This window comes from Rhamphochromis longiceps, linkage group LG1 (genome assembly GCF_057381845.1).
Source record: "Rhamphochromis longiceps isolate RC_006_pf linkage group LG1, R_longiceps_female_GT1.1, whole genome shotgun sequence".
NCBI lineage: Eukaryota > Metazoa > Chordata > Actinopteri > Cichliformes > Cichlidae > Rhamphochromis > Rhamphochromis longiceps.
In genome coordinates this window covers 29,095,586-29,167,674 of record NC_140557.1, presented here as the reverse complement: position 1 = coordinate 29,167,674, position 72,089 = coordinate 29,095,586, and the positions used below count along the sequence as shown (strand labels likewise).

At 39.5% G+C, this 72,089-nt stretch overlaps 1 protein-coding gene across 1 annotated transcript; it reads right to left on the bottom strand.

The window, feature by feature from the left end:
• Positions 1–31,112: 31,112 nt before the first annotated feature.
• LOC146678930 (uncharacterized) lies at positions 31,113–34,834 on the bottom strand. The gene is made up of 4 exons (XM_085411712.1): positions 33,521–34,834; positions 33,265–33,422; positions 32,761–32,851; positions 31,113–32,548 (listed from the first exon to the last, which is right to left on the bottom strand). The coding sequence occupies exons 1-4, from the start codon at positions 33,620–33,622 to the stop codon at positions 32,204–32,206; spliced, it is 696 nt and encodes a 231-aa protein (XP_085267838.1). The 5' UTR covers positions 33,623–34,834; the 3' UTR covers positions 31,113–32,203.
• Positions 34,835–72,089: the final 37,255 nt, after the last annotated feature.

Genomic DNA, 72,089 nt, shown 5'->3' with positions numbered 1-72,089 from the left:
TGCACTGCAGATGCAGAAGTGCATTCTTTGTAATTGCTAGAAGGATGAACTCCTGCAACAAGATGGGACTTCTAAAACTGATTGGGGGCACTATGGTGGTAGATATATGCAGACATGCACTGACTCGGCAAAGTTTCTGCCTTATACCTTGAGAATCGATGTTTATAAATGGACAACCAGAGATTTCCTCAGAGCCAGAGGTTGAAGCCCTAGCACCCTCTATTGAATAGCTGACCATTCCTTCCCCACACTGTGAAAAATGTATGTAAAAAATTACAGTAAATAAATCTGAAATGGCAATGGCAAATGACTATTAAATCAAAAAGAGTAAATGATTGTAATATGTATGTTAAATTACTGTAAACAGACAAATAAATTATTTTTTTACAGTGTTAATATGTTGAAAACACATTAATTTACAGTAATAAAGCACATTGTCTTTCAAAACAGCCTGTTTCAGTTTAAGTGTTGTTTTCAATACATTGCATGCTTAAAAAATGTTTTGTCTCACTCACATTTCTTCTTGTTACATGTTGAAGCTCTGCTTGAAACCTTGCAAAATAGGCTTTTTTGGCCATTTTTCAAGTGGTCTTAAACTTTTGATTGGGACTGCATTTAGTTTCTTCTGAATAAATTAAGAATCCTTTGTCCTTTATCATTTTATATGTGAGATGGTATATTTGCTTGATCAAATGTATACATATCTATTTGTTTTTGAAATGGCCAGTTTGCTTTATTGTGCTTTGTATTTGCTTTCAGGCTAATAGAAAAGAATGCTAATCTGCACCGAGCGTGTGAAGAACAACATGCAAGTCCTCAAACACACTGGACCCAAAACCTGTTCCAGTTCCTCCAACACCATCAGAGACTGTTTCCCATGTTTAAAGCCCAATCAAGTCTGGTTAAAAAGAAACTTTGTCAACCACTGCAAGTATCAAGTGTTTTAAATTTTATTTGACTGTTTATTATGTACTTGTTTTTGGTTTTATTAAGTTTAATATTAATTATGTTAGTGCCTTTAGTCATTAATTGTATTATTTAATATTAACTGTTTAATTTAATCATTGTTTCTATTGGATTTTATTCGTGTTTCTAGCAAATTATAACAAAAAGTAAACGAATGTAAATTTTTATGCCAATCAGCTGTATTATCTTCATTACCTCATTTGTTTGACTTTAATTTTTTCGGGGACATTCTGGCTACAACAGCTGCCAGTAATTGAATGTAAATATGAACTTTTAAAATAAAAAAAATAAAAAACATATATTGCATTATTCAGCTCTTCTTTGCTTTTTCAATGGGAGACAGTAATCAAGCTTATTAAAAAATTTATTTTGACAACAGGTTTACATTATATTACTTTTTTATTTTAGTGTAATTATTGTGCAAAAACAACAGTTGAACACTGTGAATTTTGCATTCATCAACAAAGTATACCGTTATGTATTCTGCATTATCACTATATTTTCCACAGTGAAATTCTGGCAACCACAGCTGCCAGCAATTTACCGTAATATTGAACTTTTTTATATTTGTTTTATACAGTTTCACTGTATTTAACAATGCAAGACTGTAATCGGGTTAACGGAATGTCTGTTGTTTTTAGATGAATTACTTTGAACAGGTTTATGGTTCTTTATTGTGAATTTTACATTAAGCAGGAAAGTATACCGTTATGTATTCTGCATTATCACTATATCTTTTACTTTTTTTTTTTTTTACAGTGGATTAAGCTCTTCTCTCCTCTTCTCTTCTCTCCTCTCCTCTCCTCTTCTCTCTTTTCCTCTCCTCTCCTCTCCTCTCCTCTCCTCTCCTCTCCTCTCCTCTCCTCTCCTCTTCTCGAGGCAGATTGCCCTTCAGTCGAGGTAATGAAGCCACTCTATCAAACACCTGTACCTCCTCCAGTTTGCCGCCCACCTCTCATTTCTTCCCTAAAAGGACAATAGGACGCGGCACTGGTTGAGCTACACTGCACAGCTTAAGGACGACATTCGATCTTACTGTATCTTGTGGCTTAAGCTTGTTTACACAATGGCTCATGGTAGCTCATAACTAGCGCTGTGAAAAAATACCCGTCACATGTCACCATACAGTGATGCTAATATTCTGTTGTCTTCCATCATGTTGCACTGTTCTCCACCAAATGACCTTGAGATTCCTCGGTTGGAACGAGAGGTACTCTGGGGAGCCTCCTTTCCTCTCTCTGCATTACTACACTGAACACATTGGCCATATGGGTATGGCTCTGTAGACCAGTGCTCCAACACTGAGGAGCTTTATATGCATAAACAACAGCAAGACAGATTCCTTGTTGGGGGCTGATAAAATCCGTCCTTTTTCTTATGTGGCCAAAGCTGCTTCTTCCAACTGTCTCTGTGTTGCTCCAATTTTTTTTTCTTTCTGTCTCTGCAGAAGTGTGCTGAGTGGGGTCGTGGCATTGGCAGTGGCAACATCTGCCAGTGAGGACAGGGGCCAAGGAGAGTGAGTGCCTCCTGTTTGTCTCCATCGTCTCCAAACCCCTAACCATATTCTTCCTGCTAATTAACCTACTGATGCCTCCTTACTGTGTACATTTTGAAGTGGGGAGGGTGGGGTAGAGTGGGGGTGGAGGGGAGTGGAATAAGTGTGTGCAGCAGGTGTGGAAGCAGAAATAGCTTAAAAGTGTTAACTGACTCTGTTTGTTTGAACTCTGTTTGTATGCAGAGCAACATCAAGAGTTTACAGATGTCATTTTTTAAAAACATTTTTCTGTTTTTTTTTTCTTTTCGTTTCCAGTCCATGAAACGTAATCTGAGAGCAAAACCTAGCGATGAAGGGATCTGCCAATCCCTTACGTAAGCTCATGCATACAGGCCACAAAGCAAAAAGGACGTAACATGGCGATGATGGAAAACCAAGGGAAGGAGGTGCAAACCTGCCTGCTGACACACACCGTGAGGTCAGAGATGCAGATGGCAGAACTGGCCACGACTCCCCCCCCCGGCTTCAGGTTGCCAGGATTATTACCGGAAAGTAGAAAATCCTCTTTAGCACAGAAGTTCAATTTCCTGTCATTTTTGCCAGGGGCCCATTATCTTCCCATTCTGACTTTTTCCACTTTGTGGTGAGAGCAAGCACTTTTGTTTATCCTTATGAAAATGAGTTCCTGAAGGTAATTGCATCCGTGTTGCATTCAGCATGTTGTTCATTAGGAGAAGGAGTTATAAATGGGAGCTCTCAAAGCGTATGTTCACGTCAGGCTCTGCTGCTCCCTCTGCCACCACGGACGACACACGCATCACTCACTCCCTCGCAGGAACAGACAAATATATGGCTGCACCCTGCCAGCAGGAACAAAAATGGTAAGAGGTGGGGGGGGGGGATGGGGATGGAAGAATGAGGAAATATCAGTGGCAGAGGCCATCGAGAGAAACTGCCAAACAGACTGGAGGAATAACGCCGCGATCAGAAATTTTCCTTTGGAGATGAAACAAAGCAAAGGAGTATATTTGTACTGGACATAGGGGAAAACTGAAGAGGTTGAATAAGGAGAGGAGTAAAGCACGGCTTATCAGGCAGACTGGCAGGAGAAGTTTCCAGCCCTCCACCCATCAGAGATCTCGGCTGTTCAGATGTTTGGTTGGCGTTAAAGGCAGACAGACAGATTGCAGCCAATGATATGTGTTGGGATTCATCACAGAGATGGGCTAATGACAGGAGGGGAGAAGCCGGCAGATGGCTCCCGTCAGGGAAATGCGCTTGCAGCACTGTCCCAGTGGTCTTCACTGAGACTGCATGAACGTTTGGGATTGAAGGGAATAAGTAATGGTTAGTAAAAAGGAAGAAACTTTTCAGACGAGGTGGAGAGAGACTGTCCTCTGCTCGACCTCCTGTTTTAGAGAAGGAAAAGATGCTGGGAATTAATGACGCTCTTCTTGTTTGTATTGGAACATATTAGCGAATAACAAAGAGAACCTCTCCTGGGTCTCTGCACGGAGAAGTTGAATGCCTCTGAAGTTAATGATATTACCTGATATTGGAAGCTAAAAAATGACCCAATATCTTTAATTTCACCATAGAGCATAGTCTCCTCTTTTGGCAGAGGGCAGGGATTATACTTGAAACAAACTAGTTCACAGTTGTTGAATATGTTCGACTGCAGATCTATTTACAGCTGTTTCAAACTGCCACACGCAGCTGGTGATAAATATTGTTGAAACAGGTATAACAGCCTGCAGTGCTTCATTACCAGTATCTTAAGGGTGTTTGGTCACACCTGGCCACATTTAAAAAAGCAAAATAATTACAAGTCAGTAAATTAATAAATGGCTAATTTAAAAGAAAGTTTTACACTCCCTAGACACTTTATTAGGTACACCTTGCTTGTTCTGGGTTGGACCCCTCGTTTGTCTTCAAGACACCTTTAATTCTTTGTGGCACAGATTAGGTGAGGTGCTGGATCTCACAGTTGCTGCAGATTTGTCGGCTGAACATCCATGATGCGAATCTCCCATTTCACCACAACCCAAAGGTGCTCTATTGGTTGAGAGGCCGTTTGAATACAATAAACTCATTGTCATAGAAATGAGTTTGAAATGATACGCACTTTGTGACATGGCAGATTATCCTGCTGGAAACAGTCATAATAGAATAAGATATGCATGTTTGAAACAAGTGGTTTTTTGAGTCAGTTTGCCTTCCTATCAGTTCGAATCAGTCTGCCCTTTCTCCTCTGACCTCTAACATGAATAAGGCATTTTCACACAGAGGAACTGCTGCTCACTGGGTATTTTTTTCTCTGTAAACTCTAGATCAGAAATTTCTGAAACATTTGTTTCGGGCGTACCTAACAAAGTGGCCATTGAGTGTATATGTGTAATGTGTTGAATGATTCTTTGACCTCTATCCAGCTTAGAATTAACTCTCTGAAGTGGGCGTGTCTTTCTGAGTATGACTTTTTGGAAGTTACAAAAGCTTCCCCTCCACTGTTCCGAAAATGTGGAAGAGTTTTGGGTGAGCTTGGCTGATTGTAAACTGATTTCTCCACTGAATCCACAAAGATAAAGTTATTTGTTTCCTCCGCTCAACTCCCAGTGAGACATATTATCACTCTACAGACCTATACATAAAATGGTACTTGCTACTCTGGAACAAACTGATCAGCAATGAATCATTCCTGAGTAACTCAGGTCCAGTGACTAAATAATAGATAGCCATGAAACAGAGAACAGACTGGGAGCTGCTATTAATGAACTAATAACTTTTTATTATTATTAATTTGATTTTATTAATTAGATCATAGACATCAGCCCTGTGTCAGGCTGTCCAAGATGTACCCCTGCCTCTCGCCCTATGACTGCTGAGTTTTCTGTGCCTCTCTGTCACTCCCTGCCCTTCTCTCCCCAGTCTCTGACTGCCACGGTATAAAGGGTTGCAAGTGGCAGCTTTTGTCAACAATTCCTTAGTATTCGAGTATGTGTCATCTTCTCATGTGGGCCCACAGTCCCCTGAGTAGAGGCTAAACAGATCAAAACGGACTAATCTGGTTGCGGTTCCGCTTGTTCTGACAATCTGGGATGCTTCAGTTCAACGTGTTGTCTGACTGTCCACGTCTGTGATGTTCAGCTCTGTTGAAGAGTTCTGGATGAGTTGGTTTCAGATCAGCTGTCAATATGGCAAGTGAGCTGAAATTCCAGCAACAGATTGACAGTGACAGTGCTTCTCCTGGGCAGATCAGATGCACGAATCACAAACAGACTGAAACTGAATCTTTTGTTTATTTATGGAGCAAATGTGATATTATGTTTTACAAAGGACACGCCACCATGTCTGTCTTCTTCAGTTTGCCAGAGTAATATGAAGAGTGATATCTTCTTCCTCTATTTACATTTCTTTTCTTTGCTCTGCATCAGATCATACAGCATCGTTCACGCAAAACAAGAGGTCTGCAGAGCAGGATATTCGGTAAGATGCGAGAATGGCTAATGTTCGCTACATTTCAATTATCCTGAGTGAGTCATTGTGAGTGGCCCTCTACTACATCCTGCTAGTCTGTGTGGGTGAATATATCTGAGTGTGTCAGACTCAGCTGATGCTGGCTTATGAATTTAGCTAACGCCATTGCACCACAATGAGGGGAAGCACTTTTTAATGCAGTCGGGAAATGGTCTTTAGTTTGGCAGCTTCATCATCATTAGGAGTCTTAAATAGGTCAGCCGCTGACTTCAGGAGGGTGAACATGCTCTCGTTCACAAGAGAAAAAGGGAGACTTGGTCTGTGTATTCAGTAAACCCTGCGGTCTATGAATATTCATATGCATTAAAGTGAAACTGAATTTGTTAATTAAACTTGTGTTAGCAGTTTAATACGTAGACATGCAGCACTTTTTATTTTCAACGTCATTCAAAACAAAGTTGCCAACAATGTATAACAGCTTGTGCCCAGACATTTGTAACCTGCAGCTTGTTCCTTCATGACAAAGTAGCATCAGGCAGCTACAGTGTAAAACTTATACCCCTCAGGAATATACTATGCTGTGCTCCCAGAGTGAGCAAACATGCATTCACACACACCAGCCACAGCTTTAATTCACTCCACCTGTTTGATAATGCTCACACAGTGGCTCATATTGTGATTTTTTTTTTCAGGCCTGAATTGGACTATTTATGGCCTGAACAATAATGGAGACAAAATATGGATTACATAGAAATTCATCATACACTGCAAAAGAGCGTGCAGCAATGTGCATATAAATATGTATTTTCCTCAGCCATAGGGATAAACAGGGCTGTATATTTAGAAAAATATGCTTATTATTATTCAGGCATGAGATTCATCTCAGGGTGCTTCACCCAGATGAAAGCAGTGTTCTTTGATGTTCAGAGTTAAGCTAAGAGTCATTGTTTTATGTTTTTGCCCATGAATATCTGTAATTCACAGTATGCCAATTGTGCATTTAGCTTTATATTTATATATAAAGGTTGATGTTTCGAGCTTTTCCAGTATACGGAAGAACAATAAGGAGAGCAGAAGAGAGAAAAAGCATCCAGTTAAATCTTTGTTTTATTTTGGTGAATGTTAGAATATTAAGTGAGCGCTAAGAAAGTCTCATATTAAATCACTACTTTTTAAGTTAAGCAGTAAAATAATAGTTTGCAACCTTTTCCAGCATGCCTTCCAGAGACGGAATATTTTTCCAACTATGTATTAATAGTCCTCTTCACCTTCTGATGGTAAATTAATTCCACTTACTCAGTGCTGTTGTTTTCTATGCTCTTTTCAATCTTTTAGGATTCACCATTTTCTTCCTAAAAAAACTAAACTAAAAAAAAGTTTGGACATTTCTAACCAACTTGAAAGTCAATATTTGGTATGACCACCTTTATCCTTGAACACAGCCTGAACCCTTGTAGGGAAGCTTTCTTGTCATTTATTGAAGAAGTCTTAAAGAAAAGTTCTCCAGGCTTCTTGAAGCTTTCACAGCTCTTCTTTGGATGTTGGCTTTCTGTTCCGTTCTCTGTCAAGATGACCTGTCACCACTCCATAAGACCTGTTGTCACTGATTTTCAATCCAGTTCTTGTCTAATTTGGCATGTTTCAGACTTCTCCCTATTTCCTTTCCCTAACAATGGCTTCTTGACAGCCACCCTTCCACTGCGACCATTTCTGATGAGGCTTCAGTGAACACTAGATGCATCAGCTGAAGGGTAACGTGTGTCTCTCAGGTCCTCTGGCAGGTCTTTGCTGGATTTATTTCTTAAAGACTTTAAGATACTGCTCATCAGCTGTAGACACTTTTTGTAGGCCTACCCCTTCTTTTGTCCTTGTGTCCTTCTGTGAGAGGCTGTTTGCAAGAAAGTGCCTAAAGATACAATTTAAAATTGTTCTATGTTGTCTGTTGTATGCAGACACAACACCTATTCATCCCCGGATTGAGGTCCCTTTTTATGCTTTAATGATTTATAACTCAGCATTAAATGGCTTAAAAAGAGGTGGCTCAAGTGTGTGTGTGTGTGTGTGTGTGTGTGTGTGTGTGTGTGTGTGTGTGTGTGTGTGTGTGTGTGTGTGTGTGTGTGTGTGTGTGTGTGTGTGTATTTGACAGAAGAGGCAGCATATATTGTATGGATGTACACATGCAGAGACAGGAAAAGCTGACCTTGTGGTTTTAGTTTCAAGGACACTGCCATCGATCTTCTGGTGAAGGGGGGTCACTCTGCAGGTGTTTACTGGATTAGTCTGAGAGGGCTGGGAAGGGAAAAAATACAGCTTTAGCATTTGTGTGTGTGTGTGCGTGTATGGTGTGGCTACATATATATATGTACAGTACAGCCTCTTTGTTCCATCAAAAGTCTTTGTCTTCGTTACAGAAGAGAATTTGAGACCTTATTACACGAGAGTGCACACTTGGGACACACACAGACCTACTTCAGCACAAATTACCTAATGAACATAAATATGCAGAAGTCTTGTGCTGCAGTGTCTGCTTTTTGATATTAGTGTTGCCTTCGGGGGCAAAGAGAATCTCCTTTTGTTTGAGCAATAGGACATTTCCTCATGTAAAATGCAGCAGAGTAGAATATTGAGCGGTAGCATTTCTTCTGCCACAGAACGAACAGTAAGTCAGCGAGCATTGATTACATATCACTTCATCAAAGTGTTTATGATAGAAAACAGTTGCAGTGCAGGGTGTGGCATCACACTTCAATTTGCCATCTAAAAGAATACAGTGTGGTAAGCGAATGTCACTTTGCCCCGCTGGCTGCGGAGCTGGCAAGTAGTGGCTCGGGGCAAACTCTTTGAAATATCTCTCTGTGACAGTGCAAACCTTCACCTCAGCTCAGATCTGCCTAAATGATTTTAGCTGCAGGTGAGAAATCCCAGCTTTTGATTTAGCAAGGGAGCATGCAAGTAAAGATTTCCCAGTGGAGGGCAAGTTCACAGATATATATCCAGAGAGGTAAATGTCTAGCTCATTTCCAATTATGGTTTAACGAGACGGATTGAGGTCAGAGCCAGAGAGCACGGCCACGGGAACCAGCCATGAGATATACTTGTGGGAATGCCATGGGGGAAAAGGGGGCACAAGGGGTGGTGAGAAAAATTGGAAGTCCTAGCACGCCACCCTGAGTGAGAGGAATGATTTTTCTCTCTTTTGCCCTCCTTTTCTTTCATATACGCACTCAAGGAGCAGTCGGAGGCAGGGGCCTGAGATGGTGCCAGCCGCCCATAAAGGCTCCAGTGATTCTGTGTGGAGAATTAACCTAGCAACCAAAGAGAGAAAGTGAAGCAGCCGGCTCCTTTCTCTGAGGTCCACTTTAAGACTGTGTTTCAGGAGAATATTGTCCTCTATGATAACTCCTCCAGCACAATGCATTATTTCAAAGGGGCTTGGCAGAAACTGCTCTCAAGTCAGTCGAAAGTCAATGATATGGAGAGGAGGGAGGTGACAGCGTAGTTCAGACTGACAGCTCAGTGACTAACTGAGAGAGGTGTCACTGCCACTCTTTTCGAAAGGCTGACTGTTGTCTTAGCTTGTTTGTTCGCTCGCTCTTTTCACCGTGGCTTCCTGCAGACAAGGCAAGAGAAAGCCTCAGTCCTGCTACAAATCCCTGTTTAAACATCTTGTAATAGTTTGGGATTCTACCTCGAAACAAACATGCATCTTTGTTTCTCAGCAGATGTAATCCCTGCGGTGGGGTTCTAATTGAGAAATGCATAAAAGATTAAACACCTACAAGTTTAAAGGATTTACAAGCCATACAAGTAAGTACCATTAACACATACGAGGAGAGCTGCGGTCACACGCTTTCTTTGAACAGATGCTTATGAAAGCATCAGTAGTAGCAGCTGTAAAAGCAAACTTTTTTTCATCATGATTTGAAATCTGTCACCTAACGCACACAACAGCTGGGTTTATGGCGTGATATTGCACAGCACGTCGCCTCTTTATTAAAAAAAAACTTTTACAAAGTAAATATATTGTTCAGTTTGCAAGCTGCACTTGCAGCAGGTGTTTAGCTGGTAATCTCATTGTCAATATAGTAACTCCTTGATTTGATCTGCCAGTCATATGCAAAGCAGGGCCTGTATTTGGGCTTCAGATTTCCCCTACTGTATTTTTTCTTCGTCTTGCCAAATGGAATGGAAAATGGAGAAGATACAAAAGTGCTTCGAGGACAAAAGATATATCTTTGCAAAGGTCAGGGTGTTTGTTCCTCCAAGATATTGCTCATGATTTTGCATACGGTCGTCTGGGACAGAGTCATGTGTATGTGTGAGCAATTGTGCATGTGTGTGCCTGTAGGTGAGGGAATATATGTGTGCACATAAAGCATGACCGTCTTCAAGAGAGTGTTTCTTCAAGGCCTGCTGCTTGTATCAGTTTACGACAGCCCCGGAGCTAATGCGATTCAGAGCAGAGAATAAGGCTGTGCATTTTAACAGCTTGGCCAGTGGCGCACAGCGGCCAGCAAAGCGCGAAGGAGCAACAGTAGCCGAGCTATATGTTTGTGCCAGATAGTCTACCAGGGCTGCTTAGTAAGGAGCTGCAGTTCCAGCCTGTCTCTCCAAGGGACCAGGCCAGGCTGAGAGATGAGATGAGGAAACAATCTGAGAGGGAACAGAAAACCATTCACCTGTTTATATCTAGTAGCTCACAGGTTGCTTTCTGCTCCAATCTCCTTTGCTTTTCGTCCTTCTCCCAATTCCATACTTCCTTGCAAGCTCACCCATCACTCCAGCTGTCAGTGTGTGTGTGTGTGTGTGTGTGCGTGCGAGTGTGTGTCCATGCATGTATGCTCGTAAATCACCAGGAAAGCTACTATCTTGAGTAAAACCATTTTATCCATCAGGGAGTAGAGACAATTCTGCATGATCTACATGTGTGCAACCTTCGACACGCACATACACATACATGCAAAAAGGACACTGCATGACAGACACCTCACACAGCACAAAGTAACATGATAGACAGTCGGGGTAATTAATGTAGACAAAAGGACAGATATTTTCAGTCGGGACAAACCATGTGAGAGCAGGGGAATGGGAAGTCGTACATCATGTCTGAACAGTATCTGTCAGTCTAAACCTGTATGTTGGACACTAAATACAAACCTGCTCAGGGCTTACATTTTCCCATCATACGGCCAGAATTGGATGGACTAATCGTGATACTGTGATGTATTAACACAATGAAATTGCTTATATTGTCCTTACAGTAGTAGTTGAAGACGTACTCAGATTACCTTTTACTTGTACTAGAGATATAAGTGCTGTTCAGTCTCCCCCAGCTGGTCATGGCAGACGGCTGCCCCTACCTGAACTTTGTTTTGCCGAACTTTCTTTCTTTCAAAAGGGAGTTTTTCCTTCCCACTGTCCCCAGGTGCCTGCTCACAGAGGGTCGCCTGATTGTTGGGGTTTCTCTCTATTATTGCAGGGTCTTCATATTACAATATTACTGTATGTGCCTCAAGGTGACTGTTGTGATTTAGCACAATATATGTGAATAAGCTGGAACAACACAAGCAGGTTGTGCATTTAAAACAAATTCTGAACACATTTTAATGACCACTAAATGATTTTTACTTTCCACAATAATTAGTTAACACAACAAAACTCAGCTTTCAATGTGACATACAGTAGTGAATTTCCCCCCAAAAAATTCAGTGGGCTACATAACTCAGGTAGAGGATAGAAATAAACGATCAGTCCTTTTGTACAAATATTGATCCATTATCAAAACCAGCATTTAGATCAGGACATCCACATTTATTACTCACAAGGGGTCATCACAGAATGTAGCTCCACATGTTGGATCTGGCAGATTTTTAACCCACCTGTCCTTTTCTGATGCAGCCCCAGAAGGATTTGTGTTGCTTCTTAGGATTGAACCAGGGATCCTGGTACAGTACAGACCCATTTGACTATGTTTGGATATTTGGATAATGTTTACTGGAAAAATATTTCTAGGTGTGTCTGTGACATATTCAACCACTTTGTCTATCCAAATAAATGTAGTCCATTATCAGAAGAAACTCACTTATTTATTATTTATTTGGTTCTCACAATAATAAACCTTATTCGTGTATTTTTTCATGGAATAAATCAGCTGAAACAGACTACCTCACATTGCAAAATCATTACCTTATTGGCCTCATAAACTGCACTGACAGTAAAAATTGTACAGGTCTAGCTTAAATGTTTAAACATCATTACAACACAACTGAAAGTTGTCATATTTGCTACTAGAAATACATAAGTTTTCTCAAATTTAAATACTAAAGCAAACTTGAATATAAGTAAAATGGACCTGCACTTGATTGCCACTCTACTTTCAAATCTGCACCAATGGTACTGCCCGAATAAAAAGAATGATACTTTATATATTATTTTAATGTTGCACAGTGAAACAAACTTAATTTTTTTTTAAACGCTGCAGTGAAAAAGGAAGCACATAATAAGAGAAGGGATAGAGAAGAGGACGGGAAAGTGTGTAGGAGAAGATTGCACAATAAAAGAACGATTAGGCACAGCAGATCAGAAAAAAGGGTTGAGAGTACATTGCAGCAGGGAGATGAAAAATAGAGAGGGAGAGCCGGGAGAACAGCGAGAGGAAATAGCTGAGAATCAGGGATGGAGAAGGTTGTATTAGCAAGCTCAAAATAATGCAACAGCAAAGGGGATTGTCGAGAGAGCCTTTCATCATAGGAGGCGGCGATGGCAGCGTGACCGCTCGCTCCTTCTCAGATCCTGACCCCGTGTTATTACAGAGCAGCTCTCACCAGATCGCAGGCTAAATGAAGCTATTGTGCTCACTGTGACTGGCTTGATGTTGTTCTAATGAAGACAGAGACACATGTCATATGCCAACCTGCAATGTTACATGTCAGCATGTCATAAACACCAAATTTACAATGTTTCCAGACAGATGCAAGACCAGTTGCTGTGCATTTATTTAACCTGCAGCTGATGTAGCCTGACATCAGATTTTGAAACTAGAAACAGAAAACGTGAGCAGAGACTGAAGTTACACTACATTAATATCACAAATTAAGGACATGTGGTCTGTAATATAATGTGTGGTTGTTCTGCCAGTTGCAATCATCAACAATAAGAAATTTATATTATATTTAGTTTATAGTTTGACTCTTCCGCTCTTTAAATTATTTCCGCCTTCCTCTGAATTGCCCAACTCCTCTGTTCCCCTCTGTTATTTTTTTCAAACTGATGCTTAAGTAGCAGAGTAGGTTCTTACAGCAACTTTACTCTGTAAATTAGAAACTGCATTTTAAAGGGTTAATGAATACACATCCTTCATACTGATACAGATCCTCCACACCCTATTTTCCCCAACAGCACCCACAGAGGCCAGAAATGTTTGAAAAAGGTCCAGTGGGTTCCTCTGGTTATGTTGACTCATCCATGTGTGAAGAGGAGACCAAATATTTGCTCTGCGTGGCTTCAGCTTCTCAGCACACCTGCTGCATCTGAACCCCACGGCCATCAGCACCACAATAACAGACATATTCATTAGATTTTTGCTCATCATGCCGAGCATCTGGACTGTGAGGGAAAAAAAAGAAAACTGAGCCAGGTAGGCACAAAACAGGCTGGCAAGTAAAACTACATGTAGACCTTGGAATGACAACAGAACTAATGAAGTGTTCCAGCTTTTTAAAGCTGATATAGTTCTGTCTTTTGATCAATGTGAAAAAGAAAATTTCGATAACCTCGTTTTTCTTTTCTTTTTTAGGATATTTTTTAAATCCATTAGAAACCAGCCAAGACAGAAGGTTTATTATAAATCAGAAAAATTATAAACTAATTTTATAATGTTATTGAACTGCATCTCTTAATTATAAAATATATAAATGGTTGTCAGAGGTTTTGCATAACTAATACCAAACATCTATCAATCCATTTTCTTAAGAGCTTGTCCAGTTCATGGTCATGGAGAGTTTGGCATGGATCCCAGATATCACAGGGTGGGGGAGATGACTGTAGCTCCTGGACATGATTCCAGTCCACAGCACGACTTATAGTAAACAACAGTGGTAAAATAAATCCAAGTCAAATGGCTTTCTTTAGCAAAAATACATTGATATGTACTGGGCTAATGAACTGTGCCAATGAGGAAGTGCTTAATTACTCACTGGAGAAAGTACAAATGTACGAAGTTCATTACACTACTTGTTACTTTGTTTTGCGTTAATCTATAATAAGACCTGGAATGCGCTGTCGCATTATCAGCTATCAATATAAACACGAGGCTACAGTCCCGCACACCAACACAAATCCCTATCCTAATGAAGACGTACTTAGGATCGTGAACACAAAGCCGACAACCCGAAGCTAATCTGAAAAACAGCCCTGTCTGAAAAAGTTGCTGAAACATAGCTGAAGCTGTGTTTGCAGTATAACACAGTTGTTTCTGCCTAAGACACAGTTTGCACTTTACCATTGGACTCTTATTCTTTTATGCAATAAAAATAAAAGTAAGGTCCATACCTCCACTCCTCAAAAGTTGTCGACCATGCCACCATTTTTCTCTTTTCTCCATTAAACCTTACATCAGCTGATTGCAGCACAAGTGCAAGCACACGTCTGATGATTATTTTTCATTCTATCCAATCATCATGCAGTAAACTGAAGAACTTTTGTAAAGCAAGTGACAATAGTTGTAGCTAAAATTGCAAAGTATTGAATTTTGTAAGGATATTACAGTATGTGTGTTACATTACCGCCTTTTTGAGAAATGTAGTATAATTACAGTATGTATGTATATATACTTTAACCTAATTCCTTAAATTTAAACAAGCTTGAAGTGTACTTATGGTTTAGTGCCTTAAAACATGGTGAAAATCATGAATATTACCTGCTAAACATGAGCATGACAGAATTGTCATTGCCTAGCTCAGTCTCTGTTTTGTCTATTTACTGCCTCACAGAGCTGCGGGTGTGGCTGTAGCCTTGCTTGTGTGAGTAGTGACAACACCTACATGTGCCCTGAGCTCGAAGTTGGATGTGTGTCGCTAAGTGATCCAGCCGTGATACAAGGGGGCTCAGTGAAGCTGTCAGACACACTTTGCGTGGCAGCATGGCTCCCAGGTCAAACACAGGGCATCTGTGCCTGTCACTTCTCCACACCGTGTGTGTGTTTTTGTGTGTATGCATGTCAGAAGTGCTAAACCCAAGGTAGCTTCATCCATGAACCAGCGTGACAAACCTTTGGGAAAAAGTATGGGCTGAACTGGTCCTCTTTCAAAACCCACAGAGCAGCCATGAAGACAGATGCAGTCAAGAGAGGTGACCTCAGCCAACCTTCTATCAGACAAAAGGAGAAAAGGGATAAGCACCAACTCAAAAATCTGCTTTTCTTTCATCTGCCAACACTGTCTTCACTTTCAACACTTTCCTTTGGTCTGTGAGAATACTGCAGTGTAAACAGCTGTGTTAACCATTCCACTATGATTAAACTGGATTACAGTAGCAAGCAAACGCAACACGATGTAGTGTTAGAGCCGAAAGGGTTTAACATGCAGCGTTAACGACAACATTATTTTTTCACTGGTTAGATATAAATGTTTAATCACCCTGTGGTGAGATTTTTTTAAATAATAAATTGGGACTTTTTCAATCATAAAATGCAAGATGCTTAATTTAAAAGGGTGTTGTTCCAATTGTAATTATTTATGAGAAAGTAAAAGCTTACTCTGAGGAAAAATGAGTAACCGATTATATGCACACGCTATTTGCTTTGGGCCAAAAATAAGCATGGGAGGCCATAAAATGAAATTAGTCCCATCATACACATTGCAGCAGAGAGTGAGAGTGCTTCATAGTCGACTCTGTGGGACATAGAATGAGAGGGTACTGGTCAAACAGACACAGACACACATATTTGTGCTGTATTCACTTCAGAAGGTCTTTCCTTAAGAACTGTGAATGGTAAATGGACTGATTCTTATATAGTGCTTATCTACTCTCCTGGAGCACTCAAAGCACTTCATGCAAGCAAGTACTTTCCTCAAAATGAAAAGATTTGTCACTTTTTATCCAAAAATGGAAGCAGAGTCAAGCACACACAGACTAATATCCTCAAAACACGAGTAATGGATGTGCACAGACACGCACACCCAGGCCCATCAGCTGCAGTGTTATTCTTTAATGCCCTCTTTCTCTTTTCATCTCGGCTATGTAAGAACTTTGAATCAGAGATTTCCTGGACAATAAAGTTTTCCCAGATTCCACAGACTGTAAAAAAAACAAAACAAAACAAAACTTCAAGATTCTTGTTGATCTCGCATTATTTTATTGAGTCAGTGTGCTTCATGAAGCTGTAGCAACTTGTGATATATATAAGTTTTGGTTTTCATTGTTTGAAAATGGATTCCACCGTGTGTTTTGTCTTGAAATAAACTGCATACATTATAAGAATGCAAATATTTTATGGGTGATGTCACCATCTTCATTAGGGAATAAGCATAGCATTTAATGATTCATGATGGGATGTTATATTATGCTATTTTTTTCCAAAATTAAAATGACTACTTTTTGCCTAAAAGTGTGTAAATAATTAATTTAGCCATTTAGCTCCATTAATTAATTTTCACTGGGGAATATCTTGTGACCTCCAGTTAAACTGTAGCCAGTTTCAGTACTATGACATTCACAGGAAATGCTCAAAGCCTCCTTACACAGGCTTTGGCAAGACTGTTGTTTGTTTTTTAGGGCACAGATTGAAAGTTAATATTTGGTATGACCACCTTTACTCTCCTACATGTAGGCAGCTTTCTCGCCACCTCTTTGCGTAGTTTTCAAGAATATTTCTCCAGGCTTCTTAAAAGGACATTAAAAGCTCTTCTTTGTATGTTGGCTGCCTTTTGTTTTGTTCTCTGTCAAGATGATCCCACAGTGCTTCAATAATGGTGAAGTCCGGGCTCTGGGGAGGCCAACCTGTGACTGATAGTGTTAATGATTGTGTGTTTTTCTATCCAGTATGCTTTTACTGCACTGACAGTGTGTTTGGGATCATTGTCATGCTGAAAAAAAATTCCAGATGGTATTGGATCTGGAAATATTGCATCCAAAACTGGCAGCACGTTTCTGCCTTCATGATTCCATGAATTTCCACAAGATCTCCAACACCACTGGCTAAAATGTAGATCCAAACCATGACAGAGCCTCCACCGTTTTTTACAGATGGCTGTAAACACTCTAAACACTGTTGTACATCTTTCCTGACCTCCTCCATATATGCTAATAATAGCTAGCATGTATGCAGGGAGACACCTTTGTCTCCCTGGAGTTTCCCTTCCTTAAGAACGCATTCTTGACAGCCACCCTTCTTCTGAGACCATTTCTGATGAGGCTTCAGTGATCACTAAAAGGATCAACTGAAGGGTAACATGCATCTCAGATACTGTTATTCTGCTGAAGATAGATTTTTAGGCGCATTTCTCCTTCTTTTATCCCCCACTTGTTCCACTTCTTTAATTTCTTTAAGGACACACTGCACCCCATACTGAGATATGCAAGGTTTTTGGCAAATAACACTTTGGGAATCACCTTGTTTTTGCAAAACTCTGTTATTGTTGATATTTTTTGTAGATTGAAAGAAATGGGAACAAAGTTAATTAGACTGAAAATAAGTGAAATAGTACCAATAATGAGAGATTAACTGTGAAAGACCTTCAGTTACTACGGCTCAACATCACTTTAAAAAGTTAAAGTGAAGTTGGAAGTGAAATATAAAGACATTGGGGTGGCTCAAAACTGTTTACAAAGTTACAACTTTGAGAGTAATGAACATTGCTCTTGCTTCTACAATGTGCTATGTGTTCTGTTTCCCCTATAGGATGCATTTCACATCACTTCCTTAGAGACATCATTGCTGTAATACATCTTTTTTTTTTATCAGCTATGGAGCGCCTCGCCTCCCCTTTGCTGACTCAAAAACTTCTTTCTGCTGACTTTGTCTCCTTCTTCTCATTTGCTTAAAATGGAAGTAGCAATGCATATGTTGTAGCTGCCAAGCACCCAGCTAGGTGACATTCGATGGAGTTTTATGTACCCGAGGCCGAAGTTGTGCTCTCATCATCTGCTCATCAGCATGTTTACCCTGAGTGAACAATGTGCCTCCCAGCTTTTTATATTCAGACTGTCACTCTTCCGGTATACGCACTCAGGTCCAGGAGCAGAGGCTTTAACCCTCCTGCCATCCTTTAAAAAACTCACACCCATCACCCTAGGGACCATTCTCAGCCACGCCATAAAAAGACCATATATCCATATTTTATTCCACTTTAAATTAGCCAACCTTGTAAAACTACTTCTCCCTGAAATATTCATGTAAAGTTTTAATTATATTTTCGTTGTTTTAACCCTTCAAATCCCAGTGTTATTACATGAGCGCCCTGTGTTATAAGCCCCAAAAACCAAAAAACGAAACTAAATATTTCCACAAAAAACCAGTTGAAGTAATATGTGATTGTCATTATAAGTAGGCCTTTAGATGGACCAAAGATTGGCACCAACATACATTTTGACCTGCCATTATTTTTTTTGCATTTTTTTTGCAATTTAAAAATTAAAACTTCAAGGCCCTGAGTCTTCATTGACATCCAAGAAAAGAAGAAAAAATAAAATCATATGATGATAATTTGGGGTTGAAAAATAGCGTTTATAATGGAAGTCAATGGGCAGAAAATGGTCCCCAGGGTGATGGGTGTGGGGATTTCTGCTGCTCAGCCATTTTAGGCTGATTTAAGGAATTCACACTGGAATATTAACATTGACAGGTAAAAACTATCCTGTGGCAAGTTTGGTTATATTCCACTGAACACAGTGGAAATGGCAGCCATTTAACACATAGCAGTGGCACAAAAAGGTCCCAAGAAGGCAGGAGGGTTAAAAGTTTGTAGGATTGGCTGGGTTTCATACTTTTTGGCAACTTGCTGTCACTCTTGAGAAAACAATAAAGTCTTTGCAGACCACAAATTCCACTTTTTTTTTGAGATACAGAAGAACGGATGGATGAATGGATAGATGTGTAGATGGGGGGGGGGGGGGGGGGGGGGGGGTAAACAGGAGAAGCAGGAGGCTGTTTGGCTGAAGCAGATGGAGGAGCAGCAGGTGTTGGAGCGGGGAGGGACTAAGGTTCCCATCGTCAGCGTTCCACCATGATGCTCCTTGACAGGATGGGGAATGGATGTGTGGGAGCATATACTCTCTCCCCATTAGCACAACTTCAACTCAAACCCGTTTCTACTCCCGTCTCCACTCACTCTTCTGCTTCCAACAAGTAGGAACAGGTGGAGGAGGTGGTGGTGATGGATGAGTGGTAAGGCTAGCGATGTGTCACAGGGGTCACCGGCTATGCCAGCGATTGTCTCAATTATCATCGGATCACCCAGGGGTACATTACGTGACAGGTGTGAAAATGAAATTGCGTGCACACTTTCCAAGGTTTCTCAAGGTCAAGTAGTTCGTCTGGATCTTTTCTTTAATTTTGTCACCATGTCAAAGTAAAAACCAGATATCCCAGGTGAAACCAAAAATAATAAAGCTGTCATTACCTGCTGGCATCGTTTATGCGAGCAGACTAACTGGTCTGCGAGTCTCTTTCAGGAAATTGCCCACTGGGGTAAGCACACAGAGCACTGTGATGGGAACCTTTGCTTAGGGACCAATAAACAGTGGTGCCTGAGCAGGACACATGTAAGCACGCCGCATCTAAATTCACACAAACCTGCTAACCACAGGGAAAATAAGAGCTGATGAATAGTGCGCTGTGGAGCATATTATCAGAGACAAACAAATAAGCACAATGTGTCATCACTGCTAACAATCATCCCTTAGTGTGGCGTGATTGCGTCTGTTCATATCTCCTGTGTGTGAAAAGGTAAGGGTCTTTCATCAATAAACTAAACTCTTTTTCAGCTTGTTCACCAGCAGCATAATTCATGCCTCAGAGGTGACATATTCTGTTTGAGTAGTTTTCAGTATTTTTCACTATGATGTCGTACTCTTTACTGACTTGCTGCCACAAAAACACAAGAAATGACAGCATCGTCTTTTAAACAGTGTTGTTTTGATGCTCCTATGACTGTACCCTTTGCTTTTTGAATCATATAGTCAATAAAAACAAACGGAAAGAAAGCCATATATGGCATTTCCAGAGGCAAGCCTGCAGTGTTCCTTATTTCCTTATTGAAACTAAACGAGACCTGTTTCTGCTTTACAATAAGTATATTTAAACTAAAATGTGAAAAAAGCATGTTTGTGTGTTTAATGTATCTCTTCTAGTATTTCTCAGAATGATTTTCACCTAAAAATTTGTCCCTGAACAGTGAAACATCTGGGTCAGCAGAATGTGATTAAGCAATATTTAATTCAGAGTCAGCACTAAGGAAACACAGTTGAGTTACAGCTGTTCTCATAATCAGGGTGAGTAAATGAGAAGAAATATATGAGTGGTGTGAGTTCATTTATGCAATCATTTCAGGAAGGGTTTTAAAAGGAAAGCCATTAAGGCCAAAATGCATGCATGGAAACACTGAGCATACTGAGAGTGACTGATTAGTGACATTTCCATAAACAACATGGCATGGCAATCACTGTACTGATATACAGAATTAACCTCAATAAGAAAAAATCTGTACACCGCTTTAACTCTCGTCTCTGTTTCTTTCTCTGTGTCTTTCTTACTCCCGCTCTCTTGCTGTATTTTTCACTCAAATATTCCTGTGTTTGTATTCATATCTCATCCTATATTCATGAGATATTACTGAACCAAAGCATGAGATCCAAATGAATGGACAATTTATTCAATATTCGGTGAGACCAGGCGTCATTAATGAAAATTACCATTCTAACTGATGAATGACTATCTTCCTCTAATGAAATTATGGGGTGAAAGCTAAAGAGTTATTTTAGGAGAGGAGGATAAGGTGCTTTTGTGGTAATACCCTTTTTTTTTTATCATGAAAGATAATGGGCAAGCTCTAATTGGAGTGTTGACGAGGACACTACAATAGGTCTTCCCTTGAGGAGGGATTTCTGGGGGTCTATCGTTTAAAGATAGGCCCACCAGTTTGCATAGCTTTTAATTGAAATCCTGCAAAAAAAAAACGAAAGAAAAACTTAATAGCTTTTGCCTCAGCACTCAACCAATCAGAGAGATAGTGGCACCCATTGACTTGGGTAATTATTTCGCAGTTTAACTCTTGTGTGCAGTGAGCGATTGTACTCGTTCTTTACTAAGGAGCTATCACTAAATAGTAACTATACTTAATACCAAATAATATGTCATGTTTGGAAGCTTCAAGCAGGGGGGCTGTGCCAGATGGAATTGTTTTTAATGGACGCTAAGTTGCTAATTTGCATTGATATTTCAGACGATTTGATTGGAGATTTTCCACCAAGCTGAGACCAGAGAATACGATAAGCTGCACAGCGATGCTAGCGCTCCACTGACAGGGTTTGTTTAAGATGGATGGCAGTGATATATGTCTGGATGTGTAATTTAATCAGAGGTCTTCTCTGGCGCTGGGTGTATAGTGTAACCAATATGGTGATATTAATGTATGCCGATTATTGGCCAGATGTCAGCAGCTGGTTGCTTTGACAAAAGCCACCAGGATATTTAGCCAACTGTAATCTATGAGCTCTGAGGGACTGTGCCACTCACAGAAAGGTGATGTGCAGTGAAAAGGACATTTTATGTTACTGTAAGAGAGATATAAAAGCTCATGGACCAGTTCTAGGCTTACAGGAGCGGTGGAGCAAAGCACAGTGAAGAGACCAGAACCAGAAAAACCTTTAAATGACAATTCACCATCTTTAATAAAACAAAAACATATGAACAAAACAAAAATAAGTGACAGTTAAATAGGTCACACTTAACTTTTCACAGTTCAAGATCATTTTAGTTAACCCAACCTTTTTCCAAATTACACACTTAGGTTATTCTTTAAGCTTTAGTTCTTGATTCCAGACTTTATATAAAACCTTTAGTTTCAGAATCTACTATTTAAAAGAATCTTAGAATTTACGGATTTAAGACCAGTCCGATCTGTGCATGGCTAATAAAGCCAACTTAGTTGTATGAGCTCATTTAACTTATGCCCATTACTAATCACTCTGAGTAGTTTCAGTCTTTCATTTTATGAGCAATAAATTGTTATCAAAACCCAATTTTGGTGCATTGACCCTTTAAAACATAGTTCCTTTATAGAAATCCAGTTTGGTTCAAAACAAGAAAATAACAGCAGCATATAACATCGCTCAACAGTCCAAATAATCACACTTTCAGTTCAGTTCTGTGTCAATCTGATGAGCTCAAATCCAGGATCCTGCTGCGATAAAGCAGTATAACAGTAGAACTCCAAATTGTTTCTTTCTGCAGTGTCTTTAAGTTCAAATCTCATGGGTGTGTGAGTGTGTGCCTCACCACACATGCAGAGGGGGAGAGAGGGAAGTTCAGTCTGAGGGCTGGAAAGCTCTTCTGCGGGAAAAAAACAAAAACTGGCCTGCTCAACAGGCCATACAGAAAACGTCCTTTATATTTGTAACAAACTTCATTTCCAACACAAAAATCACAATAAAGAAACAAAATTAATGGTTTCTGCCTCTGGGTGAAAAAAAGAAAATTGTTGCAGTTTTATGCATTTTTTAAATAAAGCCATTTTAATCAATGTGACCATTAAATATATATTTCAGTTCTGTATGTGCTTTACTTTGCCTCACGTGGTTTCTGTCATGTAATACTTCAAACAGGTACACTATGCTCCTTACTCTTGGATCTACAATATCATGCTAACATGGTCCTAGTTTATATATCTTTTGATCTATTTCTTTTTCTTGAACTGTAAAATGTCTTCAAGGGGTGGCACAGGTGGCTACTTGGACTGTTGCTTAACGGCAAGAAGGTCCGGAGTTTTGAGCCAGGCTGGAGCCTTTCTGTGTGGCGTTGGCATGTTCTTCCTTTGTCTGTGTGGATTCTCTCCAGGTAATTTGACTTAATCCCACAGTCTAAAAATATGAAACTGCAACAGGCTCCAGCACCCCCAGGTTCAACACTGACTTCTGCTTTATTAATCTGAGACAGCTAAGGGAGAGCACTGAGCACACATGATTTGAAGTATGGCACCTACTATCATGCTATTATGTGACGGTACACCATCAAAGAATAACTAATGTGGATGCAGGCTTTTAGTCTGGTTTCTAATCATATTTGAACATGCACTCTTGTACTTAATTCTGATCCATTCCCAGCTAAAATGCATCTAGAAAAGGAATTTGAGTTCCATCACGACACCTGAAAACAACAACTGTCACATGTGCTCTATATAATGAGCTCCCCAACAACAGGGGACCTTTAAAGCAATATAATAAAAAAAGAAATAACTTCTTTTGCTATTAAGCTTTATTTTCCTCCGAAACACTCCCCACACCCCATCTCCATCCCTCACCCTGCTCCGGCTTACTTTCTCATTACTTACTAGAAGATAAATCATAGTTATATTTAGCCTGCTGCTGAGAATATCACAGAATGTCATTCTCAAGTGAATTTGATGAGAACCTTAATATAGGATAGTAGGTGAATGCCGTTCATTTCTCGCTCAGCTGAATACTTATAGCCTCTGAAGGCTAACAGGCTGTATAATACAAGTCTGGTATAACAGGAACAAGTCGAGGCTGACAGAATGCATTCTTAGTCAGCCAACTCCCTGCAGTGAGAAGGTCTAAAATACAACACATCAAACAGAAGAAAAAGCAAAATAGTTTCTTTTTTTTTGTCTCAAGAGGCAACCAACAACATTAAAACTACTTCAGCATGAAAAAAGCTATGTTCTTTCTGGCTAATTTAAATGTAAAAGTATTATGGAATATTTTTAAGTAGCAGTGTAATGCTGTTCCCCTCGGCAGGTGTTCAATAAAAGACGGGGACGCGTATACATCAAATTCTTATTATAATCTTCAGTCCATTATCACACACTTGGGAAAACGATACCGGTGCATCTCTTCGTTATCTCCTCTCAACCTGCTCTCGTTCCCGCTGCCAACAGCTTCAACAGATCTTCCTTTTCACTTCTTCTCCAACCGTGAGATCAGTTTGTGTCTCACTGACTGACAAACACAACTCCCGGTTTTTACAGAGAAGATTATTTTTCCGGGTGGCCCTCCCAACAGTGGGGTTAGAGCACAGCTACACACACACACACACACATACACACACAGATAAAAAGGAATCTACCTCACAGATAGACACACAGCACATTGACTGCATTCATAATTAGAAGTATTGATGTCCCAATTAATCTGGATAACCTTATCGTTAATACAGCTAATTGCATCTACTTTTGATAGATGGGTGACTCCTGCATTAAAAATAACACGTTTCATTTGTGAATGAGAATTTTATGTTGTTGTTGTTGTTGTTATTTTTTGTGAACAGATGCTTTATTCATTCCTTTTCTACAGATTACCCCCAACATAATAGTAATGCCCAGCAGGACACGGTGGTCTTTCGGGTTCCTTCTTGGTGGTTGGCTAAGTAGCTGTGCATTTACTCATACAGTCTGCCCACTGTACACATAATGATTGTGTATTTCTTTCAGAAAGGGCCAATTAAGCCTTCATGTGTCTCTGCTCTGTTAGCTTCTCTCCATGCAGTTTATATTTGGTGCTTATTGTTCCATTCTCCTCTCTTCTGCTCTCTTCAGGGCTTTTTGCATGCAGTTTTTCAAGGCAGCATCCAGTTATTTATCTGCTTTTGTCTAGGGGTAGGAGTTTGTCTTTTTCTGTCACCTCTTCCTGTCGAGGGGGTTGGGGGGGACTTGTCTCAATTGGGCTGCTCGCCTGAGACTGAAAAAACACAATAATTCTCTCAGAGGAAGCGCTCTCGCAGCCAAGACTGCCTAGTTGTCCAGTTTATCTTCCTGTCAGACAGAGAAAGACTTAAAAATTGACATTTTGTCACTTGGGAATCATCATCACAGAAGCATCGCGCAATTTTAAGTAGTGATAATTTGTCACTTTTCTTTACCCTTGTGAACTCTTTCACCACACACTTTGACTTTACACTTTGAGTCATCCTTTGATGCAAAGAGCCATTATGCACCTGTATTGATCATGCTAATGAAGCAAAAGAGCAAATTAAGTATGCAGATGTGTAGGTCAAGCAATTACACGATTGGCAGATATGTGACAAGGACAGGAGACACTATGTGTGTGTGTGTGTGTGTGTGTGTGTGTGTGTGTGTGTGTGTGTGTGTGTGTGTGTTACCATATTACATTGCATACATTAAGGATGGTACACAGCAAATCCAGCATGTCCAAATTAACACTGTCGGATTTGATTTCAACACTGTTAAAGTGTCTATATGGGTCCACACCAGAGAGTGTTAATTTAACTCTTTTTGGAGAGTTGGTACGTTAACTCTGATTTTGTGTTAAACACCAAATCTGTCTGGAGTTGATAATTTAACACTTGGTGTTAAGAGTTTATATATTAACTCTCAAAGAGTATTTTAGTTTAACTACGTAAGAGTTATCTTCTAATTCATTCTAAAAAGCGGGAATTTTACTGTTCTGAACTTCTAGAAATTTCTTTTGGAAATAAACATTTACTAAAAAGATGCAATGGTTTTTGAAAAACATTTATTCTGAACTGTGCAGCACAATTTCAAAACATTTTCTGAAAGATGTAACAGTATACATGTTCTCACTTTCATTAGAATTTTGTTTATCAAAAGGTCTGACATGGTAAATTTGACAAAAAGTTTGACTGAAAATTCACATGCAAGCTTTTTCCAAGGCTGTGGTATTTGCCCGCAAACAATACCTTTCAGCTAGCTAAAACAGAATATTATGCTATCAGCGAGCAACACGGCTAATGCCTTTCACACAGCTTTGTCTCAACTCCAAAGAGCCACAGAAGTAAAAGCTAATAACAATTGAAACAATCTTTGAAAAAATGACTTACCAAGCATGGCAAACAACTCAAATATGTAGAGCAAAATGTTCTGAAACGGCTTCACTTCAGCTTCGATTGGAGCCGTGCTGGGGGCGGAGTCTGTGAATTTACTCTATTGGTGTGATAGCCCCTCTAGGAGTTCAGAGTTAAGAGGTCAAGAGTTAATGTTTCCATTTTAACACCTCCAGATTTGACAGAGAAACACTCATTTTTAACACTCGATTTTAACTACTATCATTTTACACCTCAGAGTTACATTAAAAGAATGTGACTCTGCTTAGAGTAAAATTAACTCTACTTTTGCAAGGAGACTATTAACACCAAAAAATTTAACACTTTTGAATTTGCTGTGTATATAGTACATGAAGCACACGCTGATTGGTAACAAAGACGTATGCTTTGCCCAATACTTTGCAAATATTCCCACAGACATACACACACGCTTATAGGGACACTTCTTGGAAATTAGTAGACCTTTTTTTTTTTAACATTGTTTGTTTTGAGACAGTCGGCAGATGAGATGAGGTGGTTGATGGGTGACGGATGCTGTCACCTTGTGGTGTCCCCACTGGGATGGAGGGAAACAGAACAAGAATTATCTCCAGAAAATGTAAAACAGCAGAAACAAAATGTCAGAGCTGGGAATTGTGAGCAGGCGGCAGAGTGCTCAGGCATTGTTGTGCACGTTATGTGCAAGTGTGGTGGCTGTGAATGTCAGAGGGAAAAAGTGTTGTTTCCCCCATGCTACAAATAAATCACATCCATCAGGCAGATTGTCTTATAAGACATGAGGTATGACGGAGAAACACCACACATCTGCTGTTGCTTCCCTGCGCTAGGGAACATTACCCTCCTAGAGCTACAAGACTGTAATTAGGATCATAAAACTTACTCCAAGTCCGTTAGCATGACCCCCTTGGTGATATATATCTGTAATTAGCATTTATATGTCTGACTTTATATGCCTGCTTGTATTACTGCTGGCAAATAATGAAGTGTTAGTTTGTTCTAGATATTGTTCAACTTCAGAGCAAGGATAAAACTAGTTATAAAACAAGCACTGAATTACCAGAAGAGACTCACTTTGATACCAACAAGCCGCTACACAGGTTTCCAGTGCAATACAGGCGACACACAATGACGCTTTTACTAGATATTTATTTGTATATTATTTATTTATGTTTTGCAGGGCTTATGGGAAAGGCTGTTTATGGTTCAATCTGTAATAATTACCTTGCATATATTGCTGTATATTGTACACATTCTCTCTACAATACCTCCTGAATCCTAAATCAACATGTTACGGCTAATTTCTCACACTGTACAGGACGCACTGTAAGGCAACAAAGTATTACCTTACAGTGTGTGCTTAAAAATCCATTACAAATCTCAGTGGATTGTCATGTCACAGCTACTATCCGGTACATTTACTGTGGAGTTTTAAAAGTAAAAGGAAAGAGCCTATATAGGGGCAATGCATCAATAAATACACACCCATTCCACGACATCAAAACCAATGATTTTGATCATTAAACTCCACAGATTTTAATCCAATCAAGCATACTGGAACAGGCCTGATTGGTTGCGCACATCTAATGTCCTTACACTAGTCCATACACCGATCAGACAAAACTGTTTATCATGTTTATTACAATATTAGGCAGGTTGGTTTTAATGATGTAGCTGACTGGCATATATCTGCTTTATATGACTAAAAGCAGAGCAAGAGTCAAGGTTGCTATTGGCAAGTTGTAGCTTCTAGTGATACAACAATTTTTATAATATAAACAATAAGGGACTGATAACACACTGAGCACTGTGGTGTCGCTTTGCTTGATGGTTCACCTCTTGATTTTTGCTACCTGGCACATTGCACTGTTGCCGCAGGGCAGCTGGCTTAAAGACACGAGTATGCGATCGCGTTGATTTCTATCACCAAGTGCTGATGTGGTGGTATTGTCTGAGTGGGGACACCTATCATTTAGGAGAATACTGCAGCAGTTACCTGCACTTTCTGGCATAAATAGAAGTGACTGTGTGACAAAGCAACCAATGCAGAGGCTTTACTGGCTCCTCAATCAGACCCATAGAATAGAATCTTTTCGAACCTTATTTTATACTTCACTCTTTACAATACTTACAAAAAATGAACCAGTTTCTGTAAGTATGAAGTCACTATTGCATTTACATTTCACAGCTGCAGATAGCTTATCGGTATGTAGAAGAAAAAGTAATCACTGGGACACAGGAAATACAACATCCTCTGCCCTTTTTTTCTGTGAACATGACTGGCATCGGTGAGGCCTGCTCAGTATTAAAGCGAAGATGGGAGGCTCGGGAGACTTGATGAGATGCACTGAATGAAAAAGCCCACTTGACATTTAAAACCCTCACTAATTTAACACAATCTTAAAAACCTAACTGGAACTTCTTTTTTTTTTTAAGACATAACATTTTAAAAAAATCATTAATGTCCTGGAATGGATATTTAAAGGATTTAATGGTCAGTGGATTAACTTTGTAGCTCAGTCATATTATGCTGTCAATAGCAACAGTTAATACTCCCAAAGATAAAATGCCGTAAATACACAGTGACTTATCTGAGTAAGTAATTACACCTGTGTTACTATGAAAACCTTCATAGACTGTTTTGGCATTTCAGTAGTGCTGCTTTAGGAATTGAGGGAGTCGTCTGTCTAATTGCAATGACTGCAAACTCTACTCCACGTAGTCTGTTGTGATGTCACATCCAAAGATTAGTTTCATGGTAAAGCAACTAATGCAGCTTTCGACCAAAGACGTTGGTGCGAAAAGAAAGGAGGAAAGATTGGCATCAGAGGGAAGAGCTCAACAGAACATTTAGTTTTAATTGTTTAAGAAAAGACTTTCTCTGTAAGCTCATATGATTATGTGATTAAAGTCAAACCACTTTAAATTGTTAATCTAGCAGTCGGTTCATTTAAAAGCTGAAGGCATTCAAATAATTTACTTTACAATTTAGTTTTACCCACCGACTAAAAGGAGCTATCACATTAAGTTTCAGTTAGATCCACTGTGCTGATTTTGCCTTGGCAATAATAATTATGGTTAGTCAGTCAAAACTGAATTAGAATTGAGAGAAAGCTGGAGAGTGGTGGGAAGGCGGGGGGTACACAGTCTCAAGGAAAGCCTGACAGTGTGGGGTACCCTGAGGGCCTCGAACCTATCCTTTCTTCATATTAATTACTTTGTAACTACATTAACTTCCTCCCCCATAATTTGCAGAAAAGAATTTTTATGTGCACTTTCATGTGTGTCCTGGTTGTATATATGCATGGACAGACTCACGCACATACACACTCACATATGTATAATGCTGTTCATATCAAGAACACTGATTATGTCCAACAGGACTTCATTACTGATTTGTTGTTCCCAGCTGGCACTGATTTTACACATGCAATCTTTTTCAGTGGATGAGCAATGCTTATATGCACCAGTATCTAAAAGTAATACTCGCGCTTCACTTTGTTAAGTTTCTGCCCCACTGTGAGACGAAATGATGACTGCTTTCTTCTGAAATAATTACGGACCAAGGTTAGCGGAGCTTTTGTGTTTTCCTTTGAAAACAGCCGCTGTGTCGTTCCACGTATGGCTAAGTAATCATCACCTTATCTCTGTTCTGTCTATATAAAAGATTTAAAACAAGATATTAAAAATCAACAACATTAAAAGTACCTCTCAGAAGTTAAATAAACTTGAAATTATCTTTTCATCACAACCAATCTTTTACCGATGTCAGCCTTTAATTTTGAATCTGGCTCTGGAAAACAGAGTGATGATTTCCTGTTTAGTAAAAATAATAATAATAATGATAATAAAAATACATTGAGATTTGATGAAATTCTAGATCTTACTGAGCAAAATGATAAACAACAGGACACTAAAAAAAGATGTCCAATTGAAGCATTTCTTTTTAAAAACAGGAACAAAATCAGAGGCATTAAAAGGAAAACTCTTTTTCGAGAGAAGCTTTCTAGGTAGAAGACAATGTTCGGGTCGCACCTGTCTGAAGAACAAACGTTAGTTCCACATGGCCTTAGAGCATGATGTAAAAGGTCAGCACACTGATATAGATATCGAGTATTGTGGAAATGCTGTTTCGTAAAAGGACAATGTGATTACTAAAACCTGGCAAAGCCTAAAAAGAATAAAATACTGAGCAATTTTTCAGTCAATGGCAGACTGAAATGCACAAACAAGGGCGTGAGTGGCCATGGCAATACCATGCTCTAGATGAGTGCTCAGAGCAGAGAATATGAGGACAAATTAAAAAAAAATAACAATAAAAATGTTGAATGAATTAAGAAGCAGAGCAGTGCTGATCCAAACCATCCAGTGTCACACGTTGCTTTAGTGCTCAGTGGTAATTAAAACTGATCCTGGCCTCCCACCCCCACCAGCTGCATGAAATTTAAATCTTCTTCCAGAGTTCCCAGTGGGGTTCTTTTGGCCACCCAGTGACATGCACGTCAAATGAGCTGAAAACACTTCACTTTTCATGTTCACTTTCTTTCCCACTGAACTGCATCCTTTACCAGGCATTGCTGTCATAAATTAATAATGAAGTTTTTGTCTTGCTGGTATAAACAGACCAATTATACACTGTAAGAAGTCATCTATAGAATCTACCCAATAAATCTGAGGTAACAATTTGCATTGACTTTTTTGGGGTAGATTTAGTTCAATATATTGTGTATAAAATAACTTCAATAAAAAGCTATGAAATACTTAATTAAATTGGGTAAAATTTACCCCATATTTATGTATACATTCAACAACTACTTACTCATTGAAATTAGGTAAAATTATCTCTTGTTTGCTAGTTGGTAATACCTGATAATTAGTAATAAAATTTAATTATTATCAGTTGATAAACATTACCTATTCATATAAGGTAAAATGTACCCCCCAAAAAAGATATTCAAATGGTTCATCATCTCAATGTTTTTATTCCATAAAAATACAGAATAAAGTGCAACACAACGGCTAATGCAGACAACACTTTCAAAGGCCACTCAGTCCATTTTAAAAGCCAAAAGCACATACAGAAACTCTACAAGGTTGTTTCTGTGCATGTACGTTATCAAACATATGGAGGCAAGGCAAGGCAAGGCAAGTTTATTTGTATAGCACAATTCAACAACAAGGTGATTCAAAGTGCTTTACAGAGACATTAGAAACAAGAACAAATAAAAAGCATGATTTAAAATTGATTAAAACAAGCAAATAAACTAACTAACTAATTAACAAACAAACAAACAAACAAACAAAACAGTATATAAAATCAAAACAGATAAAATCAGAACAGTAGATAAAATCAGTAGTTAAATGTAAGTTTTGAAATTTAAGCTTAAAGTGTGGATTTGGTGCTTTATTCAAATGCAGCTGAGAACAGGTGAGTCTTCAACCTGGATTTAAATAAACTGAGTGTTTCAGCTGATCTGAGGCTTTCTGGGAGTTTGTTCCAGATATAAGGAGCATAAAAGCTGAATGCAGCTTCTCCGTGTCTGGTTCTGACTCTGGGAACTGATAAAAGACCGGATCCAGATGACCTGAGGGATCTGGAAGGTTCATACTGGGTCAGGAGGTCATTGATGTATTTTGGTCCTAAACCATTCAGAGCTTTATAGGCCAGCATCAGAACTTTAAAGTCTATCCTCTGACGGACAGGCAGCCAGTGTAAGGACCTCAGAGCTGGACTGATGTGGTCCACTTTTTTGGTCTTAGTGAGGACTCGAGCAGCAGAGTTCTGAATGAGCTGTAGTTGTCTGACTGATTTTTTAGGTAGACCTGTAAAGATGCTGTTACAGTAATCAAGCCTACTAAAGATGAATGCATGGACTAGTTTTTCCAGGTCCTGTTGAGACATCAGATCTTTTATCCTTGATATATTCTTGAGGTGATAGTAAGCTGACTTTGTTATTGTCTTAATGTGTTTTTCTAAGTTTAGGTCTGCATCCATCACTACACCCAAATTTCTCGCCTGGTTTGTGGTTTTTAGATGTATAGATTGAAGTTCTCTGGTGACCTGTAATCGTTTTTCTTTGGCGCCAAAGACTATTACCTCAGTTTTGTTTTTGTTTAGCTGGAGAAAATTGTGGCACAACCAGTCATTGATTTCCTCAATGCATTTACCAAGAGCCTGTACAGAGAACACTAACACCAACATTCAATAGTTTCTGTGCTTGCTGTCAGAAGAAAAATTACAGCTCCATCAAGCTATGTCCTCTGGGAACAAGAGGGGGAAAGTGTGTGCATTGCATAAGCTTATTTTTGAGGCCGTGGACCTTTTTCAGTAGTTTGGCCCCGTCAAGTTCCAAAAACAGTTTTTGAAAAGTGTCAAATGTGTTCTTCAGCTCCTTCGGATATTCGAGGTTGAGGGCATATATCAGTCCCATCAGCAGTACACATGCCTTTGTTCGGCTTCCACATCCATCCATCACTTGGTTTCCCTCAATCACAATGGACACATCTGATGGATCCACCTCAGCCATGATGTTGTGGATCACTATCACCTTCATCATATTGTCTGTGTAATCCTCACATTCCTACGTGTTAAAAAAAAGAAAAAAAAAAAGAGCATGCACACATTTTATTTTATTTTATTTAAGATGCTTTTTCAATATATTTCAGTTGATCTAAAGAGGGGAGTGGACAGAAGATGAATGGAGAAGGGGAGAACAGGGGATAGGAGAGGACAGGAGAGAAGAACATTAAGATCCCTTGAGTTAATAAGTAAACTGTTATCAATATGACAAACCTGGCAGTCATGAAAAAGATCTTCTTGTCTTTCCCTGAGGTAGCTAATGAGGCAGCAGATAAGGAGATCCCTTTTCTTCTCAATGCTCTGTGTCTGTAGGGAGATACAATTTAGTGAAAAGACTAAGTCGAGTGATTTACTTACATTAAGACTGAATTACTTAAAAACAAAAACATGGCTGATGCCTCTCTCCAGCTTTCAACAGGTGAGAGGCTGGGTACACCCTGGACAGTCAATCACAAGGAAACAGAGACAGACAGGATAAACAACCATGCACGCACACACTCAAGCCTAAGGACAATTTAGAGAGACCAATTAACCTAACAGTCATGCTTTCTGACTGTGGGAGGAAGCCGGAGTACCCGGGGGGAACCCACACATGCACAGGGAGAACATGCAAACTCCATGCATAAAGACCCTGGGCCGGGATTTGAACCCAGGACCTTCTTGCTACCCACTGCAGCCCTCCATAATTACGTATTTGTGAAAAAAGTCAAATAACATAGGTCATTCAAAGTGTTCAGCAGAGGTCTCATCTTGGAACCAGCAGCTCCTCCTTTGGCAGGCATAAGCTGCAAAAGACCTGGTGTGTACTCATCAAGTTTCAGCATGAATGTCTCCACCAAAGAAACTGTGGTGATGCGTCTGAACTCTTTGATGAGCTAAGAAGTAAGGGGACAAAAACATAACATTTCAATTTGTTGACATTTGTTTGACTTTTGTTTTTTGGTGGATAGGAATAGTTATCACACATACTTACCTGAGCCTCAGTGAATAATGCTGGCCACCTTTCTTTTAACTCACCCACAGAGGGGCAGAGGCTGACCACTCCAAGTCTTCGGCTAGAGAACGTTTTATTCATTTTATCTGCAATTATATTTGCATTGTTTTTCTTTGTTATTTCATAAATTAATTCAAGCCTCTCTTTCTCCAGTGTCTCTTGGGTTTCTCCAGTAGGATGCAGAGGGAGATAATTAACCTCTGCTTTTTTTTTGTGGCTTTTTTACATTCTTTGATGGCACTACATCAGCTGGATGCTTCCTTTTTAAGGCATTAATTTCAATTTCTGGGTAAGAAAATTTTCGAGATCTTAGCTTGGCACGGTAATTGTGCATCATGTTTTTTTATGCGCTGCTGCCAGCCATATAAGACGGCAAATGATCTTGGCTCCTTAAGACACGGAAACTTTGAAACCAAGGCTTCAGCCACTGAGAGGATCTGCTGATTGGTTGGGTAAGCAGTGTACGAAAAAATTACTTTTGCAAGGTCTTGCATTGTTGCTGATTTAAAACTGGCATCCATGAAAGGTCTTCCAGTGTTGCGATATGAGTTGTTTGCCTCAGCGAGGATTAGTTGTATGTCTCGGGAAAACTCCGGTACTTGAAATGGCACTGGCCACGTAGCAGGGCGACATGAATCAGGGAGAATGATGGTGTCACTGGAACTTGACGATGCGCAGTCGGACACCTGTGAGGGTGCATCATGATTGGCAGGGCAGATGTCCGTTTCAGTAGTACCTGCAGGATGAGTGCTCACTGAAGTCGAAGAGTTCAATGCAGACGATGATCCTGATTCACATACTGGTTGTAATTCAAGGGTGATTACTGGCTCTTTAAGGATCACTTTAACAGTGGCCTTGTCATACAAGTCAGCAGTTGAGATGACACTGAAAAACTGATTGTCAAAGTCTTTGTCTTGGAATAGCAGTCTAAATTCCCCATGCAACTGGAAAGTTTCAGTAATTATGGAAACAAGATCTTCCACTGTATTAGGAATTCCTGTTGGAAGTGTCAACTTATGAATGCTGTGTTCTTCTAAAATGACTCTTAACTGGACTGCCATTGTTGTTTGGTTTGTGTTTCCTCAGCTGTAGAGACAGAGAAAGAAAAGAAATTGAGACAGGTTCTTAATAGTTGATAAGCTTACATGCATATATTTTCTTCATTATCTTCTGCCAGAGAAATAAAAGCAGAGATTTAGTTCAGTAGAATTTTGAATAAATAATTTTTGATTGTCATTTTAAGAAGAGGGAGATAAGGGCAATAGAATAGGAGGGTTAAGTATGCATCACATGTTTCCATTTTCTTTTTCAATGTTGTATGTATTGTTCCTGTTAAATAAACATTACAATAAACAAATAAGACAGGACGCCTGCCCATATAGTTGTTGGTAAAATAATATATTTTTTCAATAATTTCAATAAGTGCACAAACATTTGATAGAACAGAAATAATCAACCCATTACACTTACTCTGATGTGCAGATGAAGTGTTTAAGGGACACCATACAGCCATCTGCTGTATTGTATGCAGCCATGTTTCTTTCAATTCAGAATGTTTAAGGATTTCTGTCTCTCCTGTGGGCTCTACTTTGAAACTCCTCAGGTGTTCACAGTACCAGCCTCTAAGCAACTTCAGAACAAACACAGGAGTTCTGTGCACAATCACTATTTGATGGATTTCTGCAAAGTCAAGTAGGCCTCCTGTTGAGCCAAACGGCAGCATCATGCCAATATTATAGTCTGTGCCTAAAATGGTTGCTTTATTTGTCATGTTCACAAAGTCTTCTTGGGGAACTTCCTTGCAAGGGACTCCTTAATGCTGTCTTTTAGAACATCGACTGCCACTTGAGCCTTCTGGGACACTGACAGTGCTGGCCTTTGGTGGTTGTAATCGTGGGTATGATACGCAATCATCGATTGGTGTTTTCTTGCCATTATCATGAGGATGTTTCTACACCCAGTCTGCCTCACAATCCTTTTAAAGAATCGATGTTTGGCTTCAAATCGCATAGTCCAGAAATGTACAAGTGGCCCATAAACAGTTGTAAGCAAAGGATAGTGCTCGAGAAAGTGATGTTTTGGTCTCAGTTTCTCCTCTGGGAACACTTCTAAATATCTGTAACGGTGTTCTGAGATCTTACTTTGCATGTATCCTATTGTGTGATCTGTGTGGAGAGGAGCCATGACAAGCTCAACAACATCTTTCAGGGTCATTAAAACCTCCCAAGCAGGCTCATCTTCTGGTACTTTGTCACCAATCACGAGTGGTATCATTCTCAACAAACACCAGTTTTCGTGTGCATTACCTCCTACACTTTTTCGCGCTGTGAAATTTGGGGCAATGGGTTGTGGACAGTTTGTTTTGTCACTCCATTTGTAAGGAAAGCAACGGATGGAACGGTTGAGCTGCTCAAGAGATATGCATTTCTTCCTGATTAACACGTCAAGACAGAGTGAAATTTCAACAGGTACAATCCCTTCAAGCAAATCATGCAAAGCATCTGGGGGATAACCTGATGTAGCATGAAAGTGACTGAGTCTGTCTGAGATTGGACACTGTCTTTTAACTCCACAGTGGTGAGCTTCTGCAGGATCAGACAGTGCTGCTTTGACATGGATGGCATAGTTGGACTTAGTCCGTAGAGGAAACAGTCCTTCTCCTACTTCATGCTCCTGGATCTGTGACCTTTCGCCAATGCAAAAGCGACAGAAATGTGAAGCTGAAAAGCTTTCAACAAACCCGCCTATTGAGTGAGTGCCAAGATTGTCAGCGACTACAGCAAGTACAGTGCCCTTGACCACTTTGCCCAGACTTGAAACAAAAATACCATTATCTTCAAAGGACTTCAAATCTTTGAGCAGTGGGTCCAAAACTTTTGCATAGCCAAACTGGTTGACATCATTTGCCTTGCATAAAATGGTTAAGTAAATGGAAGTCAGTGTAGAGCTCAATGTGGCAGGTATGTCTGCAAACACCCAAGACACAGCTGTGACTTTATGCTTCTTGCAGGATGTTCCCAGAGGGTTGCATATCTCAAAGTCATCTATATAAAGGATGAGTGAGAGTTTAAGTTCGTCTTCACATAAAAAGCCGTTTTCTCTTAGTAAAGATCCATCATTAAATGATTTGTATTCCGAAGAGACATCAGATGGCCTTTTGTTTTGTAATATTGTGTTTTGAATGTCTCTGTTGTCCACAAGTTGAGATAATAATGGGAGGATTGGTATATACTGAAATGTTTTATTATCTGTACTATCAAGTATGTACTTAACAGGTTCAGTCAATGAGAGATGCTCCTTTCTAAATTGCTCTCTCCTGAACTGACTGCTTAAAGGCCCTTGCACTCTTAAAGCAGCACAGACGGGGCTTAGCCGGCAAAGGTCTTTGACCAGTTCTGAAATCACTGAGTCTTCCAATGTACAGCCATGTTTTCTCAAAGTGCTCAGAATTATTTCTTTACTGACGGGACCAGATGCAGATGCTGTAAAGAAATGAAGTTCCTCTACTAGTTCGTCAATGCATGAATTGGAGACATTGAAAATGCTCTCGATTTTCAGGAGGAGTAGCCCCACTTTATTAGTAATAATTTTGTTTAAGTCCTCATCCTCCTCAAGGACTGAGCCACATTCATTGTCATCATCAACAATGTCACATTCTTCATCCGGGTTCTTTTGGTATTGATGAAGAACATTAGTCTTGAAATCTTCCAAGGAATGTGGGTTGTGTTTTCTACTCTTGTGGCTGTGGAATGTTGTGTATTTGTTAACCTTATAATCATAATCCTCAAAAACACATGGCACAGTTTCAAACTTTTTTAGATTCAATTCAATTCAATTTATATAGCGCCAAATCACAATGATGGCCACCAAGATGTTCAAATAACTGCCTCCCACTGTCAAAAGAGCATGAATTACAGACAATGCACGTGAATGAAAGGATGTTGCCTGGCTGGGATGACTGTGAATGATGCCTTGACAAATGTGTCCTTAATGCACCCCATGTCTTGACAGTGCAAGGGCAATCTGCATGAAGGCAGGGTATGGAGTGGACTTGACCAAAATGCCCATGTATTAGCCTGACGTGTTTCAGCAGGTCTAATCTTTTTGTGGTTGTGAAGTTGCACAACTTGCAGTTCCAGTTTATTTTCCCATAACTGAGGACTTTGGTCAAGATTAAACACATTTTTAAGGTCAATGTGATTTATTTCATTTAGAAACTTGCATACCTATAAAGGATACACCGGGGGTGGGGATGTGGGTGGGTGCGTCAGCCCTAGAACTGGTAACAGAGTTGTCTATCAGTGAGTCTCTGCTTGTAAAGGACACACGTGAGGACCTGAAAAAGAGGGCAAATAGTGAGTGTCCACATACACAGATTCTTCATGCAACAAAAATAAGAAGATACATTACACAAAAGAAATTTTCAGATATGTACCTGGTTACAAGTTATTTATCTAACCTCAAAATTTCTGAGTCTCTTTAATGAAGGTAGAAATTAAACATAAGGTGAATATTGTTGTTCAGTTTTTCTTTGCTCCTCTCCTTCATCGTTCTGTCTCCCTTTCCTATTCCTCAGTCATGTCTGTCCCGTCTGTAACAACTGAAAATAAAATAAATAATAACAACAAAGGTCGATCAAATGGACCAATACGGCAAGGCCGTGATGATCAATTTGGGAAAGTAAATCCATTGGGTCTCCTTGTTGGTCTTCAGACAACAATTCTGACGGCTAAAGAACCAAATGGGACAGGCAAAAAAAAGTGAAGTTGACTAAAAGATCTCAGAAAGCAACATCGTGGACATCTAAAGAAACAGCTACGAAACACTGAACTCTATCAGTCTGGAAAGGGTTACAAAGGCATTTCAAGCGCTTTGGGAATCGAACCACGATGAGGGCCTTAATCCAGAAAATGTGAAAAACCTGAAGGCCTCACTTGTCTCATTTAGTGTGCCCTGAAGCTCAAGTGCACCAGGACAATAATGCAAAACACAGCAGCAAGATCATCTCTGAATGGCTCAAAAAACAACATGGAGGTTTTGACCTGGTCAAAGTGCAGACTGCAATCAGATTGAGATGGTTTAGCATGACCTTAAAAACTCAGCCTATGCTGGAAAACCCTCCAAAGTGGCCGAATGAAAACAATTCTGCAAAGAAGAGAGGACCAAATTTCCTCCACAGCGCTGTAACACACTCATCACCAGTTATTGCAAATGCTTGATTGCAGTTCTTGCTAGATGACAAAACCACTTATTAGGTTTAGAAGGAAATGACTTTTTCTACATGAGGTAAAGTTGGAGAGCTGTTTCTCCAAACTAAATGAAATCATCGTTTAAAAAACTACAATCTGTATTTACTCTGATCATCTGTGTTAACATTTGAAATTGGAAACATGTAAGTGTAACAAACATGTTAAAACATAAGAAATCAGGAAGGGGCATGTATAGGAATTTCTTTTACTTATGTATTAATCACATTATTTTATTGTATGATACCTTGGTGCCACTGGATTTTAACATGTCTCACACCCATACAGTAAGACAAATGGAGGGGGTGTAGTAAGGAAGTTGGGGGAAGCAGACAACTCTACAGGAAGAGTCTTTTGTGTCTTCGAGGACTCTAGTAGGTAGCAAGGGAGTGTGAACCTTAAGGTGTGAAACAGCTGTGTACTGCCTTTAGTTCCTGGAGAAGGTACTTAACTGAGAGCAATGCTAGGCTCAGGGAGACTCTGCTGACCATCTGTCCCGCGGTCATGCAGGGACTTCATCAAGCTTGGTTGTCTGTTCTATGTGTGTTTGGATTAAAGAATGTTAGCTATCGCTCACCGCTCGTCTGCAGCTTTATTTAAATGGAAAACTTCCACAACAGGCAAAAAAAAAAAGCTTTTTGCTAAAAAAAAAGATTTAGAGCAGAAGTTTTTTGCACTGCATTTTAAAATGAAAACATATTGCATTTATTTACAATTAAAGACACACAGAGCAGGAGGTGTGTTACTGTTTTACATCCACAGACACACAAGAAAAGAAGCAGGCAACATGAGGTCAAGTTATGGTCATTTTATTTGTGTATTTCAGTACATGTATTTAGATTAGAGTTTTTAAAAAACAAACAAACGTCCCAAGAAGAAGGATGGGGTGAAAGAAAGGTGGAGAGAGGAGGAAGAAACTATTGATGTCCTCAAACTCGATGCTGCTGGGTCAGTTCTTTCTCAGCAGTCTGCTCCAGAATCCCCTCCTGTCCTCGGCTTTCTTTTCTTTTGCCTGCAGTTCTTTTAAGGTTTTGTTGAGCTGCTCCTCGGCATCTTTAAATTTTTCTTTCAGCTGCTGTTTGGCCAGCTTCACTTTGTGTTTGAGGAGCTCTTTAGCTTCCTTTTTGTTCTTTCGTATTTCTTCAAGTGCGTCTTTGCAGTCTTTCTTGGTCACCACAGAGCCGGTCATTTCTTTCTTGAATGCCTTCACCTCAATTTTCTCTTCTGCAAGTTCTTCTTGCACTTTCATCAGTTCCTTCTTCATGTTTTGAGTGTAACTCTTTGTATCTTCCATTTCTTTCTTTGCTTCCTGTATTTTAATTTTCTCTTCCTCCAACACTTTTTGAGCTTCCAACAATTCTTTCTTCATATTTTCAATCTCATTTTCTGCCTCGTGTTTACGTTTTTTCTCCTCTTGAAGTTGTTGCTTCATGTGCAGTAATTCCTTCCTTAGTTTTTCAGCTTCAGCCATTACATTTGCAGCTTCTTGTGTTGCCAACTGCATTTTCCTTTTTTCCTCTTCAAAAGCTTCCTGCACCTCCTGTAATTCCTGAATCACATTTCCTGCCTCCTTCTTTGCAGTTTGATATTTATTTTTGGCTTCTTGTGCTATGGTTTTCTCTTCCTCCAATGCTTTTTGAGCTTCCAACAGTTCTTTCTTCATGTTTTCATTCTTGTTTTCTGCCTGTTGTTTTCCCATTTTCTCTCCTTTAAGTTTGAGACCCACATGCAGTAATTCCTGCAATGCTACTTCAGTTTCAAACTTTGAATTTTTAGCTTCTCCTCTTGATTTTTCTGCCTCTTCTTTTAATTTGACGTTTTCAGCCTGTATCATTTGAAATTCTTCTTGCAGGTTAATCAGCTGTACTGTATTGTATGGTGAAGCACTCGCCGATCCTCTTCTCGTTCTCCCTCGATTCATTTTGGCCTTTTAAACAAAGGAACCAACGTATTGTAGAGGAGTGAAGTGAAGTTTTTGATGTTTTCTTTGTCAACTGTCGTTTGTCCTGCACAGAGATGCTGCTGTAGATGTGTCTCTAGCTGTGTCTGGATACAATGAACAATGCTGTAACTAAGTGCTTGTGTTGCACAGTTCTACTAAACATTCCATTCCATGCATGCTCCGCCCACATGGTCAGGAATGTCAGGTGCTGCATCACCAAATGCTGCTCCCGTTGCCTAGCAATAACAGCTGTTTACTTTTTGGGGTCTGGTTCATTATATAATAAAGAAAACATATCCAAGTACTGGGTGCTGAGGCTCAGCGCATATTCTAGCCTGCTGTCTGGGTGGGCAGCTAGAAATCACTGGTGGGCAACATGAGTGAGGAGAAAACTGGAGCAGCCAAGCAGGGAGCTGCAGGTTGCTGGTTTGAGTCTCTGTTCAGATGCTGGTGTCTCCTCTCTCTGAGATGTCTGCAAACAGTCCCAGATAAAACAATAAGGATAATAAACAAACACGTGACTAAAATAACAATTATGACTCTGATGTGTTTCATGTGTAGCAGGATGGCCTCTATACAGCAGTCACTGCAAGCATCCACATCGCCACACTTACTTTTCTTTAAGCAGGCGTGCTGGGGTCCTCCTAAGGAAAGTTTGAAACTTAATTTCCTTCATGCTGGTGAACTTTTTACCAAATATTTTCATCAAAGCTTCTCCATCACTGACAGGGATTGTTTGGATCTTCACACTCATCTCCACCAACCCTAAAAAATGAGTCTCACTTTGTTCATATAATGCCAGGAGTGTCTCCATATTTCACAAAAGTCTATGCAAACATGTAACAGTATCCCATATTCATAGAAATATTATTGATATTATAACAAAAGCTGTCACCAACACAATTGTCAAGTGCTTTTTTATTAGTTATTGCAAATGCTTGATTGCAGTTCTTGCTAGATGACAAAACCATTTATTAAGTTTAGAAGGAAATTACTTTTTCTACATGAGGTAAAGTTGTAGAGCTGTTTCCCCAAACTAAACGAAATCATCATTTAAAAAACTACAATCTGTATTTACTCTGAACATCTGTGTTAACATTTGAAATTGGAAACATGTAAGTGTAACAAACATGTTAAAACATAAGAAATCAGGAAGGGGCATGTATAGGAATTTCTTTTACTTATGAATTAATCACATTATTTTATTGTATGATACCTTGGTGCTACTGGATTTTAACATGTCTCACACTCATACAGTAAGACAAATGGTGGGGGTGTAGTAAGGAAGTTGGGGGAAGCAGACAACTCTACAGGAAGAGTCTTTTGTGTCTGTGAGGACTCTGGTAAGTAGCAAGGGAGTGTGAACCTTAAGGTGTGAAACAGCTATTAATCACATTATTTTTTTGTATGATACCTTGGTGCCACTGGATTTTAATAAGGGTCTGTTATGCAGAAATAACAGATTGTGTACTTACCTCACTAAAATAAAGGCATTTGCAATTGCATAAATTAATATTCATGCTTCATGGTGAAGAGGGAGCTGAGTGTAAAAGCGAAGCTCTCAATTTACCGGTCGATCTACGTCCCTACCCTCACCTATGGCCACGAGCTGTGGGTAGTGACCGAAAGAACGAGATCGCGGATACAAGCGGCAGAAATGAGCTTCCTCCGAAGGGTGGCTGGCCTCTCCCTTAGAGATAGGGTGAGAAGTTTGGCCATCCGGGAGGGGCTCAGAGTAGAGCAGCTGCTGCTCCACATCGAAAGGAGCCAGCTGAGGTGGTTCGGGCATCTGACAAGGATGCCCCCTGGGCGCCTCCTGGGTGAGGTGTTCCAGGCATGTCCCACCGGGAGGAGGCCCCGGGGCAGACCCAGGACACGCTGGAGAGATTATATCTCTCGGCTGGCCTGGGAACGCCTTGGTATTCCCCCGGATAAGCTGGAGGAGGTGGTTGGGGAGAGGGAGGTCTGGGCCTCTTTGCTTAGGCTGCTGCCCCCGCGACCCAGCCCCGGACAAAGCGGATGAAAATGGATGGATGGATGGATGGATGCTTCATGGAATTAGCTTCATAGATCATATTCATAGATGTTATATGCTTCACAGAACATGCCGTATTTCTCCAAATTATAGCCCAGACATATAATATTCAAAATTAATTTGGACCCCAGGTGTTTAAAAGAACCAGGTTGCTATATGTGGTCCGCTGAATAATTGGAGACGTATGATTATGAAAACAATTATTAAGCACTGATGTTCTAACACTACCCAATACAATATTAAATCAATTCAAAAATATTTTACTCAATCCCACAATTCCAAAAAACAAAACAAAACGTAGATGCAGCAACAGTGGGTATTTTCACACATACTAGTGGGATACAGTAGTACTTTGTTTTATTTTTTAACATCTGCCTTCCCTCTCTCAGACACACTTGTCCCGCCCCGTGAGCGAGTATCTTAATCATCAGTAAGTAGGAGAGACTTTCTATCCAATCAGAGGTGAGGAAGGCGGGACCTGCCCCTACTTATTGATGAGTAAGATACTCTTTAACCACACATCAATAAATACAGTTAATAATTCAAACTCTCAGAGCAGTCTTTGTTTTTTACTGATCGTTTCACGTTGGCTTTATTTGTTTTGCTGCTGAAAAATCTCCCTATAGCTGGAGTTCATGATGCTGCTGTGTCGCAGTGTTTCCCCGCAGTGCGAACAGCTGAGCGGATCATGAAGCAGATACGGGAGCAAAGAGGTATCTGCATGACAGAACAAGCGACTACTGCCGCGCACATTTTTAAATACAACCAAACATGCTTCAGAGCTTTTTCAGAAAGTTCTGGTGCTGCTAAAACAAAGCTCCAGTTACAGCTGGGAGAAAGCTTTCAGTGAGCTCTCCGGGATGATGAGCTACAGTGAAGATCAATGGGGAGATGCAGACGGATGCAACAGCTGTTTTTTAAGAGTTTTAAAACACGACTGTTGGGAATAATCTGCCCAACAGTCGTGTTTGATGGCAATGTGGCATGTTGTATAGAGCGCTTTGAGTACTCCGGGAGAGTAGAAAAGCGCTACATAAGAATCAGTCCATTTACCAGTGTTCATAGAATCTCAAAGACATACCGGATTTAAGTTTGTTTACCTGCTTTATTTGTTGACCCAGAAGCAGAGCCACCACAACTTAAGGATTGCCGCTCTCATTTCTCAAAAAAAAAAAAAAATTAAAAATCGTCTGACGTCCATTTTCTTTTTCATCAATGCAGGAAAGTAGTTTGCAAAGACCGCGATTGTAATTATTGGGGGTGTCCAAATTCATGGGCTGCATCCTCCCAGGGACACATTTGTAGACCGATTACGTCACAGCGACGCGCCGAAGGCTGACCAATGCGTCCTCCTTTTCCCCGAATTTGAAGGATGGGTCGGGTGTGTCCTTCGTGGCCCACCATATCCCAGAATTCATAGCGCGGCCCAGCCAAACTCCAGTTTCCGGCAATGGCGGCCGCTACTAAGTTTTAAAATTACTCTTATTATTCTTTCTGGGTCATATAATAAACTTTTAACATATTTTTAGGCGAGAATGTGGGTGTGTAAACTTGAAATATCTGCTCGGTTTATCAAGATATTGCATATTTGCAAAAGTGCTTCAACGTTTTCGGAGACGTCTGTTACCCAACAGCTCGATAGCTAGCCGGGAGCTCGAGGGTCACTAGAGCCGCCGAGAACGGCACAACTCCCGGCACATCATTTTCAGATCACCGCTGTCTTTCGCTACTCAGGTTAAACGTAGGTTTACATCCGGCCTACCCGACCTTCTGAGGACCCGGCCCACATAGCCCACGAAGGCCGGGTCCTCAGGAGGATTCAGCCCATGAATTTGGACACGACCTCAGTGTTCCGATTACCAGTCCGGGACTGGTCATGCATGCTGACTGATATAAAAGCGCACCATGAACACATTTCATTGCAACTTACCGGCAGTTGTCTAGACGGATAACAGACAGCAACAGATTCAAAGTTTCATTTCAAGTAATGGTGCATTACACAGACCTAAGCAATACAAGTAGTGTAATAGCTCATCACTTCAAAAATTACCATTTGCATGCGCTATTATATATCATTCACCCTGTGTAAATAGCTTACCTTCACTTCTGTGGTTCGATCGGGTTCAATGGAAGCCGAAAAAAAGACTCAGAATTACCTTGCAGTCCCTGTCACTACCCGATCCGTACCGGAAACCCGATCGGTACCCCGCATGCGCAAATCTTACGTCACTTCCTCTCTTTGCCAACATTGCAACATTCAATGGTCGTGTCCAAATTCATGGGCTGCATCCTCCTGAGGCCGCATTTGTAGACCAATTACGTCACAGCGACGCGCCGAAGGCTGTCCAAATTCGTAGACTCCTCCGAATGCAGCCGACAAATGCGTCCTCCTTTTCCCCGAATTTGAAGGATGGGTCGGGTGTGTCCTTCGTGGCCTACCATATCCCAGAATTCATAGCGCGGCCCAGCCAAACTCCAGTTTCCAACAATGGCGGCCGCTACTAAGTTTTAAAATTACTCATACTAATCTTTCTGGGTCACAAAATAAACTTTTAACATATTTTCAGGCGAGAAAGTAGCTGTGTAAACATCAAATATCTGCTCGGTTTATCAAGATATTGCATATTTGCAAAAGCGCTTCGACGTTTTAGGAGGCTTCTGCTACCCACCAGCTCGATAGCTAGCCGGGAGCTCGAGGGTCACTAGAGCCGCCGAGAACGGCACAACTCCCGGCACATCATTTTCAGATCACCGTGGACTTTTGCTGCTCGGGTTAAACGTAATATATAAGTCACTTAGACAACCTAAAAATGTTATTGTTTGGCTTTTTTCAGTGTTTTGTTTGTTCGTGAGTAAATCGGTTTGGCTGAGATTAAAGTTATTAGATTAGATTAGATAAAATAAAACTTTATTAATCCCCCGGGTGGGTTCCTCCTTGGTTTTTACAGAGCTGACTAAACGTCAAACAGAAAACTGATTAAACAGAAGTATGAGACAGTCGAGAATTTACGCCAGTGTCCTGTTATATTTTAGATAGCAAGGAGCAGACGGCTGAGTTTATTAAACTCCACCGAGACAGCGGTGACGCTAATCAGAAGGCTAGACCATCCAATTTCACGGCCGTTTACTTCCGGCCTACCCGACCTTCTGAGGACCCGGCCCACGTAGACCGCGAAGGCCGGGTCCTCAGGAGGATGCAGCCCATGAATTTGGACACGACCAATATATTTGAATGATACGGTTAGCACCCAGTTAGCTCCTAGCATTTCTCAACAGCTCTGCCTCCTTTTCGACTACCAGGACATTTAAACAATGGATAATCCGTATCCGCAACAAATTTTTGCTTTTCTTCTCAACAGAGAGCGTTCCCCGATTGAACAACAGCGCTGTAAAATAAGAAGAATGGTGCCTAATGACAGAGTTAATAATACAGACTTTATAATATGTCACGTGAAGATTCAGCAGCCAGATGAAGTGTTTACTGGCAATTGACAGTGATAGCGGACATTATCATCACTTTTCCAACAATCCTCTCCACACAGACAAGCATAAACACACTCGATTATCACTAAATCAAATTTAACACACGTTTGTAATGACGCTAATTCAATTTACAATAGGGTTCATTCGCTCAGTCAGCAGGTGGCGGTATCCTCGTACACTGGGGAGTACACTGCCATTAAACGAACAGAAGAAGAAGAAAACCCCTGCACATGCGCGGTACGGATCGGGTAGACCCGATTTTTTTTTTTTTTGGTAGACCCGATTTGTATGGTCCGACTTTGCACATGCGCAGTAAGGATCGGGAGTCCCGATCTGTCACTATCTTTTTATTTTTTTGTTTTTGTGTACATTATATTAAATGTTTCATTATCGGAAACATTTTAAGAGATACTTGTTATTCTTAACATCTTAACAGATACTCTGACCTGTAACTATCGTAAAATGCTTCGACCGGAAGTAGACACCTTTCGCGCATGCGGGGTACCGATCGGGTTTCTGGTATGGATCGGGTAGTGACAGTCCCGCTCAGTCAAAAAGCACGGTCTGGCGCATGCGCAATTAGGAACATAAGACTCACGGTTTGGGGGTATATTTACTGCATTTTTTAATGTAATGTTGTTACTCTTAAGAAAAGGGTATAATAAACCCATTACTTTATAATTCCTTGGCTGAGTGCAATAATAGAGTAAATTTTATATGATTTGCATAGATTATATATACCTCTCTCCAAAATAGCTTTTATCAGTGTACTTCTGTAAACCCAGCCTTAGAACTGCTGGGGCTCCAAACATGACATTTAAAAAAATGCATGTTTCTTTCAGTATTTCAGTATTTTTTATTTTTTGGACTTGGAGCAGTTGTGTATTTGTTTCAGCATTGTGGAGTACAGTAATTGTCTGTGTGGCTATAAATGAAAAGCATAATTAAAGGAAACATGATTTATTATATACAGTATATATATATATATATATATTCTACGTTGACTTGACAGAACGATATTCAATAATGAAATACATACATTAGCTGATAAACTGGGTTTACAGTTAATTAACAGGAATCTTTATTGCCGTATGTGTTGACGTCTTAACAGTGTATATAATGTATGGCAGATATACTGGGTGAAATTTGCTTAGTAGCTGGTCCATATTTTGAGGCTTTCCCTTGAATAATAGGTGAATAATTCACTTTCTTGCTGACTGTACAGAAATATAATGAGACAATAAAAGGAAGAAGTGGAGGAAAGTTTCAGTGGGATCAATAAAATACAGAATTCATGCTCTGGCTTCAGCTGATCCACAAACACATGTAGTCTAAACACCAGTTATTCATATAACAATCTATTCTTCCTCACTCAGTCTTTTCATAACTGCATTAAATGTCCAGTATCGCTCCTTGGGTTCAAGTCTGCCCCTAAGCCATTTACCACATGCCTTCCCTCTCCTCTCTTCTGTCTTTCCTGACTTATCTCTGCTGTTCTGTTGTAATAGGTGACAGGTAGCTCTTGAGCTGTGTAACTTTTATACATAAGAAGACTTTTGTTCTAAAATGTAACATATACTCATAAATCCAGCTGGTAAACATGCTAATATCTCTATTATTAGATAACCCAAATCAATTCTGTGGTGATAAAACTGTACTGGCTCATCATTTTGTGCAAATGTGATCACATGTGTGTGCATATATAACACCTCGACTCCCCCTCTCAAACACCTCATCCTGAACACAGCCCCAGTCCCAGCTTTCAGTCAGACCACATGAATCCTGTAACACATGCATGTGTACACCCACAGACCTTGGCTAGCTACACCATGAGCCCCCAGGTCACAGATGTCTGTATGTGGCAGTAATGAATATTGAATAAGTTGAGTGATATCATTTCCATTCTGCCTCATGTTGCCTTCCACTCTTACCCTCCAGTCTCGAAGCTGACCCCACCCTTTTCCTCCAGATGGCAACCTTTGGTCCCCCTGGCGTGCCAAAGCTGTCAAGCAGGAAGGATTTCCCAATTATTAACATTGCTGTTTCAGAAAATGGCCTTGAACTATGGGGACAAAAATCTGATTTTTTTTTTTGTTGTTTTTGCTTTCAGTACACTGAAGCTGTGGCTCATGTTTTTGCTTTCACTACACAGAAGCTGTGGCTCATGTTGCCATGAAATGATAAAGATTGATAATAATTGCAAATCAGTGTTACAGTTATCTGCTATTTGACAGTTACATCAATTTGACTGGTAAGTCTGGCAATCTGTGATGATGTGTAAAATCATGATTTGTAGAGCTTACAGTGTTTCAACATATGGCACCCATTCAAAAGATTTTGAATTGTGTTTGTAGGAAACTTTCAGAAACTTTCATAATGGATAAAAACAACAGAGACTGTTTGTTACCAGAAACCTTTTCTTATGATCTCCAGGAGACCACAGCTCAGGCCCTAATGTCCTTCCAAAGATCGGCTGTCAGTGGACACATTTACTGTTTAAACTATGTTGATTATATTCTGTAATAACCTCAGCCATCTGCTGCAAATAATGCCAATATCGCTTTTGAAAAATGCGGGGCAGAAGAATTCCAAAAATCATTGAAAACACAAAAGTTTGACTTGGTTACGCAACACAAGGTTGCTGGTTTCTGGTGCTGTTTTTATGCAGAAATCCTATGGGTCTGTACAAGGCTTTTCCACTCCCGTTGGACTGCAATTAGGCTGGTTGGAGTGATGTGGTGCCAGAGGCCTTAGTATGAGCTACTTCACACAAGTCCTCAGAGAAATAACAGAGCTTACCTCTCTCGAACTTTTCCTGTCTCACTCCACACGCAGTCAGCCCGTCTCTTTCACTTTCACTTTCTCTCCTCATTTCTGTCATCACTTGCTTCTCCCTTTCTTTCTTCTTATTCTGGTCTTTCTATCCCCTTATCTCCCCTTCTTTTCTCCCCTGTCTCTCTGGTTCTACTGCCTTGTTTATGTTGTTTTTCCAAGCTGACTGATTTGAATAAACTGCCAGGCTTTAAATGAATTATTGATTATGGTGTAGACTTTTAGAGGATGGGTAAGGTCCTGTTAATCATGCTTTGCTCTACCGTTCTAGTTGTCTTTTAATTAGTAAAGGAAAAGGCCGCACCACATCACTGTGTCTTCTTGATGATTGCTTTAGTAAAATGCAAAATCCTCTTCTCATCGCAATTTGAAATCACATCAGTGGCTCTTTTCTGACTGAATGAACGTCTGATCTCTATCTTTGTTCTTCACGCACAGCATCCCAGCATTTGCTGAATAAGAGCTCCTCTTTTGTTTTCATTAATGTGTTTTGGTATTGAATAGATAGCACCTCACACCTTCATCACGCCATTATGAAAGTCATGGGAGTTATTTCTGTTATTTATAAAGGCACACGGAATTGGGAGGAAAACAGCTGAGAAACAGCTCAGTCCCAACACAATGCCGTCACCTTTATTAAGCTTCCTCTCTCCAAAAATCTCTCTGTTTGCTGGAATATAAAGTGCCTGTATTGTCAAATATGCCCTTGTGTTCCCATAAGCTATATTTGATTCTTCCCCCTCTTTGGAGACTGAATGCAGTGGTTATCGTTTTATTCCAGGACACCATCATTACAAAGCCCTTATAATCTCTCCTTAGCCAGAACTCAGAAGCGAATAGGCTTCTTGGGACTTTGAGTATTTCCAAAGCGCAGCCTAACAAACATCCTTTACATGTTAATGTGACCAGGTTTGCTAATTTTGCAACAAGCTGTTATGTTGTGCACTCCGGTGTCTTCAATTTATTCAAAGACTACGGCTTAATTTCCCATTGCTATTGATTTCTAGCGTCGCCACAAGGCAGGGTACGGAGACTATTGATTCACACCTTTACGTCCTTTCTTCACACTCCTCACTGACCAGCTGATGCAAATCTGCGGTAGATTAGAGGGTGGAAGAAAGCGGTGAAAGCAGATTGGTGATGTTTGTGGGAAATATGTTCATAGAATAAAGAGGAAGTTTGTCTAGGAGTGAAAAAAGAGGGGCTTGTGAGCAATATGTTTGTGTGGGCATTTGTGCAGGTGTGAAATTGATGGGGAAAAGTTATTTTCTATTTCAAATGTCTGTGACATTTATAGCTACTATAGAGCAAGCATTTGATCAATTCACACAATTTCTACTCACCTACAAATACCTGAGATGGACACCCTGAAGACTGGAAAGCCTCTTCTATGTAAATTACAGTCAAGGCTGTGAAGCCAGGCTAGAGTTTATCAGTTCCAGTAAAGTAAAACTTTAATGTCACTACAGGGCAATTTGCTCTGGAGACAGAAGTCCAACAAAATACATTCAACACCTTCAGTGTCACTATGAATCGTGACAGAATGAGACACAGACACTGCTCGGGCTCATAAATACAGGTCATAGTTATAGTTGCAAGATGGTAGTGAGACAGGCCATGATGTATGGTTCGGAAACAGTGGCTCTGACATGCTGAGCTGGAGGTGGCAGATTTAAAGACGCTATGATTTTCATTAGGAGTGACCAACATGGACAGGATTAGAAATGAATACATCAGAGGGACAGCTCAGGTCGAGTGGTTTAGAGTCAGAGTTAGTGAGGCAAGGCTGAGATACAGTAGTTTGGACATGTGCAGAGGAGGGATAGTGGATATATTGGACAAAGGGTGTTGAAATGGAGCTGCCAGGCAGGAGATAAAGAGGAAGACCACAGAGGTTCATGGATGTAGTGAAGGAGGACATGGATAATGTTGGTGTAATAGAGGATGTTAAGGATAGGGTGAAATGAAGGCAAATGGTCGACTGTGACTGTGAATAAAGGGAGCAACCAAAGGAAGAAATAGCCTCACTTCACACAAGTGCTGAAGATTATTTTAGGGTGGCACCATCATACCCCACAATATACCTATTGTATACCTATTGAAAACAGTAAAAGCATAAAAATGTATGCCAGTTATGATAAGAAAGTTAATGTAAATTTATTATTATTATTATTATTATTATTATTATTATTAATAATAATTTATTAATTTATTAATTAATTAAGGTAAAGATCCCAAACCAACCAAAACTAACCTAACACAAACACATAGGTGTGGGATACTATGGTTCCATTTGAAAGTGAAGTGAATATTTAGATTTATAAAGAGAAGTGGTCTCTATATGTTTCATTTCCTCCATCTGATTTTTTTTTAACAAAGAAAGTAAGTAAAATATATGAACTTGTTATTATAATCATTGTGAATTTTTAGAAGATAAAAATGAAAAAATAAGAATTAAAGCACCGTTTCAAATAAGGTTCTTTTTAATGTTAAAGAGTACCTTTTATGGTATGAAATTTGATTAAAATCATTGTTTAACAAAATATAAAAATATATATTTTCTCCATCCAAGTTTAGAATAAAAAGGAAACATACTGTCAGATAAAATGTGAGCTAAAAGTAAGAACTATAAGCTGTAAAAAATAAACAAAACACGACGTGGGTTAACAGTTTTATCAGTCAAAAATAAACCATGGTCTACATTATTGTGCCAAATATTTTTCAAATTGTGACTTACATTAAAGTGGCATGGGATTGTAAAGAAAAAAAAAAGCAACACATTTGATTGATAACAGGGAGGTTTATTTTAGGATGAATGCACACAGTAAATATTCTCTGTGTATGTGTGTTTTTCCTTTGTGTGTGTGTGTGTGTGTGTGTGTGTGTGTGTGTGTGTGTGTGTGTGTGTGTGTGTGTGTGTGTGTGTGTGTGTGTGTGTGAGAGAGAGAGACTAAAGTGACTCAGACCCTATACACTGAAGTAGAGGTACTGACCCATTAATGGGAAACTTATCTCTCTCGAACAAACACTGACCTTCACTGACCTTCACCACCAGCTAATTGGCATGGGCTGGCTTTGGCTTTTACAAGACTGTAGTCAAGTACACGTGCTTGTGTGTGTGCAGGTGTGCCTGTGCTTTCAAGTTGAGAAGTTGAGAAAACAGCTGCACCTGCATTCTGTGCCAATTACCTCCCTTAACCCTTTCAAGACCCATTTCCCACCGCCTCTACCCAGAGTCACCCCCTAATTTTTTTTAATCTTTATCCCCAGATTGCCACATGTGCTACTTCTACACCCACTTACCTCGAATCTGTCTCATTCATTTACCTTTTTTCATGCCTGTTAGAGATCTTTTGCTCACTCACTGTGCCCATTGAAAGAATACACACACACACACACACACACACACACACACACACACACACACACACACACACACGCACACACACACACGCACACACACACATATATATATGTATTTTGCCTTATTTCCTTCAATGTTTGTATTTTATTCATTAGAATGTTTAAATGCAAGATAAGTGTATATATCCAGATAGCCAAAAGGCATTTTACTTCAGAGCCAGGGTAGGGAAGATATGAAGGAATCTTTTTGTCATTTTTTGATGTGTTGATTGGATCAAAAACATGTTAATTACAAATTTGTTTCACACATAAAGCAAGTCAGTCATTTGAACTTGTTCAATACTCTATAATACCAGCCATTACTGCCCTATTCTTTCTTATAGTGAATAAAATGTGCCTTTTTTTGATATTTAGATGCCTTTAATGAGCTATCTACAAATTTACATAAAAATAATAATCAGGTTTACAGTGGAAGTAGTTGATTTTACAAATAGTTGGCAGGGGCTAGGAAGAGAGTATATTTCTCCCATACTGGTTTATCTTCACTGACTCTCTTTTAAATACAGAAGTGAATTTTAAATCTTTCTTCGCATATACAAGGTCATGAATAAACAAGCGCCATCTTATCTTAAAGACCTCATAGTTCCATATCATCCCAATAGAGCACTACAGGCTTACTTGTTGTTTCTAGGATATCTAAAAGTCAGATGTGAGGCAGAGCCTTCATCTTTCAGGCCCCTCCTCTGTGGAACCAGCTCCCAGTTTGGAAATCGGGAGGAAGAGACCACCTCCACTTTTAGGATTATTCTTAAAACTTTACATTTTTATAAAGTGCATCTTTAGGGCTGGATCAGGTGACAGTGATATCCACCTCTGAAACACACTTTAACTGGAATACAGCAAAAGTTCAAACTGTTCTGACAGGACATTGCTGTGACTTCGTGTTTGCTTACAGCTCCAGATCCAGGTGACAGCAAGTCAAAATGATGTTACCTTTCTATGTCCAGCAGCAGCCTCTATTCAGTTGTGGATCAGTTTGTGTTTTATTCACTGTAACATTTAAATTCACCAAAAATTATAAAGCTTTTGTTTGCCCACATTCATTGATGATGTTTTCACATAACTAAGCAGTGTGTTATCCCGTTGTCGATCATGGATCCCCCAGTTACTCTTGTAATAATTATTATAAGATTTATATTTTTGTTAGTTTCTAGTTGAGTGAGGAGGATGGAGAAAGAGACGACAGAGAAGAACAGGAACAAGAACAGGAAGAATGAGGGAGCAAATTGTCAGTTAGCTGGAATAACAAAAGTTATTTTTCACAAAGTAGTTTTTCATGTATTTCATGGATGCTTTGTGTGCTTTGCAGTAGGACACTTAAAAAACGCCATTGGACATTGTAAACAGAGCGTATTGATATGAATGGTAGCATTTTACAGGATTCATACCACTGTATACATGGTGTAAACAGGATGGTTGCCACTACAATGATGTGACAGACTAAAACTATTCTCCACTCGTGAAATTGGGGTACACGATGCTCTGTGCTGAGTCTGCATAATAAAGGGAGGCTTTGTATGAATTCTTTAATATAAAAGAACTTTATTACCATTTTGCTTCATGTACAGGTCTGTGGCATGGCAGGGTGATTTTCCAGTGTCTGTACTGAATAATGATACTTTAAGTGCCTGATGATTTGGTGGGCAGCCTCTATGTGATTAAGAGACTCAAATAATATTGTGCATGTTTCTCATCTTATCTGCTTTGACACAAATGGTTCTTTAACTTCTTTAATGACTGAGCCTTTGCTCTCTTTGCCTCGGGTTTGATAACTAAAGGCTCCACCCTAAAACTGGTGGATTAGATTCAAATCTCTGACTATTATCTCTAAATTATTCTTACACATAACCAGTGTGTGAGCACAGGCACAGGCACACACACACACACACACACACACACACACACACACACACACACACACACACACACACACACACACAGTTGTTTGGGGTTTGTTACTTGGGGTTTGCTGTAGCTCACCTTTTGGGCCACAACTATCCCCAAGTTCACACAAAGCATACAAATCATCTGCTGATCGGAAGGTTGGTGGTTCGATTCTGGCTGCTCCAGTCTGCATGCCAAGGTAATGAACCCAGGTTGCTCCCAATGTGTTCATCAGAGTGTAAACATGTGTGTGAATGTTAGATAGAAAGAACTGAGACGTAGAAAAGGTCATGTCGTTGGCACGTTTTGAAGTAGAAAACAAAATCACAATATAAAAAGTCTGTTCTCCATTTATTTAGTTGCTGAAATAAACACTTATATGACAACGAACTTGATGTTTGTTTAACTGAAAATGAAAATTTTGAATCAATTAGTTGTTTTCTCAAAAATGAGTATATACAGAAAGCTGTCTTATTGTGCAGTGTTGCCTGAGAGAAACTAACCAATTTCTGGGGGGGGGGGACTAATTTATTGATTCATATATAAACAAGGAGCCCCAAGCTCCAAAAAAGTAGGGTGAATTTTTGTTTTCTCTAAAAATCTCTAATTAATGCCATAGAGGGGTAGGATGCATTTTCAGCAAACTCTGAGTCTACTCATAAACTCTGAGTTCATAAACTCTGAATTCATCAACTCTGAGTTTTCACTTACAAAAAGGCTCATCAGAGCTTTTTCAATTAACTGTGCGAATGTTCACCCTGTGCTACGCGCATGCGTGACTAGAGAAAGAAAGGTGTCATCAGTGGATACCACAGTACCACAATTCACTATGGCAACAGGTAAATAAGGAGCAAGTTGTCTATTTTAATTGAGTGGACCAAGGAATATGAATGCGTCCGACTGGATCGGGATATCTTAAAAAACTGGTGGAAAGAAAAAAGTCATCAGCTTGTTCCATTCTGTTGTTATCATAGACGGCATAAAAGTTTAATATGAAATATAGAAATTTTTTACACTGTGTGTAGCCATCATTCACCCAGATTAAATTTTCATTCAATCCTAATATTACATGTGATTCCTCAATGTCTCATTTACAAAAGAGAAAAGTTTCAGACAAATATATCAAATTACAACAACAAAGGAAACAATAAGATTTGAAATCTGACTACTCAGCTGTAACCTGACGCGGAGAACTGTAGGTCACAGAAAGTGAAGATAAAAATATGAAGAAACAGGTCAGACATGCTTTACTGATGGACCTGTGATATTAGCTATCTGCATAGCAATAACCTCTAGTGGCATCTGTCCTCAAGACAGTTTTTTATTCAATAAAAAGCTCTCTTTCCAATAGTTTTCAGTAACAGTTTAATATACTGATGCGATGTAACAACCTTACTTTTTCGTGAAGAGTTTATGCCACTATTACAAAAACAGAAAAAGAAAGCTTATTGAGATTTATAGAAAAATACTGATAGATGATATTAACTGTTCTACATTTAACTCAAAAAATGTAGGGCAGCTTTCTCTAATGAATATAAAGGCAACAATATTTTAAGAAATACAAGATGAATGTCTCCAAAACGGATCAAGATGGGATGAGCTGGGGATTAACTGGAGTTGAATTGAATTCCCATTGATCCATTTTTTTGCACCACAAAATGTTGTTTTCCATCATTTAATGACTGAATTTCAATCTGTAAACAAATTTAAACTTGAAATGTAGTCAGAAATCAACCAGTTGTGCCTTCTTACTACATTTCTGTTTAAGAGTTATAAAGATATTTCAGCCTCGACTTCACTCAAATGTTCGCATGATGTCCAAGATCCAACTGTGATAGACATTTTTCCATCATCATTAGAATGATGAGATCATTACGTGACAAATGACTGATCATCCATCAGTGTGATATGTGTATAAAACATAACAGATGCATACAGTGATCGCAGCAGTAACATACAGTAAAGGTTTCCTTACTGTAAACAAAAGGCTGTTTTGCTGATTACACTGAAGTCGTTCATAATGATTTTCTTTCTCGTAGCACATTGGAGTTCAAGACTTCTCCAAAGTAACAAAATGATGTTTATGAGCTTGATCATGGTTTTGTGTACGGGTGTGTAAAAATTTGTGTGCAACCAAAAGATGCCATAAATATACGTTGAATATTCAAAAATCTTAAAGAATAATCAGGCACAAGTAAAGGCCTTTTATCCATTTTAATATGAGCAAATGTCCAAGGACTGTTTCCGGCATTCTGAATGAAGAAAAATGAGCTGTTTTGAAACAGAAACAATGAAGTACAAGCCTCAAGCAGTGGAAAATGTTGGTTTTCTGATGCCAGCAGTTGAACAAACTGCTGTCAACAAAAACAAAACAAGACAAAACTGTTTAAATAGAGGAAGATAAACTAGTTGGAAACAGATTTGGAAAAGAATTCCTCTCCTCTGAGGTCCTAAGTAAGTAAGCAAATAATAGAAAAAATAAAATGTTCTTTACCCGTTAGGATGTATAGATAAGTGAGAGTTACCGTGCACTGTATGTTTTGTATTTTGCAGCAGTCTGCCAGGAAATGACACAACGCCCAGGGTTTTCCATTGCAGCTCATATTTAGCGCCTTGTTTAAGCCACATGGTTGTAGAAACCCATCACGTTTAAGATCTCCAGCAGGATGAACAGCAGTCACTCCTGCGAAATAACTTCATGTTAATTAATGGCTTTAATTGCTTTCCCTTCAGAAAAAGAAGATGATCAAAGTCAGTTCAGCCAAGCTTGCCACATTGTGTGTCTCCCTAATGGGGAGAAAAGAAAACATTACACGTCGCTTCCTCATGCTGAATTATTCACTCCCACCTCAGGCCATTGTCTATTGATGTTCCTACAGTCTTCCCCAATCTAGAACTGACAATCCTGACACTAGCCACATCTAAGACTCCCCCTCAATCATCACTATTTTATCATGTGGATGTGTCTCTTTAATATTCATACCAGGGAAGACTCACCAAAGTGGCCTGTGCAGTGATACCATTTGACATTCTCCCCCAGATGTTGTAAAACATTGTGTGGTGATTAGCATGCTCTGGATGAAACTAAATGTAATAATAATTTTATGAAGCCTCATCAGCTAATATATCAGCACTTCAGTATAACAGCACATTAAGAAGATGCAGCTACTGGCTAAACATATGTTCCATTTACATATGCAAAAGGTAATTGAGAGACTGAGAAAATCTTAAACACTTTAATGATGTAAGTTATCCAGCCCATTCTAATTGCCCCAAAGCACTGAAAAACCTACTCCTCTGCTATTCAGATTCAAGTATCCTTTTATTTGATTTCTTGAGGCATTGCTAGATCAGTCACTGATGTTCAAATAGTCGAGCCTAGTCATTAGTATTCTCTTCAAACCACCAACTGTGATCAGTCTCTTTTATACTGCCTGTTCAAAGCATTTGCTTAATGTTCACCAAAAGGCCAATGTGTCTCTGCTATTTAGTATAAATGTAACATTTGGTGTGGCACCTCTTTTTGTCGTCCTTCCTGGCTTCCTTAACTAAAAAGCCCACTAGCAGTATAATGTAGAGCTAAGCACACCCTGGAAACAGGGTGGTTTTACAGTTCAGATAAAAAGCCAGATTGAAGCTAAATATGCATGCGTGTGTGTGTATGTGTTAGTCATACTGTTAGGATCTCTGTTACCGAAGTTGCCTGTGCTTTGCTGAGGATGAGCAGCTGTGTTTCAGGATGCCTCTCCGCAGGTGCAAAGCCCACACATACTACGGACAGGAAATTACAGCTTCACCTGGGCCAGCACTCACCTGTGCTCCCTCCTGACTCAGCTCCAACTGCCCTGTGGGAGAGCAACCCTCAAAAAACATTTCTCACAGAAGCCTTTCTCTCTCTTGTTTTCCAGTTGTTCACTAAATTTTCTCTCTAATCCTCTTGATGTTTTTCTCAGCGTGCTCATTTTTCCCACCTTGCAACTAACTTCTGCAGGTCTCAACTGGCCTGCTTTTTACAGCGTCAGCATGTCTTTTGTTTGTACGAACACACACGCGCTCTCAAATGCAGCACACAAGGTATTCATTTGGTATTTAGGTGCTTCCAGACAGATAGCCCCAAGGTTTATGTGAAGTCAGTGCCTCTTTGTATGGGAGCAAAAAAAATGCCAACTACTGCTTTTGAATACACATTCGTGTTCTTAAAAACAGAAAATTCCAAAACCAAAATAAATATACTCTTTTTTTTTCATAACGATTGCAATTTTTTACTAGGGTAAAAACAAATTCTTAAGTGTCATCACTACTCAAGGTTTTAGAGATTGGACCTTTTTTTTTTATCATCGATTCTTGTGTTTGTGTTTTTTCCCTTGCAGAGTACATAGATGCTGTCTTTGAAGTTCTTTGAGATAAATAAACCCAAACAAATCCTGCAGATGGCCATATAGTGCAGTGAGAGCAACAATGTTATTTTTAATGCTCGTTTGAGGATTTGATTACTCTAAGAGGTGATACGTAACTGCTGAAGCTCGTCTCGCTGGTCATTCTAAAGTTTAAGAGCCCCAAGGGCAAAACTTCTCTCTCTTCTTTGTAATCTATATTTTGTAATAGTGTACAGTCTACTTAGAGTATAGGCTGCAGTTTCACTTAAGGTTTGGTAGAAAAAAGGTTATTCCCAATTGTGATCAGTAAACTTTAAAAAAAAAACCAAAAAACAGAAATTATAGTGGCTCAAAGAAGGTAGATATGGGATCCAGTAAAACTATTTGAACAACATTATAATCCAGCTACATGAAGGCGTTATGTTCACAAGATCTACATGTACTGTAGAAGGATATAGGGCTTGGGTATTGGGGTATTGTGACCTTGAAACAGAATTCATAGACACATCTGTGAAAATGGCAGAAAAACCTGATCAAATAGACCTGAAACCTGAAAAAACAAAGCTAAATATGTGAAACAAACCAGACATCATCAAAAAATGTTAAAAAATGTCATGTTAAAAAGTTCTGATTGATCCAGTTCTATGTCCAGCAGTCAACACCTGAGCTTGTCAATCCATATTGAGATCAGATTTCCATAATTAAATATAATGTTTTGGTTGTTTTGTTTCAGTTTGAGTCCCGTGGTATGCCCTCTAGTGGACTCCATCTGTATTATTTAAACATACAGTTGTTATCCTAGCTTGTGTCGTGCCCAGGTCAAACACATTCCCTGTCCTGCGTAGCTGAAAAACACATCTGTACCCGTAAAAACGCCTCTGAGCTATGACTTAGAAACATATCTCATGCCCTGCGCTCGTGCACATGTGCACATATGTTAACTGCAGGCAAAGACACACAAATCAGTGTGGGGTGACACGTTAATCCAGCTTTTTTCTGTCTATCTGTCCCTTTATCTGAATGAAGCTACCCCTGTGTGACGTGCTCCGCAGGGCATCGCTGTCAGTGCTGCAATGAAATGAGTGGGCAAAACTGATGCATGGCGCAATTAATATTCAGAAAGATTCCACTTTTAGTTCATAAGTAGATGGGTCCACTCTTGCAAACAGACGTGCTGAGAATGGAGACAGAGGAATAGACGAGGGGGCAGTAGCAGGGACAAGATCTGTCGAAGAAATTGAAGAGATGAGGAAATACAGGACGTGAGTAAAATGTAGTTCAGTTAGCATACTTACAGTCTGATTTATACCCAGGGATGTTAATATTTTGATATGACCCATTAGGCCATACATAAAGTGTTTGGAGACAGTCGAACATGCATATCTGAAAGCTTAACATGTAGTATGATTTGATCTGATGAAATCTAAGCTGATAAGAATAAACTATGTGGGTGGGTGCAGACAGAAGCTAAGAGTAAAGTAACACCTGTGGAACAAGGTGAATGAGAATAGCAGAAATATTTCAGTGCATAGAGAGATCTTATTTGAATTCATAACGGAACATTTAACAAAAGAACAGCACGCGCTATCCTCCTATTCTCTACCGGAGACACCTAGCAGCAGCAGCTGTGCCTCCATCCTCGAGTCACACAAGAATCAATGAAAGTCCTCCATGACAGATGACTAAAAACATCATTTATGACCTCATCTAAAATTCTAAGTTGCAGATACTGACGTATTCGATTTGCCTCGCCGCAATGGCCTCATTAAGACACCAAATCTGAATTTCTCAGGAGTGTAAGTCATCCTTTAATTAATCTGCAGGGAGCATTGTGTAACAGGTTTTGTGTGTGTGTGTGTGTGTGTGTGTGTGTGTGTGTGTGTGTGTGTGTGTGTGTGTGTGTGTGTGATGCACAGCGACACAGTGTATGTGCACCACATGAGAGAAGACTATATCCAGCTGTGGCCTAGCAGCACGTTGCCTCCCTCCTACACTTTGACCCTTCCTCCTAATTGTTTTGTTTTGGGCCGACAAACTGTGCCATGCTTTTCAAGACGTTGCCCTGGGTGGTTGCCTTTGTTGCCCATATCTAAATTGATGATAGAGATATCTCACACTCTTGCCTCTGTTCACCATCACCGTGGAGTTTAAATCAAATAATCAAGATGTGATTGAAATGCATACTTTCAGTTTTAATTTAACACATTGAGTAAATCTATTGCATTTACTGCCATTCTTAAACATAGGCTCCCATTTTTAAGAGACACAAAAGTAAACGGACAGTTGATTGATAAACTGTTTCATGTTCCCATGTTATTCCATGACATGACAGGCCGTTTAATGTGACTCTCAATAAGAGGTTCAAAAAGATGTTGATGCAGCGATCATTAGCTTGAAATCCTCCAAAAATACAGGTACAGTGGTCCCTTGTTTATCATGGTAGTTACATTCTAAAAATAACCCGCGACAGGTGAAATCCGTGAAGTAGCTAACTTTATTTTTTTACAATTATTATAGATGTATTATGGCTGTAAAACTCCTCACTACACACTTGATACACTTTTCTCAGACAGGCTCCAACATTTCCACACTTTTCTCTATGGTTTAAACACTCTAAAAGTTCAAACCATCGTAGAAAAATAAGTCGAGTATTATAGATAAAATCAAATGCATTTTTGTGTTTGCTGAAGAAAACTTACAAACTTACAGTACAGCACAGAGTCACACTGCTAGCGATCGATGATTTAGGTAAATTTGACAAGCTGAATGCATTCTGTACTGTACAGGAGACATGAGATTGATTGACAATGGTCTATAGCCAATCAGAACGCAGAACACAATGCGCTGTAAAAATAAATAAATAAATAAATAAATACATTTTTTTTTAAAAAGAATGCAAAATTGCACAAAAAAAAATCAGCGAAACAGCGAGACCGTGAAAGGTGAACCGCATTATAGCGGAACCACTATATGTCAAAAAACTTTGGAAAAGGCCAAATCAACAATCTTGTTCATTATTTATTAACGTAAATACAGAAAGTGCAAACCACTGGTTACATTAAAAAGCTGGATGGTCACATTAGACTTTGTTCGACCCATCTGAGCCTCTGAAAATGGAGGACTTTGTATAAAAATCCCTGTAACTCTTAAACAGTTAATGCAATGTTTTTGCAGACAATTAGAATTAATGCTAAAGGTCTGCACTTTATTCTCAAAATTCTAAATAAAGTGTCACTCTCTAAAACGCAGGGCCCTAACTGTATGTTAACAACACTGCCACTGACCTATACTTCCCAAATGAAGTTGACGGGGTTATTTCCAGCAGAGTAAGCTCATGTGTTCAAGAATACTTTAAAAACAGCTGTTGAGGCAGACTTGGAACAGAAACTTCTTAATTTTGAAAATATCTTTCAGTTTTAAAAGAGTGCAACTTCATCTTAGGCAGTGATTATCCCAGTTCATGGGTCATGGCTTAATTAGGTTACTAATTATCTGGGTACTTTTAAGTGCATGTTTAGGGATTCCTCCAACGTCATGACTGTCCTCATATCATAGTAGTCATATTTCTTTGTAGGGCATTTGTACTAATGCCTTACAAAGAAGTTACTGCATTACAATTTAGACAGACATATTGTTTATTTCAATAATCACTCAAAGTGAGACTGCAGAATTGTGTTTACTGCAGCTGCAGATTAAATTTGCTTTCCACATCCAAAAAGTTCTTTACTAACTTGTAACCTTGAGGTACAATCTATTTTTGATTAGTTGCTGTTTAGATTGTCTACCTTCCAAGCAAACTACTTAATTAAATTCCAAGCTGAGTGCCAACCAGCCTTTTAATGCTGTTAGTATAGAAAACACCAGGCTCCTTTTGTGTTTCCTTACAGAATTAAACTTTTAAGTATTAAAAAAAACAAAACAGCCACCTGTGTTTGGGTCTATGGGTGAATCCCATTCATTCATGCTGTGTTGTGCAGACATGATGGCAATCTAGTTGATATTATTGCTCAATATGAGTATTCAATATTTGTTTTACAAATAACTTCAAAGGCATGTAGAGGGCCATTTGTTGTAGTAAGTAACCTTCATGACCCTTACTTTCCAACTTTTAGCTATATTATAACCTGAGCTCATGCAGTGATAATGTGCTGTTATAGCAGAGCTTTCTCCACTCTGTATGCCTAAAGAATCCCACCCCCTCATCTTGGTTGAACCTGCTGTGTTGGCTTAATTTGTAGATTGCTGCAGGTTAGCATCTCTAATTGTGTGAATAATTGTGGGCATTGTTAGGGCAAGGAATGGTTCCAAGCTAACAACAGCAGGTTAAATGCTGGCTTTCTCCAGCTCCTCTGGGCTAACTGTTCCCCATATTCAGTCAGCATGCTGTTGTCTTCTGTTTTGACAAGGAGTCAGCACAGTGGGTAGCGACCTATATTCAATATAGCAGTTTTTTTTTTTTTAATTTACCCAGATGCCCTTCCTGATGTAACCCCAAAGGGATTTGTGTCTCCTCTCCCTCATTACATGGAGTCACAATAAATAGTGTTGTAAACATTTTTGTATGGGTCTTGGCATATATGGGGATTGGCAATTTTTTATGTCATTCATTTAGAAACTAAGTTTGGATAATTGGTAAGATAATCACTGCATTTGGCTTAATTGTGTTCGTTTTTGGCTCTTCACACACCCAGACGTCATCACATTTCTTTACAGATTTGTGAGTAATAAACATGTTGAGGGCTGTAATTATTGTTGTTGGCCGTTCTCTCAGGGGTAGCTACAAAATCACTGGTACATATTACTGTTTGCAATATCAAATACAACATAAACAGTCCACAGCAACGAGCAGCACCACGGTTGAATTGTAGAATTAAAGGGAAATAGTTTGTGACCTTGCATGATCTTAAAGTTAAGGTTTTGCTTTTATGCTTTTTTCTCCCCACAATAATCCAGTTGCATTTTCAAGTTTGTCAGTTGTAAAAGTCACATTTTAAAAAGTTTCAGTGAACGCACAAAGTATACCTCATTTGTTTTGCATGTGGTAAAACAATAAAAACAAAGTAATTCAGACAATATGTGAAAGAATAAAATGATGTACATCATTATCCACTTAAAAGAACAGAGAAGTTTTCTTTATAATGCACAGCTTTCCACTGTGTATGTTTAATGGATTGAGTTACAGTTCACGTGTTAAGGCTGCTGTGGATGAGCTCTAACAGTCTGTCAGCGACCTTTCTTGGCTTTCTGTCTGATCAAAGCCTCCACTCAGCAGCACCCGCTGCTGCAGGTCCCAACCCTCTGTCCTTCTTACTTGATGTAGAGGAGAACAAAGGCGTGCTGGAAAAGGACAAAGGAGAGGAGAAGAGGGAAGAAAGTAAAACTGGAGAGGGAAAGAACAGGGAGAGGCCACGCTGAGAGGTCATGTTTGATGAGAACTCTGGCTCTCCTACAGATACACAATAAGAAAGGTCGGCTCAACTCAGCCAAAATAGAAAGACGGTGGAGGTGGGGAGAGGACAAAAAGACAAGGCGTAAATGTTTAGAAGACTATGGAAGGGGAAGCGATGGAGCAGGGGAGAGATGAGACAGGAGGGAGACCCCATCGGACGGGCGCAGCAGCTGCAATTAAGATTGGTCACCAGATAAAGAGATCTTTGTGCGGATGTGCGCGTGTGTGTGACTGTGATTGTGAGCATGAGAGATAAAAAGCGAAAGAGTCAAAGTGAGTGTATGTGCTGGTGCATGCATGCGTATTTATATGACTGTGTTTACCTGTGCACCTTTGTGACCTGTCATACAGATATGTGTACTGTGTGACCTTTCATGACCTCCATGTGAGCCCACAAACTTAATTTTTCCTATATTTACACACCCATGCATGAATATATACGGTCCATATAGTATATCAGTGTGGGCATAATTTTGTGTGAGCTCATTACACAAACAGCACTGATTATTAATTGAAAATTAATTTTACTACCACCCAGCATGTTCCTATTGACCTTGGTTGCCATGGTGGTCACTGCAGAAATAGTATCAGCCTGAGCTCGCTAGCATTGATCGCGGGTGTCCTGCAGGCCAAGTGGACATCTAGCTGACCATTTGATGTGTGTGGGAAGACGATAGGAGGAAGAGTTTCTCAACTGTTGCTAGTGGATACAGATGATCTTTCAGCATCACACAAGGACAGCAGGGCAGAGTGTCAACCCCCCCGTGGCTCGGTTCGTCCTTCTCCAGTGTCTCTGTCTATTGTTGTCACTGCCCTTGTCTGTCTTTGTCTGTCTGTCGTCCTTTTTTCTTCTGTGTCACCAAGTACACCACAAGGTATCATGAAACTACCAAAACAAAATGGAGATTTATACCTGACTTTAAAAACATTTCATTTATTTGGATTTTGTTATGAACTTTGAGTTGTTCCAACAACAAAAAATAAATAAATGAATGAAAGAAAAATGCACAAGTTCAACGGATTACAACACTTTAACTGTTTTGCTGACAAGTAGTAGTAGTATTCAAATTATGTGAGTGCAGAGTGACATTTTTCAGGCTAAATGTATGCAGTTCATATCATAAGTTAGCTTGAAGGTATTATACAGAAAATCACTAACAAAGCTAAAATACTGTGGTGTTGTCACTGATGATCCTTGAATTCAACAAAGATTTAAAGAGCACACAGACTTACAACAGTCACAAAATACACCGATCTGCATCAAGCCACTGATTTTTCTACTGTTTCTGTTCAACAAAAACTAAATAAATAAATGAAAAAATTAAAGGCCTATTTGGCATAATTCTGAAAGTAAGTTTAGCTCAAATGCTACATTTTGTTAATAAAAAAAGACTGAGCTGCCTGCAGTTATTATATTATATTATATTAAAAATGTCAACTGAGACAAGTGCAACATAATAAACTTAAACTAGCCAGTACAGCCAGCAGTCCAATTTAAGCTGAATGAATTTATCCCCACTGTGACGATGAAACACTTTACATGAGCTTTCAAAATCTCCTGCAGGTTAAACAAGGCTGACTGAACATTTTTAATGCTGACTGACTTTAGAGGATGCCCTAGAAAAATAAATAAATAAATGAATACCAAACACACACACACACACACACATAGTGCTTGGCTCAGTTGACATTTATTTTATTAAAATGACTCAGTCTTTTTTATTTATAAAATGAAGCTGTTACGATTTATTTGGACAAATAATGTCTATCTTTCTTCTCCAGGAATGATTGAAAATAAAGGACCACACATGTAAGTTTTTGTAAGTTATTCATGTCACTGCTTTATACCCTGTACTCGCACTTCGTTGATGGGTGTTTGATTAAAAGCAGACTTCTTTGCATTACTTGGCATTGATGAGCATGTGGGTAAGGGTTTGAGTGACGTTTTGGCAACACTTTATAATAACTACACTCTATCAAGCATTAGTAAGGTAAATAAATCAATACTAAGATAAACAGTAAGGTAATAAGGAAATTTGTAAACACTGAATTCATCATTAAGAAAACAGGAGATACTATAAGTATGTCTCACTTTTTCTACATGATAAATGAATGTTGCAGTAAATAACAGAAATCTGTCAGCGTGAATCTTTGTGATTAAATTATAATAAGTAAATTTAAAGTAAATACAGACGTCTATAACTCAGTTACTCTTGTGTATTATGAATGGTCATGGGGGAGGTCTTTATCAGTAGGAAAAGCTCTAAAACTTGTGAAAATACAATTGGAAGTCCAAAATTTGTGTCTTCCTTTACATTTTCTAAAGCTGTCCAGTAGACTGGATTGATGTATTTGCCAGGTCAATACTGGCCCCTGGGCCTTATGTTTAACTGACTTTAGACGAGGTCACTCATGTTTTATTTTATCTTATTTTACTTTGCTTATGCTATTTGTATATGGACAGCACGTTGTGAACCCTGGTTTTATGTTAAAGTGCTTTATAGATAAAGCTGGTATGGTATTGTATGGTTAAAAAAAAAGGCTTTATTAACAACTCATAACTGCCCTAATTAAACATCAAATTCCACCTTAAGCAAGTATTTATAAAACCTCTATTAACACACAAACAATTAACTTTTATCCTAACAGTAACATGTAAATGTGCATCTAACTAAAGGGTGAATCCATAATTAATAATGAATAATTACTTACATTTAATATGGGCTTATTAACTGATTTATAAATATGCCTTTATGGTGACTTCAGTTTGGTATTATTTGTTCATCATACTTTTTCTTGTAGTAACACATGGGAATGCTGCATTGATGAAATTGGTAACGATATCAAAATAACAAAAGGAGCAAACAGAATTCAGAAGTGCCACTGAATTCTTTGGAGCATTATAATTAGTTTTCTCCCATATTTAGATCCCTTTTCCCTTGTCTTTTTTCTCTTTGATCAAGTCCGCTCTATCGCCGTTTCCAAGTTTTCAAGCCTTTCCCTGCTAACAGCACAGACGATGGACCACAATAATACAGTTTTAGTTATATCCACCAACAAATTCTGCTTTGACAGCGGCTCACAGGGTCCATATCAGAGTGAACTTCACAAAACCAGCGGTTCCACTTAAATACATTGCAGATAGTGGTTTGATTTTGGAAGTCTTGTACTCTGTGTGGAGTTTGGGTAAGGTTAGGGCCAAGACTACTGAGACATCATCTGTGGCCTAAATGTGATGTCACCACTTCAAAGCATTTAAATACCGTATTTCCCGGACTACAAAGCGCACCTGAATATTAGCCGCACAAGCTAAAATCAGGGGAAAATCCTGTTTTGTACATACATTAGCCGCACCTGACTAAAAGCCGCAGGTGTTTCAATGTTGACTTATCATATGTAAGAGAATATGCACAAAGGGAATTGTCAGGAAAGAGATGGCTGTTTGGAGACACACCCCTTTTATTAATATTTTTGAAAAACAAGTTATGGGTACATATTTGCACATGTAGTACATAACAGTAACCTATAGCACACCAGGAAAATAGATTCGGCCTACCTTTTAGGCTCAGGTGCAGTGACACGGCTTTAACAAGAAGAAAAGTCAGTCATTCACCATCTTTCTCTTCTTCCTGCGCTCTAAAACCACCAAAGTCCTCTTCTCCAGTGTCGGAAACGAACAGGCTCAGGATGGCTTCGTCATCCACTCTCCGCTTCTCTCCTTCGTTGTCACTTTCAAAACCAAAGAAATCCTCGTTGTCAGTGTCAGAGTCGAACACCCTAAGAAGGGCCGTGGCGGTGTCCTCCTCTCCATCATGCAGCAGTCCAGCCCTTCAAAATCCGTTGGTGATCGTGGATGTTTTCACACTTTTCCACGCTGTCAGAATCCACCGGTGGAGTTGGGCATAACTTGCTTTTTGCAAGTTTATCGCCGCTCTTCATCCACGACTCCCGCTGAACGCGTAGTGCTACTTTGAAGTTTGTTTTTCGCGCTACTTCGTACGGCACTACGTTGCCTGGCGGACGGACATGTGACTAACATACCACTCTTGAACCCCGATCCTTCCGCCAGGCAACGTAGTGCCGTACAACAGCGGAACAAACAAAACAAATCGTCTTACGATATGACAAAAATCACGGACAATCCATAGAAAAGCCGCACCTGACTAAAAGCCGCAGGGTTCAAAGCTTGTGCAAAAAGTAGCGGCTTATAGCCCGACAATTACGGTAAATCTCTGTAGAGCGTCACATCTACATTTGCTGATGCTAACATCCTTCTGACAGTTAGTCTGTCACAATCATAATAACAGAGCAGAAACATACTCACTGCAGAATATGTCTAAAGAAAGTGTTTTATCACTGGGAAAGTTACTTTCTGGTTGACAGGGTTAAACGACACTCTTACAATAGTTATGAAAGTGTCCATCTGTGTGACAGGATTCACTGTGGTTTGCATCAAAACAGCATGTCCCACAGTCAGCCTGGGATGCTGACTGCCTATCAGGACAAAAACATAACCCTTGCAATCACATCCACCTCAAAAGTTCATATTAACACAACAGTTTGTTATCTAATTCTTATTTAATGTAACCAAACACGCTCATTCCTTTGGCCTGACAGCCTAGCATTGCTCTGCCATCTTGGAGACTCACTGGCTTTGCTATGACTTCAGGAAGAACAGTATGAGTAGGCAGTTGAGCTCTACTGCATAACAATGTCATGTTATAAAGATGACTCACTTACTTAAAATGATAAAAATATAAATGAGATATAAAACTGTGCAGTCGGATACATTTCAGCTATTTCAAAAAAAATTAAGCCCATATTTGATTTTTTTTTCAACCACCATCAGCATGACAAGTCTTATTAGTAACTCAGTGTGTGCCACATCCCATCCTCTCGGTGCTGGCTTTCACGTTGTCCAGATCATTTTAAATTTCCTCCCTTTTGATTTAAATCCTCCCTCTTTCTTACTTCTCCCCTTTCTCTGTCCTCCATCTATGTCTAAGCAGCTCTCAGAGGTCATACTCTCTATTCTTTAAGGCTCATTAGTTACAGAAAGGGATTTGTTGTCACTGCCCACGAATTTGGGACCTTGAAGACCTGTAAGGACAAAGAGTTGTTGTAACTTTATTTCCAATTTGACAGAAGGAATTAAAAACACGGAGTATGAGGGGTGAGAATCATCGTGAGCATCATGATTCAAATATAATTATTTTGAATTCATATGTTAGATGAGCAGGTTGCTTTGCATCTGCATGTGTGCTGTAAAGCCTCCAAAACGTGCCTGGATAATTAAATTAAAATGGCAGTCTCAGCAGAAAAGTGCTCACGCCAGCAATCAGGTTTGTCTGTTGCAGAGCAGGACGGCAGTAGGAGTAAACAGTGGCCCCGGAGGGAGGCATACATCGTTATGTTCCTGCTGTGGTCGTTTGGGCGGGCAGAAATGTCAGAGGCAGGGCTGGGCTGTTATTTCTCTCTGTTTCAACATCCCATTGCCATTCTCACTCTTTCAAGTGTCTTTCCTGCAGAAACACTCATCGTCTTCTAGCACCCTCTTGCTCACCCCGAGTCCCCGTTTCCTCTTTCCTCACAGCGCTGAGCTTCTGGGACCAAAGTCTTCTTTATCCAGTTTATCCAAAGATGCTCAGCTCTGGAAATAAACTTGAAATGACATCAAAAAGTGAAGCCACTTGAATGTATTTGCATTTGAACTGCACTAAACTGAGTAGACGAGGAGATTTAAATGAGATTTTGTTTTTAATATGACGAGGTAACAACAGTCATTTTGTTTATGTCCGAGTCTGAATGAAAAGTTCAGGATTGGTTCTTTTGCATGTTCTCTCTCACCTTCCCCATTCTCATTGGATGTTCTTTTTCCTTATGCTTTGCAGCCTTATCTTTGGTATCCTGCTCTCGTGATACCCATTATCCCCCAGATTTCATCATAGTCTGTCAGGACCCTGATGTCATCTGTCAGCCTGTCAATCAACCTTAATTATTAGTCGAGATCCAACTTTTACTGTAATCACACCTTAAAAACATTTATTGCTTTGAATGCATACCTCACCATTATCTTACAACACTTATACATACTCTTCCAACTTCCTCATGTATCATTTCATCAGCAAATATGGAATACTACAGGATAGCTTAAAATATCAGTCACATTTAAACTACATAATACTTTGTATTTTTTGATGTATATATCCCAAATTATACATTCTGGTTCATTTTAAAGATTTTGAATAGATTTATAGATTTATTTTAAATAGATTTGGTAATGTTTGTGTTCAGACATTGCTTCAGATATGCCAAAAAAAAAAAAGGAAAGCAGTCTGATTCTATTATGCAAAATGTTTCTTAAAATTTCAGGCTGTTATCTTTAATAGTTTAATTTTAGATACTGAGTCATGTTTAAACATGGCCTCAGATTTCAGTGTGTGAAAAAAAAAAGTCTTGAAAGACGGAGTTACCACATTTCAGAAAAATATATCGATATATATTTTATAAAATATATAAAATCGATATATATATATATATAAATATATATATATGTCAAAGTATTTGATGTATCAAACTAAAATTTCATAAGAATACTTATAAATGTTCAAAGTTTATAACATAACTGTTTAGGTTAATTGGAGAGGGTCAAGCAGAAGGACTGATTGATCCAATGACACTGATGTAAAACTCAGTCTCAGTCTGTTGGTTTTTTTTACTTCCTTAGTGTTCAAAACAGCAACCAGGATCGTAGGGCTTGTTCATTTAGAGGTTTCTAGTTATGTTCCCAAAGTTTAAAAAAATTAAATTACATCAACACATTTTTACCTGCTGTCCTGTTCACACTAAGGTAGAATCAGGAAAATGTAGTAATTAGCCCGTTATAGCTACGTAGACACTTCAGCTTTCTTTTGCTTGGGTTTCTAAATGTAGGGAGAAAAAAGTTAGTCGTGGTCTGAGTGCCAGCCCTGCACGGCTCCTCAGCCTTAACCCCCAGTCACCCCTCAACCCACGGCTTTCATCCAACAGAACATCCCTCTCTCACCTCGGGGTATGCTCTCACCTCCCTCACTCAGCTGTGTTAGCCATTCACACTTGGCCTGTGAAATTGCACTCTCTTCACAGGGGCTCTTCAACACGCCACGCTCTCTCTTTTTCTTTTCGGCCCTCCCTCTACCACCACCCCCCACCCCCCTCTGTCTCCCTGAATTCTAATTGACTGAACAATGAATCCATCACTATTTATCTTGCCTGTAGCAAACAGATGGGCACTGCCGCTTTCTCTCTCGCTCTCTTGCTCCGTTTTCATTGGCTCTATGCATTTAAATTCAGTTTAAATGCTACACAAACCAAAGACATGGTCATCGATTTTCAGAGCAAAGCAGCCCACCAAAAACGTTTGCCAGTGAAGTTACAGGGCCTTAAAAAACTATCTTTGGATATATATTTCTTTTTAATTCTTAAAAAAAATTTTGGACAGTGTGCTGTGGCCTGTAAAAAGGACACAGCTTATATGAGATGTTGGTATTTCTTACATGTATTCATATTTCTTATTTTTTAATGTGCCTTACCCATGGATATCATGTTTGCCTGGACTGTTGAGGTTCTCAAACCCTAGGAAATACCAAGTTTTTTACACTTCAGCTAAAATACTGGAGACTGACTCACTTTCTATATAATTATCAGATTGTCTGCCTCCCGGCTCTACTTGTGTTATCTGTAATGTAATGGGGTTTTATGTTCTTACGCTTTAAAATCTTGTACTAAAAGTCTGAATAATAATGTTTCGTTCTAATTAAATTAAATGGATGGGAGCATTCATTTGTAGTCTGATTTGCTTTTCGTTATCTCTCAGTCAATGTGGGAACTACGAGCACA

Excerpts from the sequence above, each read along its gene's own strand:
- LOC146678930 (XM_085411712.1), bottom strand. The coding sequence starts at position 33,622 with ATGAATAAAACGTTCTCTAGCCGAAGACTTGGAGTGGTCAGCCTCTGC. Across the intron at positions 33,423-33,520 it reads CATTATTCACTGAGGCTCAG|CTCATCAAAGAGTTCAGACG; the intron begins GTAAGTATGTGT and ends CTTACTTCTTAG. Across the intron at positions 32,852-33,264 it reads CTGAACACTTTGAATGACCT|ACAGAGCATTGAGAAGAAAA; the intron begins ATGTTATTTGAC and ends CTCCCTACAGAC.